The sequence below is a fragment of the Natator depressus genome, chromosome 25 (assembly GCF_965152275.1).
Source record: "Natator depressus isolate rNatDep1 chromosome 25, rNatDep2.hap1, whole genome shotgun sequence".
Taxonomy (NCBI): Eukaryota; Metazoa; Chordata; order Testudines; family Cheloniidae; genus Natator; species Natator depressus.
The window spans coordinates 13,733,573-13,794,520 of record NC_134258.1 but is presented as its reverse complement, the minus strand read 5'-3'; the positions used below and the strand labels follow the sequence as shown (position 1 = coordinate 13,794,520).

Below are 60,948 nucleotides of genomic sequence, written 5' to 3'. Positions count from 1 at the left end.
CCCATCTACGCCCCTACCCAGGGAGCAGCCTGATTCCTTAGACTCTAGTAGCTGGGGCTTTGCCTAGTTCTAAATGATCCACCCCATGCTTTGGAGGAGGCTTATTGCAGGTGGAAGAGATCTCGCTGGGCCCGAGGGCGCAGGAACAATCAGTAAACTGTCCCAGGGCCATTGCCTCTGGGCGGGAGGGACTTGGGGAAGGCCCCTCCCGCTCCCAAGGATCTGCTGGGGAAGGAGCCGTCTTCTCTGCAGAGCCGGAAGCCCATCCTGTCCACTGCTGCTCCCTCCCGCAAGCAGGGCTGCAGGCCTCCGAGGCCATTGGGGAACAGCTGCAGAGGGAAGGAAGACGGCTCGGAGCTGCGTTTTACAAGGAGCTCGGTGAGTGGCCCTGCTAGCTGCCCGGCTGGATTGTGGGGGACATAGTGCTTCAGGGTGGCTGTGTGGATCAGGAAGGGATATGGAGGGTTGCACCAGGCTGGGTGCATTGTGGGTGGTGGTAACGAGGTGGCTGCTTTCACCAGCTGAGCAAGGGCCCTTTCCAGGCGGCTTCTCTCTGGCTCTGCAGGTGCCTTGGGGAGCTAGAGCTCAGCTGAGGAAATGGCTATTGGTCTCTTCGCTGCGAACCATGCCCAGACCTCGAGTGGGTCTGAGTGGTGGGGGATGAAGGCTCCTTCAGGGGTTTGACTGACCCCACTAATCTCTCCTTATTTTATTGCCAGCCGTGGCTGTGCTGGGTACCCCGTCCCAGGGCAGAACCTCCCCTGTGGCCTTGAGCCGGCTGCTGTACCTCACGCTGGAGTGTCAATTAGGAGTGACTCCACTGCAGCCGAAGGGGTGACGCTGGTGTAAGGGCTAGCAGGGCTGGGCTGCCTTGCCCCTGGGAACTGCTCTTTGCAGGGCAGTTTGGAATCTGCCGAGCTCCCGCCCTGGTGCTCATGGGGGTGAAGCCAGCACCGGGCTGAGCGCTCCGGCTCTCCCCACGCTCTGTGGCCAGTTGGGAACGGAGCACAGTGATGCAGGCTTCCCTCTAGGTGCCACTTCATGCCTCTCTGTGGATGGGGAAACCCAATTCTAGCAGCTTGGCTGGCCCCTCTGCCCAGTCCAAATCTGTTCCATTTGTGATGGCAGGACAGTACTGAGACCTGCCAGCTCATTCCACCCCAGAGCGACGCCCCAGTTCCCTCGGGTGGGCACGACTCAACCTGGGGCACTCACCATCTAAGGAGCAAACCCAGCCACGGGACTTGTTGAAGCTGCTCGATGGCCACGTGGGCTGGAAGGGGTTAACCAATTCCCCGTTTCCCATTGGGCGAGGGAGATTTTGCTTGTTCCTCCAACCAATCGCCCTCCTTCCCTGCAGCAGCTGCTGTCTCATGACTGGCTCGGTCTCCTGGAAGGTGGCTCTGCTCTCGAAGCCATAAAGAAGAGGAGCAGAGAAGCAGCAGCAGTGCAGGGAGCTCCAGCTGCTGGGAGCCAAGGCAGAGAGGGGGCAGCTGTACCCCCTGCCCCGTGCTGAGCCAGGGAAAATGAGCTGCCCGTCCACCCAGAGCGGGGAGCAGATCGAGCCACTCAGGTACCTCAGGTGAGTGGAGCTGCAGGTGGGAGAGCAGCTGGGCTACAGGAAAGGGTCTCATGCTCGCTGGTGCTCCGGGCACTGTGGGATCAGAAGGTGCCCCAGTGTGAGCCCATGGGAAGGGACAGGACCCCCAGGCAGTTGGGAGCCTGCAGCTCCATTGCTGATGCAGAGTGGATTAGGGTGGGCAGGGAAAGTTTCTGCACGAGCAGGGGTGGCTGGAGCAGGTGCCCATGCTGCTGGTTGCCTGCCCGCACCTCTTTCTTGCTATTGTCAAGCTTGGGTTAGGAAGCTGAATTCCTGTTTGGCTCTTCAGGGCACAAGAGGCTGGATGTGGGCAGAGTGGGCGCAGCCTGGGCTAGCTTGCAAGGGAGCGGGCAGGACACAGCAGAGTTGCTGACCCAGAGGGGTTGGAGCCCTGGGGATGCTGGAGGGTTTGTTCCTGGACAGAGAAGAGAAAGTGCCACCCTCTGCCCTGATTTCCATGCCACAGCTGTTCTCGGGCATGGGCAGGGAATGGGCTTGCTGCAGCCCTGCCACCCTGCCCACTAGAGCCCCCACTGCCATGCCCCCAGACGCTAGTGTGAGGTGCAAGCCAGTGTTGGATGCTCTCCTCTGAGCCCCCTGCTGTGTGTCCCTGCCCTTCGCTGAGGCACTGGGATGCGGTTTGTGGGAGCCGTGGGCATGCTGAGCTATTTCGGGTTCCCCAGGTGAGGCAGGGCTGCCTCAGTCCATGAGAGTGCGCCCTTCCTGGCCCTGGCTGGGGCACAATGGCTGACACTGGCTGCTGTTTCTGATCGCACCCTTTCCCTGTTGTCACCACACCCTTGAGGAGCTGGTCAGCGGGTGAGCTGTGCAGTTCTCGGGTGCTAGCTCTGGGCTGATCCGAGGGCAGCCGGTGCCAGGGCCGAGCACTCCCCTGGCTGTGTTAGTCAGGACTGTCTCTTGTGCCAATGAGCCCCGTGAGTACTTCGGTAGCTGAAACGAGCAATTTCCACAGTTGACAGGTCCCGGGGCTGGTACAGAATCTTAATCGGCTGCACCTACTGGGACATCCAGGGCCATCCAGCTGCCAGCTTTGGCAGCAGTTGTTAGCCCCGTCTCCCTTGTCTCTGGTGCACTGGAGGTGTGGTGGCTCAGCAGGGCTGCCGGAGGTGTCCAGAGCACCAGGATGGTCTGGATTAGGGCAGTCGCTGTGATCTCACTGGGGAGCCCAGAGAGGGGTACCAGGGCCAAGGAGAGAGGAGACTTCCATTCTCTGTCCCTGGCGGGAGGATTGGCTGGGCCCCTCCACATTCAAGCAGAGGGGAGGCATGAAGGAAGCACAAGGTATGGCCCGCAGCCTCTGGGGGTGTCACCCAGCCCTGCCCCCACGTGCAGAGGGGCTGTCAGCTACTCGGGGCTCCTGGCCCTTCTCCTAGGGACACCTCTTCTGGGAAGGAGAGAGAAATCATGTGGCACTTGTATCAGGGACACAACGATGCACCTCAGCCTTCACGCTGACGGGACAGCCTGATGAGAGCTGTTCCCCATGGGCTGACCTAGAATGGGGCACACCTCAGAGCATCATCTCAAAGCCAGGATTACTGGGATGGGCCAGCTGGCATCACCCTGCCCTCTGGGAGGACCCACCTGCCAAGCACTCCTGGAATTGGGACCCTGAGCCTGCCCTCTTCCACTCCCAGCACTTGGAGAAAGCTGCTGCTGGAGCTGAAATATTCCCAGCTGGGCCAGGGCCCTGCTTAGATACCCGCTGCGCCCCTCCTGGGTGACTCCTGCAGGCTGGCCCGGGGCAGGTGGGGGGACCTGCTGTGTGCTGGGGTCATGCCCCATCTGGACTCATAGCAGGGACTGAGAGACATCGCTGTCCTGGCTCTGATTGGTCCCTGCCCCAGGCTCTGCCCCCGCTGGTCCTGTTCTGTCTGCTGGGGTGGGGCAGCTTCCTCCTGAGTGGGGCCCCGAACACTGCTCCATCCACCCAGGCCAGTGGCTCCTGCATGGTCAGATGCTGAGGAGGAGGGTGACCTCCCCCTACAGAGGCTGCGGCCTGGGGAGAAGAATCCAGTGTCCCTGCAGCAGATGGGGCTGGGGGAGCGCTGGCTGCGTCCTCTCCAGACCTGGCTGCACAGGGAGGGTTGAACTGGCCAAGTCCTTGTGGGTGGGCCTGCGGGGAACCCTCGTCAGGGTGGGCTCAGCCCTTAGGAAAGCTCTGGACCTGCAGCTGCCTCTTCAGCCTCCCAGCCGGCTGCACTGAAAGATGATACCAGTGCCCTCAAGATGGGACCCTGGCCTCACCAAGTGGGGGCAAGTGGCACCCTAGGGGCAGGGATGTTGTTTCCATGGTGCTAGCAGGACAGAATACGTGAGAGGAGATGCGGAAAGGGTGGAGGCAGTGTGGCCTAGGGGTTAGGGCTGCTGGCCTGGGGATCGAGAGCCCGGGGTTCTATTCCCAGCTCTGCTACTGATCTTCTGGGTGACCCTGAGCATGTCCCTTCCCCTCCTGGTGCCTCAGTTTCCCCTCCCACTCTGTCTTTTCAGATGGTGAGCTCTTTGGGGCAGAGACTGCTGCTCACTGTCTGTGCAGCGCCTGGCATAGCAGGGCCCTGATCTCAGATAGGGCGACTATAATACACACACTAAATAACAGCCTAGGCTGATGGCACATTGGGCCTTCCCAGCAGTCTCCAGCCACCTGCTCCATCTGTCTTGGCATCAGTCTGCTCTGCCAGCTGCTAACTGGTGCTTCCGAAGAATGCAGCTTCCCCCTATAATGCTGCCTCTCAGCACGCACAGAGCTGTGGCCAGTGAGGGGTTGTGATGGGACAAACTTCATCGCACATCCCGTCGCCAGCTGTCAGCTGCCTCACATGGATTCCAGGTAGCACTGAGTGCTGGTGGCACCTTCTCTCCTCTGGGCCTCCCAGGCTTCTCTTCTTCCTTGGCTGATGGGCCTGTGCTGTGTATGGAACAGCTCTGGGAACTGTCCAAGGTACAGACTGGGTTGGGGGGAGCCTGGGCAGATGCAGAACCGTTCAGCAGCCATTTCCAGATGCTCTGCTCCTGCTATGGGCATGATCGGATAAAAAGGTCCCTTTAGTGCCAGGTTGGGGGCCCCCCTGGTGGTACTGGGCTCCTGGCTGAGGCACGTCAGAGCTGAGCAAGCCCCCAGCAGGTGCAGTGCAGGGGAAAGTCTCTCCCCACACATCAGGGCTTCTCCAGGCGTGAGCACATGGTGAACCAGCCTGGGACGATGATACAATGAGCATCTTGAGCAGTCGCTCCCGCTCCTTGCAGCTCTGTTCTCCTGAGGCCCCTGGCACCAGGACATCGGCATGGTAGAACTCTGTGATTAATCAGGCTGGATCTAATCAACAGGCTCAGGTCATAATTACCATGTCTTCTTGGGGGCCCTCTCTGCTCTGTGCGTGGTGGAAATGTGTCTGCATTATAAACAAAGCTCTTTGCCAGCCTCCTCTGAGTGCAAGAGTAGGGAGCTCTAGGTTGGGAACGGGGATACCAGGGCCCGCGGGTCAGGATTGAAGAGCCATTTAATGCTGTTTCTGGTGTGAGAGACTTAGGCCGGGTCGGTGCTAGGGAAGAGTGGCTGGAGCAGTTATTTCAGTGTAGCTATAGCAGCACATTCTCCTGGTGTAAATGCAGCTTATACTGGCAAAAAAACAAAACAAAAACCGGGCTTTTGGACCAGGTCCCTGAGCAAAATACGCGATCCTTGTAAAAGCACTTCTGGGTGGGTCTCACTGCACCTGCCCTGGGGCTCTTGCTGGGTTAGAAATGTCTCCAGTCAGCCCCCTAACAACCATGCTACCCCAGCAAAAGTGTCTTGTGTTGGTCCAGCCCAAGGTCTGGGGGCCTGGACACTAAGGGGGTTTGCAGATACGCTGCCCGCTGAGCTGGGAGCTCCAGCTCGGGGTGACCGTGTGGGCAGTGGACGTGGAAGGTTCTGGCTGGAGACCGAATCCTTCATTACTCACTGAACCAGGGGGCTGGGCCAGTGTCCGCACAGCTCCCCCTGCCTGAGTCAAGGCCTGGGGACCATGCTGGACCTCTGACCTGAGCACAGAGACTGGGAAGCAGCCAGGGCAGCCCCTAGCCCCTGTCTGCGCCGGGTATCAGGGACAAGGGTGACTCCATGTGGAAGCTTCTCGGCAGCTTGGCGCTGCTGCCTGCAGCCGGAGGCAGTGCGGCGTCCCGGATAATTGCAATGTGTTTAGCTGTAATTACAAAATTAAAAAGCGATTGAGGGGAGATGGATGGATGTGAAGGGGAGCTCGCTGTGAGAGGCAAACCTGGGCTTAGCTGAAAGAGGAACCTGCCCGTGGCTGCTGCTGGGAGCAGAGGCATTTGGAGGCCTAGGCCTAGGGCTGGATAGCTGGGGGGCTGTGGCTCAGGATTGAGGGCACCTGCCTCACCCTGAATCCCGGTGCCCTGCCGTGGTGTTACTTCCGTTCTGGTCAGTGCTCTGAGGCAGTGAGACACCAGTGGGGCGGGGGGAAACTGCTGAGCCAGCTGGGGTGTGGCTGCCGGAGCCGTCCCTGCAGATGGACTGGAAGCAGGGATGGGTATCCCCGGTGGAGCCCTTCGTCAGCTCTTGAGCTGCCTTTGGCTGCCAGCCACGGAGCTGCTTAAAATCTTGATGGCTTTGATCATCCCTCTGGCTGCTCCCAGGAATGGCCCTAAATGCTGCCGGGATCAATTGATGCTTGGCGCGGCCAGTTCTGCCTTGATACTTCCCCGTCGCTGCTGGGCCCACTCTTCTGGGGACTGGGAAAATGGATAGTGCTGGCCCCTGGGGTGTCTGCAGACATGGTCCTGCCCCTTGTGGATTCCCTCCCCCCTCAAGGATTTTCCTGGGGCTGATCTCCCACTGTTCCCCTCCCCACCCCAATGGGATGTTGCTCTGGATATCTTAGTCCACCCTGGTGGGGACCTTCCCCCTGGCAGATGCTCTGATGTGCAGGGAGAGTGAATTTAGCCCAGGCAAAAGGGCCCTTGAGAGTCCAGAAATCCCTGAGCTCCTGCCTTTGCTCTGGCCCCAACCCTTAGCCTCAGGAAGAACCATGCAGCTCCCCAGTGCTGTGGGGATAATGCCAGCGCAAGGCCTGGTGCCCACCGCATTCAGGACTGGTCAGCCCCGACCTCCCTCAGCCTCCTGGGGGTGGAGGAGGGGCTCAGAGCTGGAGCTGCTGCTGTTGCTACGGAAACTGCTTCCCGGGTATCCATGGATTCATGCAGCGTGTTTGCTGGTGGGCGCCCACCCAGCTCCCTCCTTGTCAGTGAGGGAGCAGAGATGGGCTGGCTGGGGGGCAGGGTTCTGGGGGTTGAACCAAGAGCCCCCCCAGCTCTTACCGTGACAACACCCAGGCTGCTCCCACGTCTCCTCGCCCAGGGCTGGGGTCAGAGCGTGTCTCGGGGGGGGGGGGGCTCGGTTTGTGATGGGGAGCACTGTGGGGGATGGGGTGAGGCAGACGGGAACGCCATGGGGGGCAGGGTCCTGGCTGGGCAATGCCGGGATGTGGATCCCCTGTCGCCAGGGGCTGAGGGTTAAAATAGGGGGATTATTTTTAACTGGTATCTCACAAACCCTGGGTATAGAATTGCAGGCCTTCCCCCCCCCGCCCCCCCAGCTGCCCCTGAATCCACCCTGTGGAGGAGGCGGTGGGAGAGGGGCTCTGCTCATGCCCTTTGCATGTGTGCTGCGTCCATCTCCCCCTCCCCCAAAGGCCTCCCGGCATCTGCATTTCTGGCATTACGACAGGTTCCTGCTGGGCTCTCAGGCCCAATCCTCCCCGGGGTGGGTCCAGACATCTTCCCGTCCCACCGAGGGGACAGGGCAGCAGGGAGGGGCTGCCTGGCTGGCTGCTTTGCTTGTGTGCTGGTCGTCCAGGGTTAAACTGCTTTTGGACCCTCGGAGTCTCCATTTCCATTGCCTGTTCTGGGAGCTGATTAATCATTAATATGCCCCAGGTGGCAGCTCAGCCCTTAGACCTGTGCTCCGCTTCCAGAGGACGAGCCTGTCTCCATGTCTCCTGTAAGCCGGTTGCCACTGGGCTGGCAGCTGCCTCTGCACGTGCAAAGCAGCCTGACGGATGGACAGCACCTCCGGTGGGCGGCTCTCGCTGAGCCTGGCCCCGGTGCACTTTCAGCTCAGAGGATCTAGGTTGGCAAAGCGGTTCGAACCCAGAGTGAGCGGAGTCTGGGCCACTCAAGGTCCACTAGCATCAGGCGCGTCGACCCTCGGGCTTTGCACTCCTGCCGCTCGGTTGGCTGCAACCCCAGGGCGGAATGCGCCTTGCTTCAGGGCTTAATTTGTAATGAAAGAGGCGCTCGGGCTCCAGCCATCTTTTTAACTTTCATAAGTGAGGCAGCAAGCCTGGAGGTGCCGGGGCTCAGCCCTGGCACAAATGAAGCGCTGCCTTGGTTTGCTTTTTTGGAGACTTTTACTTAGCTGGGGCCAGTATAATACCATATTGCCCCCCTGCTTCTCCAGACTTCGCACAAGACAGGGCAGGTGATTTTTTTTTTTTTCAGTTCAGTTTCCATTGGTGTTGGCTGGAGCTGTGGCTGTTCTGCATTTCCAACAGCCAGGCCCCGCTGGTGTTTGGGGCCGGGGGGGGGCGGTGTTTGAATCTAGGCGACATTCATGAGTGTGTGAGATTTGGCTTAAGGATCGTGAGATTTTTAAAAGAACACATGTTGGGTTCTGTTTATTTGCCTTCTGGCCTTTCAGCCTTTAAAGGCCACAAGCTTTTCCCTGTAACCAGGCTGGCCGGGAACTCTGAAAACCGTCACTGACTTTAAAAAAAAAAAAATTTCCGTTGTCGCGAAGCGTCTAGAAACCTTTTCCAGTGAAAACGGTGGTGGTTTAGACCTCTTGTCAGCCCTCCTTGAACTGGGCTGCAGTTTGGCATTTGGAATCCATCAAACACATTTTTTCCCAGCCCTGTGTTTCCTTTTGCTAGGAGAAGTTACTTACATTCAAAGAACAACAGTGACCAACAGGGAGTAAATAGGGGTATAAATTATTGTGAGCGTTTTTTCCCTTGTTGTAATGAATTTCCCCAGAAGTCTCTCTCACTCACACACCCCCTTGCTACAAAGAGTGACCTGAAAGTGCAGTTCCACCATTAACATATCCTTTGTGTCAGTTGCCACAGCAACTATTAGTGGGTGTTCTGAAACTGACAGCCTTAAAAAACAACAACACAACGACATTAGCAGCGTTTGCACCTGCGCCTCCAACGAGTTTATCCTTCTCTTCTCCAAACAGCAGGGAGGAGGATGCTAAAGGGGTTTGAAGAACCGAAACTTGTGGGGGGAAAGGGACAGAACATCCAAATGTGGCCCCTGGGAGGGGGATTTGAAGTTTCAGTTTGTGCCATTTCACCTCCCGGTTGCTACTAGATTCATGCACGCAAAGGCAAGGCCTATCAGTGGGGGATTAGCAGCCCAAGCTGCTCGGCTGATGGGCAGGACATTAAAACCTTGGGCCCTGAGTTACTCCGCCCTGCCCTTCAAAGGGGTTTTGGCAGCTCAGCAGAATCCTGGTCAGTGGATGCTCACTTGGGGGAATGATCGTGTCTAACTGGGCTGGACAGCTCAGATGCTGCCCCACCGGTGTACCAAATCCCACCTGATGGCCGGACTTGTGGAGAAGGTACAAGGCTAGGACTCATGAGACCTGGCTTCGAGTCCCAGCCCTGCCACTGACTCCTGGTGTGTGACGCACAGACGCAGGGCCAGACAGTCTCTGCCTCTAATTGCTCACACTCTAAATAGATCAGCCAGGCAAGGCAGGGCGAGGGGAAGGGCCTCGCCCATGGTCCTAGGGCTGCGCTGGAAGCACCTGGCCACGCTGCTGAGTGCTGGAGAAACGGGTGTGAAAAACAGCTTGATGAAAAGAGGGCCGGGCCAATGAGCAGCCCCCACAGCTACCCCCTGAGCAGACTCTACGCTGGGGCAATTTCCCTTCAAATCCAGCCCCTCCTGCGGAGCGGAGAGACAGGATCCGGGCGGGGGGCGGGAGCCATTTCCTTTGGGCTAACGCTTCTGGCTAGGCCTGCAGCTTGTGCTGCTCGGGGCTCAGTCAGGTCCTTGCAAGAGCTCAGCTGTGTCCGGCTCCAGCTGGCTGAGGACAACAGGAGCTCACAGCGCCCGGTCCAGACTGGCTGTCTGGGGCACTCAGCCCTTAAAGGCACAGACCCCAATGCCACAGCCCCCGGCGGCAGGACTCCTTGGCGGCGACGAATGGCAGCCGACCGTGCTGCGCAGCGTTTGTTGAAGGGCTCGGAAGGCCTCTGGGGTGAGTTTTTGCGCCTGGAAGGCAAAGGGTGGAAATACTGGGTGTAGATTTTTTTTTTAACAACCCTCTTTTTCTCCCCATGGTTAATTAGGCCTCGGAGTTAAATAAGTGCCGTTGAAAGGAGGGGGGGAAAGTCCGTTAAGCAAAATCCCTTTTCCATTCATTTGCCTCATCAGCTCCCTGAAAGCTAATGGGGGCAGGTAAATGGCAACACTGTTAACTCTTTCACTGCTTGCCAGTGCCCACAAGACACTAGCGGGTTGACCATGCTCTGAAGGGCTGCATGCTATGCTGGGAGTGGGGTGCCTGGAGTGGGTAGACCTGGGGGGTGGGCGGAGCCTGGGAGAATGCCACCGGGTTTTTCCCCAGCCTGACCCCACCCCGCAGGAGTTAAGGACATGGTTCTCCTGGTTTGGAGGCAGAAAATCTTTTTTTAAAGACACCCAGGGCTGTAATAAGGGGCTTTTGTTGAGTGTCAGTGCAAACGCAGGTGTTAACAATACCCATAATGACAGGGACACGGAGCATTAATGACCAAAATAATTGCCTTTCTCCAACTGTCTTTGAAGAAGGGATGGGGGAGAGAATCCGATCAATCTTTGGCAAGCAAATGCTTTGTGCAGCTTTTGTAATATTGATGTCCCCTCCCGCCCCACCTCCCTGTGCTGCTCTGACACTAATTGAAAATTGACTTTAGCATTTACTGTATTATTTCATGTTACATTTGTATATCTGCCTCCCCTACAGCTCCTGATGTGCAGCATCCCAAAATACCCACCCATTAAACATTCACTCATCTCCTGGCTGAGAGGTACCTCTGTGCTCTGCCGTTCTTGAATTCCCTGTGCGAATTAAATGGAATGAGATTAATCTCTCTAGAGAGCCCAGTGCTGGGCGAGGAAATGGGGAAATGTATTTAAGAGTCTGGTAAGGCGGAGTGAGAGATAATAGCTTCTATCTAATCTACCAATCCAGCTATTTTTAGCCTTGCTCATTTTTCCTCGTTTCACAAAAAACTAATGCTTTGGGCTTCCAGAACATCTTTTGTCTAAATGATCTTGAAGCTTGACCATATCCTCTAGAGGCCTCAGCTGTGTTTGGAGCCCATTGTGCTAGGCGCTGTACATACATGTAAAAGAATAGACAAGACAGAAGTGGGAGTGGAGAAAGCCAGGATCAGTATCCCCATTTTACAGGTGGGGAGCTTCAAATGATTTTCAAGGGCTCTGATTTTCCAAAGGGCTCCTCAAATGACTGTCCAAGGTCACCCAGGGGAGTCAGTGGCAGGGCTGGAAACTGAGTCTCAATCTAGCTCGTCAGCTGTAAACCCCCAATCCTCCTTCCCTCTGGTAGAACTGCCATGCGGCTCCGAGACTCCAGGCTGCTTCTCCGGGCTCCAGTGAGTGGTTTCAGCACAAGTGTTTGGAACCGAAAAGGAGGCACAAAGAGCTGTGAAATAAAACCCAGCGGTGACCGAGTGTGGAATTGCCAGAGCTGAATGATGCCCCATCTCATCCACTCCGCTTTAAAACGCTCCCTGACGCACTGAACCTTGGGCTGTGTCGAGCTGGGCGCTGAGGCTGGGCTCAGGGAGGCTTGTGGGTACCAGTGTCTTTTCAAGCCAGGCTTTCAGTGGCTGGGAGTGGAGGGAACCTGCAGAAGAAGGTCTCCAGGCGCCTGCCTTTTGCTGCAGGGCTGTGGAGCACTTTGCCAGGACTAAGCTTTCCTGTGTGATACAAACCTTCAATTTCCTTCCGTGTGTGTGTTCGCCACGAACCTGGGATTTAGAGCAGGGGTTCTCAAACTGGGGGTCGGGTCCCCTCAGGGGGTCACAAGGTTATTACATGGGGGGTCGCCAACTCTCAGCCTCCACCCCAAACCCCGCTTTGCCTCCAGCATTTATAACGGTGTTAAATGTTTTAAAATGTTTTTAATTTATAAGGGTGGGGGTTGCACACAGAGGCTTGCTGTGTGAAAGGGGTCACCGGTACAAAAGTTTGAGAACCATTGATTTAGAGGAATGCCACTAAGGGGCCAAGGTCTCTGTATTGGGAGCTCGCCCTGGGCTGGAGTTCACTAGGGGGCACCAAAGGACTAGGAAAATGCTCTTCCTTTCTTGAGCCATCCATCAGCAGGAACCCTGTTAGCCTCTGAAGGAAGAGAGATGGGAGAACAGGGCAAGCCTGATGCAGCCTCCTAGGGACTGGGCCTTAGCCGAGCTGGGGTCTGGTCCTCGCTCTGCCACTGAGATATTGGCACTGGGCTAGTCACGTTGCCTCTCTGCGCCTTAGTTTTCCATCTGTAAAATGGGGGCAATCCGTGGCTGAAAAGTGCTAGATGAGATCTGAGGATTATGACGCTGTGGAGCTTGGTGCTATTCCCAGCCGTGACCCCGGGCGAGTCACTGCCTTTCTCCATGCTGTTCTTTCCCCTCCCACTCCATGTGTCTTCGGGCCTCTGGCTTTGTGTGGTACCTCCCGTAACCGGGCCCTGATCAACAGGACTTCCGGGGGCTCCTGTAGCATGTGCAACTGGGGATGATAATCCTCTGCTCTCGTGTACGCTGATCTAACACCTTTATGTTCAGCGGAGTTACTTCTGAATGACACCCACGTTGGGCATCGCCTGCCCTTCTGTTACATGAGAAGGAACTTCTGCAATTTCCTATTGCAGATGAATTTGGGGAATTGTGCTCGAACATCAGCTGCTGGAGGAAACCCTCTTGCCCATCTGTTGTTTTGGCTTATAATTAAATTCCAAGAAGCTATGAGTTTGCAACTAAGAAATGCCTGAATTGACTTTAAGCATCAGGTTGTTAGCAGCAAATTAACGCTAAAAGAACACTTCCCCTTTGCCTGTGAAGCTGTGTTATTACTGTTACCCCTGGGTACCATCTAGTCTAACAACAAGAATTGCCGTTACTCGTGGCATCTTTCTGAAGCAATTACCGGGGCCTCTCAGTGCTACACACAATGGGGACTTAATTCCGGACGTAGGTTTTGAGCAATGAGTCGTGTCAGTAGCACGTTGTCTCTTGGAGTATTGGAGTGGAACGGCAAAGTGCATCTGAATTGCTGCCTGTATCCTTCGTTCTTTAATTGTGATTCAGCCTTTGCACTGAGGCCTGGGGTCCAGGAAAGGAGTTGTAGCTCCATTGATTTCACCAGTTCATACCAGCTATGGGGCTGGCCCAGTAGATGCATGTTTAGACCGCACTATAGGGAATCCCATCAAGACACGTAGGGAAGGAATTTCAGAAACTCATTTCAACTTGGCTGTCCCAAATTCATCAAGCAAATCTGTATCCAGAGATGAGCTGGAGTGAAAGCCACTAATTTTATGCATAAATTTAGCGAGGAGTGCAGCATGTCAATTAGTCTCTTGTGTGCGATAATTAGCTCACATCCTACTGCATCACCAAATTTCGTTAGAGGACGTGCTCGCTCGTGCTCTGATCACGCTCTTGGCAGCTTCCAGCTTTCTCTGGGTTTCAAACACTATTTCGTGACTGTCATTCACTGGCCCAATACGCCAAAGCTTGCTGACCTTTGCAATAAAGTTCCAGCTGCAGCCATGGGGTGTGTGTCTGCGTGTGGCTAGGATTGTTGACTAAGTTCTTTGGCCCAGATGCTCTCTTCTTGCCCTAAGATATGCTCAGTGCAGCTCGGCCCTGCTTCGCATGGTGCATCTGTGGAAGCTCCAGCCCATCACCATCAAGTCGTGTCCTCGGGCCCCTGTCACGTACACCAGCTGGCCATGGTCTCTAGGGGACCTTACATCAGCTGTGAATTCGAGTCCTTCAGGGGCGCTGCACTCCACCAAGTGTGAGGGGGCAGCTGGCCAAGGAACCAGCTACGCCACTTGATGCCTCTATGCCTGAGTCCTGCAAAGTGGCTGGAGCAGGGGGAGAGAATCTGGGCCTTCAGAGGCCATTCAGAGTTGACCCCGGATCCGGTGCTGCCATTGACTTTGTGCATCTTTCCAAATGCAAACAGATGGACATCAAATTGACTTTGTGCTATGCCAGAAAACAGGGAAGGTGGCTGGGATGGGCGAGTCTCAAAGAGAACAGGGGGGTTTGGACTCATATAAACACCCAGCCGTCCGGATGCATAAATCCCTGCCTGGGATCGGAACATCTGGGAATCTGCAGGTGGATTTTGTTCTAAAACGGAGCCCGTTTACATTAGGGGCTGCTACAATAATACAAATCATAAATAATAAAACCCTGTGCCCCGCGGCTGATGTACTACAGGGGGCGGTGCCGCTTGCTGCCACGGGGTGGGGGGCTCCGGGTGGGACTGCTCTGTAGGGCGAAAGACCCCGATCTGTCTGTTTCAGTTTAGCTCCAGGGAGGGAGAGCCAGGTGCTGGCCCCTTTATGGCTTCTCAGGCTGCTGGCTCTGGGGGCAGCAATGAGCTGGGCGTGGCTGCGGCCGCGCTCGGTAGCCGTATTTGAGAACGGGACGGATTCCTGTCCGAACCAGAAAGACGCGCACGGCCCAAACCAGTCCCCGAGCAGCTGCCGCAGGAGAAGAGGGGCAGCCTCCGATCTCGACTGCCACCGTTCCGTGGCTCCAGAGCGCCGGTGGAGCCAGGCCAAAACAGCCGAGTGTTTGCAGGCCCTGACAATCCACTGTGAGGTTTAGCCGGGCGTGCTGGCATCGCGGGGCATGCGCCGGGCCCGATTCGGCAAGTGTGCAGAGCCTGCGGTTGGCTATTTTAGTGCCGATTAAGCAGATGGTGGAAATGTCGCGACCAGGCCCCTTCTGCTCGACAGCAGCAGCTGGCTGCGGAGGCATGCAGGGACGACTCCTATTTCAGAGGGCTGGGATCAGCTCAGCCACGCAGACGTTTTGTCAAATAGCAAAACTTACAGTGAACTTAATGATCTAGAAAACCGCGGACGCTGAATCCCGTTTGCTAGGGGAAGGGGCGTCGGGGGCTCAAACCCCTGGCTCAGGGCGCATGTGCCTCCTTAGCTCCGCAGCGAGCGCCCTTAGCTCAGGGCATCAGCCGGCTCAAAGAGTGCTGCCCGTCGACTAGCCATTAGAGGGGGCAGAGCCACAGGGCGTGAGCCCAGGTTACACGAGACGCTGCTTTCTACAGGGGGTTTGGGCCACAGGAATCTTTTGGGCCAGGGTAGAAACTAAAACCAGGCCAGAACAAAGCCTCCAGCTCCAAACCCGCCAAGCGCCCGAGAGAATAGCTTGGGAAGTTTCCAAAGGCCCCGGTGTTTGTGGCTCCGTGATGCTGCCCATCTTCCGCGTGAGTCTGGCCGCCAAGAGCACATTACCGCCCAGTGCTTTGCCGGCTTCCGATGCGCAGCGGGGGCAGGCAAGATCCTGGTCCAGGAGGGCTGGCAGATGGCTTTATCTCAGACCTCTTCTCCTAGGCCCTGTCATGGCCCGTGAAATAAGCTGGAGAGCTCTTGCCATCGATCCCGAAGGAGTGGCTGGGGTCCTGCCCCAGGCATGCTGGGATGAAAGCCGGGGCCTGTGGAATTCCTCACCTCCCTGCTGTCTGTCTGAGCCCAGGTTTAGTGACCTTCAGGACAGAATTTAAGCTGGGGGGGGGCCCAGGATCTGCATGAACAGACAGGCATATCCTCAGTTCACCTGGGCGCTGTGCGTGGGTGAGACGCTGCCCTGGCCTCACTCGTTCCGGGCTGTCTAGTGTCTGAGCACGGACCCTCCCTGCCCCAGGGAGCAGGAACGGTCTCATCAGCTTCAGAGAAGGCAGCTCATGGGGGATAAGGCACCGGGTTGGGACCCTAGAGCCCTGGGGCAATTCCCAGCTGTGCCACTGGCTCCATGCATGAGCTTGGATCAGTCGCTCAGTTCGGATAATGACCCTTCCTTGGTTGGCCTGGTTTGGGTTGCAACGGGCCTCTGATCTCAGACCGTGCCTAGGGGCTACTGTCCTGTGAATAATCTCCATAAACCCAACCTGCTGGAGCTGGAGCTGGAGCTCAGAAACCCCCCGGGCGCTTTCCAGCAGTGAGGTTGGGCCTCTCGCCCGCTAGAAATATTTCGGTTTCTAACCCAGCGGAATCTGTGGGGCCTCGCACCACCAGTAACACGCGATGCAGATTAGGCAGAATATAGAAGTCTGGGGGGGCCTTGGATGCTCATTAAGTACTCAGGGCTACATTTAAATAACTGGTCTGGAAGCTGACTGAAAGCAAGGACATTTCACACTGAAGCTGCGTCCCTTGTGCCTGTTTTTCCAGGAGCCTAATTAACTGTCTGAGTTTGTGATTTTATTTGGGAGACAATTGTGGGCTCGTGGTTTGAGCAGGAGGCTGGGCGCTAGAATGGCGGGGGTTCCAATCCTGGCTCTTCTGCTCAGTGGTGCCTGCGGCCGTACGCGCATTATGCACAGTGTGTATCATTGGCATGGGTGCCGATGGGTGGGGATGGGGCTGCCCAGAGCAGTTTGCCCCAGCTGCCTTGTTTGAGTGGGGCCCCAAACCGAGTGGCATAACTGGCGTTGTGGGGTCACAGCTCTGCTCAGGTTTGGGCCAGTGGCTCCTTGATGGAGCGGCCGCTGAGCCAAACTTGAGTGGTGTTGAAACCTCTTGCGCCGGGTTGCAACACCCAGAGCGGGGAGCCCTCCTGGTAGACCAGAGCCTAGCCGCCGCTGTGGTGAAAAAGTTCTGGGGTTGCCTCTTTTGCCACTAACAACATCTGTGGCTTTAAGACGCCCTCTCTGTCTCAGTTTCCCCGTTGATAAAGCAGGGATGGTACTTGGCTGCTTCACAGGGGTGTTGTGTGGCTTGTAAAATGATTTGCAAGTGGAAGGTGCTGAGTAGTAGCAGTGTATGTGAATGGTGGCTGATATACAAGGATCACCCACTACAGTGAGGCAGCCACCTCTGGGGGTGGGTGGTGGCAGCTGTTTAACAGACAGAAATAGATACATATTTTTAAAAACTCCCTGTTGCCTTGCACACTGTGTGCCATTGACCGCCGTGCAAAGTGAGCGTGAAATGCTACCAGCTCAGAATGGTAACCGTTCACACGCCCGCTCTGCACTGGGACAGTGACATGCAGTGTGCACGGTAGTGAAGAACTGGATCCTTGGTGTGAATTAGTACGACTCCCCCCCACTTCCCAGCTTGCAGCAAGTCTGACTTTGCCAGTGACCCCAGGGTCCCGGTGCCTCGTCCCCAAAGAACCCGGTCTGGTGGCCGTCGCAGCAGATTCGATGTCCCATTCCATGTTCGTAACAAGCGAAATGGCTCTGTCCTGAAAGCAGCACCTGCTTGTCTCTTCCTGCAGTCAGGTGACCCAGCAGATGTGAACAATCGTTGTCCAGTTCCAAAGTCAGCATTCTGGGATCACTCGTGAATGACCAAGTGATGCGTTATTTAGCTTTTTGCAACGTGCAGATTCCTCGGCGCGCAGATTTCCGTGTTCTCCCACCGCGGTACCACAAACAGGTGGCCGGGGCTGGGTGCAGAGAAGGTCCAGGGGTGCACAGCTCTGCCTTTCGATACAGCCGAGCCCAGATTAACCCTGTCAGGTACTTGTGGGAGCTCAGGTCCCTCCAAACCTGGATTTGGCAAATGAGCGAGGAGAGCTCTCCCAGAAGGATCCAGGGGAAGGTCTGACTCCTGAACAAGCACCAGCCGGGTGGGAGGGCGGGAAGGGGGCAATGGGGAGCATGGCTGAGGTCTGGAATACGTAGCCACTTATTCCCTTCCTCCACAAAATACTGCCCTGTCGGTGCGGCGGGGAGGCGAGCTGTGATGTTACCCAGCACAAAGGAAAGCCGGCGGGGCTGGAGATTAGTTGCAAGAGGGAATCTTTTGAGGCAACTCACTAGCAGGATCATTTTTACCTAGGCTGGTGCTTGGCGGGCCCCATGTCACAACACAGGCCTAGCATGCGAAGTGGCAAGCGACCAGTTGCTGGTGTAGACTCCAGTGGGAGCTCCTGGCTGATTGGCACATGCCAAAAGCCGGTCGCATGGACCTAGGAGCTTGGCTGCAGGCAGCCGCTTTGGAAAGTCTCAGCCTGAGCATGCAGGTGCAATAATAAGCTGCAGCGTGGGGGATCCCACCATCGTCCTCACAGCCCCTCTGCCTCTTGCCTTGCAGCCGCGTGGAGGCGGAAGCCATCGAGAAGGAGCTGCTGGAAGATTACAGATTTGGTCGCCAGCAGCTGATTGAGATCTGGGGACATGCCAGCGCCATGGCTGTGACCAAGGTAAGAGCAGCGCCGTGCCATGACGGGGGCATGCTAGGATTTAGAGCAGCGTGCGTCAAGGGTGCTCTCCCCTCGGAGCTCTGGGGATTGTTACTCGGAGGGACCCCCACTGCAAAGCCAGGGGCTTGGCTGGCATGCGAGTGTGCTCCCCTGGGCTGTTATCAAATGTGTTTCCTTTTCCTGTGGTCTCTTTCCCTCTCCCAGCCTGGCTTCTCTTTTAGCTTCCCTGTTCTGGACCAAACTTCAAGTGCAGTTTGTTGGCGGCACGGAAATGTCTGGGTAATGTTCTTCCCCCTCCATTGCCGTGTTTGGCCAACAAAGCACGGATTGACACAGGGACCTCCAGAGCTGAAAGCACAAGCCTCGACAGGTTGAGCTACAGTCAGACTCTGGAGCAGGATCTGGTTCAGGGCAGGACATGTAATAGGCACTGACTGGTAGGTTTTACCATCTTCACCTTCCCTGGAGCCAGCCGGGATCCGAAGCCCCTTGGCATCGGCTGTTTTCATGGTCATTCCCATGTGGGACCAGAACTGAAATGTCTGAGCCCGCGGCCGTTTTCGTGGTCTTTCCATCCAGGGCTGCTCTTTCCAGCAGACTCCAGCATCGGCTAACGTCAGGACCAAGCACGAACTGTGAACTTGTCCACATTCGCCCGTTGCTAGGGTAACCCCCGTGCAGCTATTGCACACCGCATCGCTACGCCACGTCCGAAGGGCCAGTTCCTCCCCTGTCACTCCATTGACGCCAATGGAGCTAGACTGATTTACACCCACTGGGGATCTGGCCGGAAGTGAAGGAGGTACCACCTTCCCATTTAAAGAGTGGGCTGGGCAGGGAGGCGTGGGAGTTCAGGAGACAGAATGCAGTGATCCAAACTGAAACTCTACCAGGCCACAGGGTGTGATGCCCCGAGCCCTACCGCACCTCAAAGGGTTTGAGTCAACAGATGTCTAGCAGCGAACAGCTCGTTAGTGGAAGAAGCCTGTCTGCAGACAGATGTTTTCCTGCTGCATCCCGGCTTCCCTAAGGGATGCGAGGTGCAAAGCTACTGAAAGGTATGTGTGGGGGTGGGTGAGTCAGCTCCCCTCCTAACTACTGCAGCAGAAACTTCTGTTCCGTGACACGCTATTGCTTTTCACTTTGGATCGTCAGCCGAACTGTCACAAGCCCCCACGTCTGAGTCGGTTCAGTCTTTGATTCCTGCTTTCACCTGAACGCAGCAAAACCCGAGTCCGGGTGCGGGCTGGCCTTTGCTGGAGCAGATTTTAATGCAAAACCTAAATGTCAGCTCATAAATATTTAGCTCAAGATCTTTCCACAGCAAATTTGCTCAGCAGGGGCTGAGACAGAGTGAAGAGCGAGAAGGTAACGAGAAGGGGGCCTGATTCTCATTCATGCCCAGGCCCTTCTATGTGGCTCTGCCACTGTATGTGGCATTTGTACCCACTTTAAAGCCCCTTCGCACTGCCAGTGTGGTGCAAAGGGGTCTTAGTGGAAATAGAATAAGGTTCATATTTCCTTAACAAAGATGGGGCCAGATTCTATGGTGATGTAAGCAGCAGGGAAAGTTCCGTGTGGGGTGTAAGCCGATCAGAAACCAGCTGAGCGTGGTAAAGTGGGGTAACGAGCACTCATTGTGCATGCGATGGGTGTGTATGGTTGGGAGTGCAGGAGCTTGGGAAAGCAGCGCCCTCCCCCTCCCCAGGTGCAATGCAGCGCAAACCTGTCCTCACTGGACCCTGAACCTTCCAGCTAGCCCTATGTGGTGTGTACCCGACACCCATTGTCCAACACCCCCCCGCCCCACAAATGCCAGGGCAGTGCCTAGCCATTTTAGGGATGTGCTGGCAGGACAGGGGGCTCGGTCACGGGGCTGCCATCAGAGACGATGTGAACCACGCGGCTAAACCCTCCTCGCCCCACTGGCAGCTTCCGGCGGGGAACGGTCTTGTGCCAGCCCGGCTGCAATTCCCAGCTCTGTCCCCCCCAGGCGAGGCGAGCTTGACCCTGCTGGTGGCTTCCATCTTTCAGAAGCAGCATCACCAACCCCTCGGGTGGCCCTGTGCTTCCTGTGCTCAATTCAGGAGGGTCCTGGCGGGGAGTCCCATCTGGCAGTGAACCTGCAGGACAGCAGCAAGTCGCTATCAGGCTTCCAGAGAGAGGCAGAAGGCCCAGGCGCCCCCCGGGAGGAAAGAGGAGATCATTTGTGGAGCCAGAGAGGAACTGGATCAGCCTACTCTGTCTAAGGTCTCCTCCCCTCCTCTCTGCCACCGCTGGGATGAGGCCAGATCCTTTCCTGAAGGCCTCCCTCTCTGGAGCTGCATTGCCTAGAGAAGCCAATGCAGCTGTAAATTACAACCCTTTCACGGCAAACTCTGGGTGCTTTCCAGCAGGACCAGGGCTTGGCTAATGCTGGCCCCCACTGGCTGAGTCAACAACATAGCAGGCCACTGGCCACGGCCATTCCCTGGGAAGGCCCGGGGAGAAGGCAGCTGAGGATAACCAGAGAACAAGACTAGAGCCAGCCGCCCCCATCCTGTCTGGTGCTCACTTTCCATACTGAGCTGATACCAACTTAGGGCAGAATAGCTGATTTACATGGAAACTGGAGGAGGCAGCTGGGAACTGCTTTTCTGTCGAAATTAACATCACCTTTCCCTTCCGTTTGCAAAGCTCGGAGGCCGATGCTCTCCAGTTCTTAGCCGGTAACCATCAGCTTTTACTCCCACAAGGAGGGAGCCTGTATTTACCAAGCGGCCAGTTTTGTTCTTTGCCCAGCGGCTGGGTAAGATCTTGGAGATATAGTAGCGAGTCAGGCCTGGAGTTCGGTCCATCTGTCCGCCAAGCTGCTGTTCTCTTCAAGTGTGACCCTCTCATCTTGACTTACCTGGGAGATGACACTTCCCGTCCTGCTGCTGTGAGATCTAGCAGCCCACTTCTTTGTAATTGGGTCAAGGCAGGTATTATGCCCAGGCAGCCTCTTCGGGAACTGCTCTTTGGTGCCACCAGATTCCACCGCGCATCTCTTTGGAGGTAGCATCCCCGTGCTGCAGTCCAAACACGGTGACAGGCAGGGCAGGTTGGCAGACGGACAGACTCCGCAGCATTCTCCTCCCATTTTGAGTGACTGTAGGATTCTTCTTCACTTCTTGTCTCAAACTGCTGTGTAGTGTAGGTCAACAGCTGGGTAAGGGGATTCAAATCAAAACTCAGACCTCTACAGGGTCCGGAATTCTCTTACTTGGGGTCCGGGCCTAGTACTGGGCGAAATGGGGCTGTGACTTTATTTGGGGTCTCTAGTGGAGCTGGGCAAACACTTTTCATCAATTAGTAAATTTCTCCAAAAAAAAACAAAAGCAGATTTTGGGCGACTGAAATGACTTGCGAATTTGGGCCAAATTGGGTGAATAGTTTCAGCTGAATAAAATAAAATTCCTCATTTTTAAAAGTCTAAATGGCTCATTTTGACATTTCATCTAGAAACAAACCGTTTCCCTTTGAAAACGTCAATCAGAATCGATGCTTCCTCTGACGCGAATGAAATGTTCTCAGCTTCAGGCGAAAAATGGAAAAGGGCCCGTTTGGGTTCGAATTTCTTTTCAGCTCGGCCACCAAACTGAAAAATCGGTGCTTCATTGAGCCCCAGTCTCCACTCACTACAGGGCTAATAAATAAATTAATGAGACAAGCCCAAACCCTGGATCCAGAGACCCTGAGATTTGGGGGCAGTTTGGAACTAGAGCATTTGTGGCCCAGCTGTGGCTGGAAGAAGTGTCCAAACTTTTGGGTGGCTTTTCTGAACTCAGCCTCAGCAGGATTTTGTCTGTCACTAGGAGAGATTATCCCACACAAGACCGAGCAGGGAATATTCCTTCTTGGTGCATCACAGTTGTGTGTGGGAGGGCCCCTTGCCGCATTTGTAGCTGGGATGTACATCTGCTAGCCCAAGATTTCCTCCAACCTTTAGATCATCCAGCAAACACCTTGCTTTTTAACTAGAACTCAGTAAGTAAATATTGACCTGGAATCAGGCGGCTCTAACAAGCAGCTCCAGATTCGGCAGACTTCGGTGGTAAAATGTCAAACACATTCAGAGATGCAGGCTGGGTATTGTCTGTTCTGCACGGGGGTCTGAGAATTCAGTTTCCCTGCCCAGTGTCAATGGTCCGTGGTAAGTTTTATAACTGTAGCAGTCTTCAGAGCTACTAACTGGAACTGTGGACCCAGGACTGTGCTGTCACAGTGAACCGGGAGACCCAGGGTACTGCCTCAGGACTGAAATCTCTTACAAATGAATCCTGCGCTGTAACACTTTTTAAGATGCAACAAGCAACATCTTTTACAAAATGGATATAAGTGTCAGGGAGTCAGGCTGGAGCGTCCGCCTCTGACCTTTTGTTGGGTTCGTTTCTGGGAGAGGCCAGTTCAAGGGTTTATCCCTGCTTTGGCATTAAAAAATCCATTCCTAATGGGTTTAGATGGAGATCTGATTTGCAGCTTATAAAAGAGAGAAGGAAGCAAGGGGTGTTGGACTAGCTATTGCAGACAGACAACACTATCTGTTGGCTTCCTGGCTTTGCTATTTTATTGATCAGTTAATGCCCCTGTGAGGGTAGCAAGAGGATCAATCACTTTAGTCCCCTCTGGGGTGGGACACTGGTGCATAGTGACAGTTTAGAGCAGGAAGTGGAGTAGAATTCTGTATCCAATTGAAGCAATGGGGGAAGCTCTCAGGTGTGCTGGAGGTTACCTGAGTTTGACCCAGGCCCCCACGGGCTTTTGCAAAAACTGGATCTTGAGTGTATACCAAAGATGCCTCGATGGGGCGTTGTTACAGGTCAGAGGAAAGAACCCCTCTGACGGACTCACCAACGCGTCATCTCAGAACACCTGGGTTTTCCACAGGGCTCTTCCACACAGGAAGTCTGATGAGATCACTGCTCTGGGGGGCTGGCGGAGGGTAGGGCTGGGGTGTGATCGAGCTTAAATTATCTTTTTAGACCAAAGAACCTGAATTTGGAGAGTTCTAAAACAATAAATATATCCCAGGGGTTGTTTTTGTTTTGTTTTTTGTTTTTGCATTTTTCTCTCTCAGAACCAAGCTGTTTGAATGGTGATTCCAGCAAAGGCTAAAAGGCTGATCAGAGCATGAGGAGGAGTCTTCCTCCCTTTGCCCCCATCTTCGCTCAGAAAGCCCTGGCCTCGTGGCTAAGGCACTGGGCTGGGGCTCAGGAGATGTGGGTTTGATTCTGGACTCTGCTAGACTCCCTGACCTTGGGCAAGTCACTGCATCTCTCTGGGCCTCACCCCACCCTGGGGCTAATGATCCTTCCTGTGGCCGTCTTGTCTATTTAAACAGTGAGCTCTTAGGGTCTGTCTCTTCCCCCTGTGCCTATGCAGGGCCTGGCACCGTGGGGTTCTCAGCTCAGGTGGGGCTTCTCTCTGCTACTGAAATAACGAGCAGGGGCAGCGCTCATGTCTCCTGAGTATCCTGTCATGGCTGCGATTCCCCCTGTCCTGGACTCAGAGTCTCAAACCCCACAAATTCATTGCAGGGGGTGACGGATGCCTGGGGTGGCAGAGTTCAGGTAGGGGGCCGTGCAGAGCGGCTCCAGAAGCTGAGCTAGGCCCTGAAACAGCCGATGGGGCGAGATCCTATCAGCGCTACCTTAAATGGAGGCCAAACCTGCCAAGGGGAAAATGAACCCTTCGCTTGTCCGGCGTGATACACAAAGTGGGATTTGATCCCCGCGCGCTCCTCTGCGGCATTAAGAGAGCCCCGTGCAGCCCCTTCAAACCAGAACCCCGCTGCATGCGGGCCCCTTGATCCTTTCGACAGGACACGTGAGCACCTGAACAATTTCTCCTGTGGAGAAGGGTTTGGAAACCAAATGGAGAAAGGCCCGAGTCACGAGGTCGGGCCCCAGGTCCAGATCAGTGTCTGACGCTGGGAGCCACTGGGCCGTTTGGGGTCAGATCAGCCTTGCAGCTGGACCCCAGCTGGAGAGTTCGGCTCCACATCCAGGCACGGCTCTGAGGTTCCCAAGCCTTTGGGAGATGGAGTTTGGTGTTCTGGGGCTGGGGGTTGGGCCTGGCTGCTGTGGGTCTGGTGTTCCAGGTCTGAAGGCTCAGAGCCCAGTGGTCAGGTCCGCTTTCCCCAAGGTGACTCCTTAGAGAGCCACGGTATGGAGGTGGGTGGTTGTCAGTGACCCTCCAGCGGCTCAAAGTGCAGCTGTGGGGCTGGGTGGGGCTGAGCCACAAACTGACTTTGTGGCATTTGAAATGCACAGCAGAATTCCCTGGTTCATCCTCAGCTCCATCCTGGTTAAATGTGGCCTTTGGAGCCCTAAGGACCCCACCCCAGTTAAGACGGTCCTTGCCCAAGAGCTCCCAGCCCTACGCACACGAATACAATCTGCCCAGTGTTCTGATTAACCCTCAGCAGCAGCATCCTCCCCGTACAGATGGGGAAACTGAGGCACCGAGAGGGGTCCCATCAGCCAGAGCTGGGACTGGCACCCGGTGGCTCCTGGCTGCGTGGTGCAATCAGTCATGCTGCAGAGATTCACTTCAGCCATGGCCGTTCCTGTCAGCTGCTGGCTGTTTGCTGGGACATTAAGCAGATGGCAATGGGACCAAGGCTTTCCATTCTCCTTCTTCCTCCTGCTGTTGTTTTTGGATTCCTTGGGCACCTTCAATTATTTCATCTGGGTTAAACTGCTTGCGCAGGAGGTCAACTTTTTATTTTCTTTAAAAAAATGTGATCTGAGGTTACGAACTCCAGGGGAAAATGCTCTCCCGTTCCCAGAGAGCTGGGCCGGCCGCCGGAGGGAGAAAGGGGACCCGTCTCGGCTGGATGCAAAGCTTATGGTGAGCCATTCAATGTTCCAAGCACTGGAGTCAGCTGCAGCGCCCGGTTACCCGGTGCCTGTGGCAGAACTGGGGGTGCCCAGTGCCCTAGGGAGACGGCTGCTTGCATGGGGATCCAGTGTATCCATGCAAACCAGGCCTCCCCCGGCAGGGAGCCTGGAGCTGGAGGAAGGCATGGCCCAGTTCCCTCCCCATCTATCAGCAGAATCCACGGGGAAGGCAGCTTGGCACCTCATCCCTACCTGGCCCCCGCTTGTTGCTTGGAGCGGGGCATTGTTAACAAGAGTCCAGCCACGAATTCCAAAGCCCAGCTGTGTTTATTAGGAGGGAGGAATTGCACAGCAGGAGCCCCATGGAGAGCACCATGTGCCATCTGCTGATGCCAGTGGCAGACTTCCCAAAGAGCCCGCAGACAATGCCCGCATCTTGCCGTTGGCTGGCTCGAAGGTTGCAGCATTAGAACAAGCCAGCCCTGGCTGATCTCCCAGGGAAGAAGGCTGTTACCTCAGGGAGCTTTGTTTCCCTCCCAGGGCTTTTGAGGCTCTTGGGAGATGATGCCAGGGCAGTGGAGACATGAGCCTGATTTCCGTTGCACCTGGGGCCTTCCACCCCACAGACGCCCGAAGATCTGTGGGCTTCGTGGGACCCCTACAGAGGACGGGGCATCTGCTTCACTCCCTGGGCTGCCTGTCTCCTCCACCGGCTCCTGCCCCAAACCCACCACGCTGGTGGGAGAAGGGGGAAGTTCCACGCCACGTGAAATCTGACCCACCTGGCCACAGCTGCCCTGGACACACAGAGCCCTGGCCCCACACGGAGAGGCTGTTGCAGGATCTGGGCAAGGGGGAGCTTGCCCACCCCAGGCCTCATTTGCACCTGCTCTGGCCCCCCCTTTGCCAGCCCACTGCTCACCCAGTTGGCACGGCTCGCTGACCTGGCAGCCTGGTAGAGACAGTCAGATTTGCAAGGCGGGGAAGGGAGGCTACGGCTCAGCTGGTCCGTGCTAAAATAGTCGATCGCGCTCTTTATAATGGGCCATTCTTAAGCTGGCTGCTCCTGGGGCCGGCTGCCTTGTGCCGCCTTGCTAGTCTCTGGTCGCAGAGGCTCCCGGGCTACGGGGCTGGCCTGCAAGAGGACAGGTGAGATGTACGAGTTTCCCTGGGGTTGGCGGGGAGAATGCCACTTAGGACGGCTGCCGTGCACAGAGTGAGAGTAGTGAGCTCGTCGGTCTCTGGGCTCGCTCAGGCGCGCTCTGCCTTCATGGACGGCAGCAGGGATGCCTAGAATTCAGACTCCTCCGGCTCGCCGCCATGCTCACGCCCAGCGGCCCCATTCTGCTACCGGGGCCACGTGGGGCAGGGATTTGTCCCGGTGGCTGAAAATGCTTTTGGAATCCAGGGGTGGGGGCGTTTGACTCGTTTGCTGCAATCGCTCCTGTGACGTTCTGGGGTGCAATCCAGACTGGTGAGGGGCTGGCACCTCTTACCCTGTAACCCTGAGTGCCTCCCGCTGCCTGGCCACGGTGGCACTCTGCCTGGGGTGCCCACAGCCAGCACCAAGTGTGCACTCTGCCTACCACTGGGAAGCCCTGGGCCGATGCTTTGGAGCCTGCCTGCAATGCCACAGATTTCCCCTGGCTTCCCCCAGCCTTGGGTCACACCTGGTACGGTGACTCCACCCTCTGCCCCAGAAAGGTGTGTTCTGAAACCTCCAGCCCAGTCCTGGGACAATCAGATGTTAAGGTTCGTTGCCCTTTTCAGGAGTCAATAGTCAACAGTTTGCTACTTTAACTGGAGTTACCAAACAGTTCAGTTTAAAGACACGTTCCTGTGGAAAGGCCTGGTTACCAACTCCCCCACCATACCTGGGTCAAACACATTCCAGTGTGTATCCATAGCGCCTACTCCCCGCCACCTACACATGTCCCAAGACTATCAGTGATCGGCAGCGAGTTATTAGTTTTCACCTCACTAGGTGTATTTTGTACAGAGATTATTACAGTGGCCTGTAGGGTGTGAATGCAAGGGTGCTCGGTGTCACAGTTTTCCATTAGAACAGCCTAAAAAAGCCACGGTCCCGTTCTTGTGGTTCTGACCCACCTGGGTTTGCAGCCTCCTGAATTTCTGGTCGAACGAACCCCAAATCTCAGCTACATGCTTGGGTCAAAGCAAAGTACCGAGTTGCACCTGGTTTTGCACCAAGTTGGCCCTATGATGAGATAACTGGCTCTGTGGATGAGGGAAAAGCAATGGACATGATATATCTTGACTTTAGCAAAGCTTTTGATACAGTCTCCCACAGTATTCTTGCCAGGAAGTTAAAGAAGTATGCATTGGATGATGGACTATAAAGTGGATAGAAAGCTGGCTAGATTGTTGGGCTCAACGGGCAGTGATCAATGGCTCAGTGTCTAGTTGGCAGCCGCTATCAAGCGGAGTGCCCCAGGGGTCAGTCTTGGGGCCGGTTTTGTTCAACATCTTTATCAGTGATCTGGATGATGGGATGGACTGCACCCTCAGCAAGTTCGCAGATGACACTAAGATGGGGGGATAGGTAGATACACTGGAGGGTAGTGAAAGGGTCCAGAGGGACCTAGACAAATTGGAGGATTGGGCCAAAAGAAATCTGATGAGGTTCAACAAGGACAAGTGCAGAGTCCTGCACTTAGGACGGAAGAATCCCATGCACTGCGACAGGCTGGGGACCGACTGGCTAAGTGGCAGTTCTGCAGAAAAGGACCTGGGGATTACAATGGATGAGAAGCTGGATATGAGTCAGCAGCGTGCCCTTGTTTCCAAGAAGGCTAATGGCATATTGGGCTGCATTAATAGGAGCATTGCCAGCAGATCTTCAGCCTGGAGCCCACATCTGGAGTACTGTGTCCAGTTTTGAGCCCCCCAATACAGAAGGGATGTGGACAAATTGGAGAGAATCCAGCAGAGGGCAACAAAAATGATCAGGGGGCTGGGGCACATGACTCATGAGGAGAGGCTGAGGGAACTGGGATTGTTTAGTCTGCAGAAGAGAAGAGTGAGTGGGGAGTTGAGAGCAGCCTTCAGCTACCTGAAGGGGGGTTCCAAAGAGGATGGAGCTCAGCTGTTCTCAGTGGTAGCAGATGACAGAACAAGGAGCCATGGTCTCAAGGTGCAGTGGGGGAGGTTTAGGTTGGATATTAGGATACACTATTTCACTAGGAGGGTGGTGAAGCACTGAAATGGGTTACCTAGGGAGGTGGTGGAATCTCCTTCCTTAGCGGTTTTTAAGGCCCGGCTTGACAAAGCCCTGGCTGGGATGATTTAGTTGGTGCTGGTCCTGCTTCAAGCAGGGGATTGGACTAGATGACCTTCTAAGGTCTCCTCCAACCCTGATATTCTATGATTCTACTGTTACTGGAGGGTAGATGGCATTCGGCTCTATTTTGGGGGGACTGTTTGAACCTGACCGGTCTTTGTTGCAAAAGCTGGTGAAGCTTAGCAGCCTTCCGGATTTCTCCTGTGGCAGCTCTCAGAGCCCCAGTCAGGAATGGGCTCGGAGCTGCACAGATAAAGAGAAAGGCATGGTCCCTGCCCAGTGATCTTACAATCTAATTAAAGACAGGACACGCCAGGGGCATGTAGCACACGCCAGAGGGGAGAGGGTACCAGCAAAGGGACGCACGGCTCCATGGACTAGCTGCATACCTCACTTGCCATCTGGCAAGGAATACGGCAGGGCAGAGGAGGGGAGAACAGATTTGCATTTGTGGGGAGGCCCACGTGGCCAGGGGCCTTTCCCCAGGGGCCTGAAAGTGTCTCTTTCCAGCCCCACGTGTGCAAAGCTTTGTCAAAATCCAGTTACGTAAATGGGGGGAAATGTAAAGAAGGCGCATTGAGCGCACCCCTCCGTGGGAGAGCGTGGCTAGCGGACAGTGGTTAATAGGAGTATTAGACAGATATTCTTCCCTATCCAGGCAGGCTTTTTTTAATCACCTTCCTCTGCTATCTTTAAGCCGCAGGATTAATTCTGGCCCTGGCAATGGGCTGTCTGTTCAGAAGCAAACCCGCCAGCCGCTGGGATTTATAAAACTGGCCCCTTCTATTTTCAGCTGTCGCTTAAAACCCCTCGAAGCAGCTCCTGCTTCTGCTCAGCCAGTCCCCGGGGAAGCTCCCGAGCGGAGAGTGCCTGGGAACATGCGGGACCCTCCAAAGCACAGCTGCCAAGAAGGTTATAGTTAGAAGCTGATTTTCACTGTCCTGCACACGATTTGTCTCACCCCTCTTCCCCCGAGACCTAGCTCCACATTTATCGGCTACAGCCGCTCACTTCCCACTCCCTGTCTCCCGGGGCAGAATCGTCGGCCCAGCCCAGCGCTCCCCCACCCGCCAGCAGCTGCGTGGAATGCACCAGTCGCTCTGACAATGGCTAGCAGGTGAGCTCCGTGCCAGGGCTACGGGGACAGCTGACCCCTGGACAGCGGAGTGCAGAAAGGTGACCGGACAGGCCACCTCTGCAGTGGGCAGTGCATTGTGGGACCACAGCGGGAGGGCTGTTTGCACACTTCCTCTCCAACAAGACTCAACTGAGTGACCGCTTGTTACTGTTTATGCTCTGTATTGCAGTAACACCTAGGAGCCCAGGCATGGCCCAGGCCCACGTTGTGCTGGGCTCTGCACAAAGCCAGAACAAAAAGACAGTCCCTGCCCCAAAGTGTTTCCAGGCTGAGTAAATCTAGCTTTGTCCCTGAGTAAGGCTTCACCCCTGGCTGGAATCACTTGATGGACAGGCTGTGAAAAGTTATTTCCGCCCCTTGTCTGCCACATCAACTTATTTATTTGTATGACAGCAGCACCTAGAGACCAGGGTCCCATTGTGCCAGGGGCTGTACGTACACCTAGGCAGCCCCTGCCCCAAGGAGCTAACAAGCTAAACGGACAAGACAAAAGGTAGGACGGGAAACAGAGGCACCCCAGCGGGACTTTACTGACAGAGCCAGGGATTGATCAGCGGTCCCCTAGTCTGATGTTCTAGCCACTAGGCAATGCTGCGTCTAGGCGTGCCCAATTAGAGGGTGACCTCTCTGCTGGAGACGAGGCCTCAGCTGTGTTAATGAGGGGGAATAAAAACGAACAGATTGTAGCAGAAATTTCCTCCCAGCCACAAGTCTCCTCCGTACGTCAGGCAGGGAATAATTGCTTCTCAACGCCCCATTCAGTCTCATGGCATCCAGATCCCGGAGCCCTGGCTCGCCGCACTGACACCTTTGGACAGGGCAAGGTCCTCAACTGCGCGTTTCTGTCACAACGAAAGCTCGGGGGATAAACGCGATTCAGTCTTGCCTTCTACGTGGCGCAGGACAGGACAGAGCTCTGAAGGTCATTCTCGCCCCGTTTCCAGGGGAAAATAGGTGCCCATGTGTTTGTACAGCTTGGCCTTCATAAACAGAGAGAGAAGATTTATGGATCAAAGATAGCTTTGTGTCTTATGAGGGCGAAGGCTCAGTAGCGCCACTGTATTTAGGGCTGGCTCAGCTTTTCCATTCTAAGCCTCTGTGCCAGCCTGTGCCCCCCCCTTTTAAGGGCACAACAATTTGTTTTGGGAAGAGAAACATTTAGGAGTTGAGCTCCTCGATCCTCTGTGGCCTTGGCTGCGCGACGCTGGCTGGGCGTGCCCGAGCGTTCTCCCCGGGAGAGCCGCATGCCCGGTGGTGCGGCTCTTCATTTCTGTAGCCTGGCCGATGAATTGTTCTGCAGCCCGGGAGGGTGGCAAGCGGCGGGGGAAGGTACCGGTTTGTGCAGGAGGAGGGCGGGTTGGAGGCACGCTCCTGGGGGTCAGGAACCTGAGGGTCAGGAGCTCCGGGGACTTAGCTGGAGGAAGGGGTGCGCCGGCCCTGTGAAAATTGGGCCCCTGGGCTAGAATCAAACTGTTGCCACCATGTGACCGAGGGTGGTGGTTGTTATTTGTAATAGAGGAGCAACTAGAGGCCCCAGCTGAGCTCCCAGCCCTGCTGTGTCAGGGGCTGCAGAGACACACCGTGAGCCACAGTCCCCGCCCCAAAGGGCTCACAGTCTAACTAGCCAACCCATGGGAGAAAGGAAGCGTCATTGTCCTTCTCGGACAGAGGGGAAGCCCAGAGCGGGAAAGTGACTTGCCCAAAGTCACCCAGTGCATCTGTGGCAAAGCCCAGGGTTAAACCAAGAGCTCCTGATTCCCAGCCCAGTGTCTTACCCTCAAGGCTAGCCTTCCTCTCAAAGCATCTAGGGGAGAAAAGCAATCCTCAACACCCTCTGGACTCCAGGCCTTTAGTTGCTGTGCTGCCTCAGTTTACCTAGGTGTGAAATGCGGGTAACATTGTCTTCATTAATGCTATCATGTACCTTGAGAACCAGTCAGCCATCACTGTGAGAGCTGGTTCACTCTCCACCTTCCTGCCAAGCCGCTGGGCACATCCTGAATGGACTGAGCAAAGTTCATTGACCCAGATGTTTTTTGGCAAAAAATTCAGATTTGGTGACACCAAAACATTTTGTGAATTTGTATCAATTTCAGCTGAGTCTTGAGCTAACCCCTAAAAACAAACCAAAAAAATCAAAATGTTCAGATATTTTTTCGACTCGAAACAACTTTTTGTTTCAAAATTTCCTTTGTTTTTATTGTTAGGAAATGTAAAAAGAAAAGAAGCGCTCCGTATTTGACCTGAAACGGATTTTTTCCCAACTTTTTGATTTGCCAAAAATGATGTTTTCGGTTTTCCCCAAATCGATGTTTAAAACCAACTCAGACTTGCCGGTGAACTGAAAAATCCGTCGATCCCTGAGCTCCAATCCCGACCGCGGCGCTTGCCGGGAACAGCCTCATGGCTGCAAAGTGCGGTCTCAGGCCCCAAGGAGGGGGCTCGTGGAGCAGCGTCTTCTCTCTGTCTCTGTCCCCTCCTCCCAGCAATGGTGACATTCCCTCCTCCTGGAGCCAGGAGACTCCGGAAACATGGCAGTGCCCAAAGTCTGGAGTCCCAGCCAAGGTGCAGCAGAGCCTGGAGCCAGCCAGGGCCCAGGGACTGAAAAGCTTGTTCAGGGCGTCAGGAACCGTAAATAGTTTGTGCAGTTTGGTTGTGTCCGGTGTTTGGATGGAACTAGAGGCCAGACTCCAAGAGCAGAAAAAATCAGCCGGTGGATAAATAGGAGGCTTTGCCTGCAGTCTCTGTGCAGCTTGGTAATTTTCAGACTGCTTTTGCTCCGTCCAGCAGGGCCGCAGCAAGTGAGACAGTTAGGAGCCTGCCAAGCTGCCCTGCTCCTCTGCATCAGCTCCTTCGTGCAGGGGCTCCATGCTTGCTAGATGGCTGCTGGGGCTGGGAGTACATCATGTCTCGCAGGGTGCTTCCAGCCTGACTTACGTGTCCCAGTGTGGGGGCTAACGGGTCCCGTGCTCCTGGGGTCACCGTCTTTCAGATAAGTCTGGCGGCCCCTCTGGGACCATGTTGTGCAACCATTGAGGTGTGAATCCCAGTGGCCTGGCTAAATTCCAGGCGGTGTAACGCCATTCTGCCTTCCCCACTCCATTGCAGTTTCATCTGGATACAGCACACTTCTCCACTTCCTATTCTAAACCACTGGTGTAGCGTTGCTATGCCCTGTTAAACAGCTGCTGTGTTCCAACCCAGAGGTGGCTGCATTTCAGCAATGGATGCAGTTTTTCCTGTCACCTTATGGATTTAGGCACCTTGGGGATGGAAGGTCAGAGAGAGACATGGGAGGTTTTTCCTACCATGGGGCCCAAGCTGATATGAATGGGGACGGAGATCAGATTGAGTGACGCTGCAGGGTTTTGATCCCATTGTTTTTCTCTGCGCTGCAGGTGTTCCCTCTGCCGTCCCTCCCAAGGAAGCAGCCCACAGTGCTTGTGGTGTGTGGTCCCGATCAGAACGGTGCCATTGGCTTGGTGTGCGCGCGGCATCTGCGGGTGTTTGTAAGTATCCTTAACAAATCAATCATCCGCCACCTTCCTTGTGGCTCCTGGGGGTGGGTGGCCCCATGCTGTGATCTCAGTAGCCCTTCTCCGGGCCTCCTGGTGCCCTGACTATCACTTGCCCGATAGAGCCAGGCACGTGGCTGGATTCTCTTCTCATCCCATTGGCGTCAGTGAGCGCACTCCTGATTTACACGGGTGTAAGCGAGAGGAGACTTGATCCCATGGCCTCTCGATCCATGCTAGCGGCCAGGACAGAGGCAGCTCTTTGGTTCCTCAGGGTAGCTGCCCCTGTTAATTCATTCATCAGAGGCTCTTCACCTGCAGCAGGAGATGCAAGGACGGGGACGGATCCCCATTCTGCATCACCAGTTGGCACCTGACTCAGATCCACAGGGCCCAGGGTGAGACACTTAGGGGCTCTTTGGGGGCCCAGGAAACGCTGAGACTATTTCCCAGGGGACGAATCTCCACATGGCAAACTCAACCGGTGCCCCTGGTGGGGCCTGGCACCTCTGTGGGCAGCCCTCGCAGAGAGACCCAGGACTGAGTGGGTCACAGAGATTAGACCCCTCCCCTTATCTATCCGTTGAGAGCTGAGGGGTGGGGGAGGCCCCCGCTTTCACTGTCTCTGGCCACCTGTTCTGCGGACAGGCACCTTTTGCCAGTACTAAAATCCCCCGTAGCAACCTTTCTTTGTTACTGGAACCCTGGGGCAGCCAGGGAAGGGCCTGGGGGCAGCTAACCTGATCTTGCAATGAGATCCAGAGAGTGGAAGCTAATGCAGTTTGGGGGCTGCGTGACATGAGCAGGTCTGATATCCCATCTGCCAGAGGGCAGACAGCAGCCTGTGCATTCAGTGGGCCTGATTCTCAGCTGCTCCATTCCCACCCTGGGACACGCTGGGGGAGGTGGGACTTCGGGGTGGCTGAGGAGCTGTAGCCACCATTGTGCTTACCATGTTCTGAGCACCCCCATGCTCCCAGAGCGAATGAGAGCAGCCCCAAGGCTGCTCTAATTTGTGCTCTGCTTCCTGTGGCCCCTAGGAATGGGAGGATAACCCTAGTCAGAGGGCTGTCCCCAGTGCCAGGGCTGGTGCAGATCCTTTATGTCCAATGTGCAGAGGCATCCCAGCATGCTCTAGGGAGGTGAGACCCCTTGTCTGTACTGCTGCACACAGAGTCCGCCGGGTCCAGCTCTGGGCTAGAAGCCAGTCGCAACACTGCAGGAAATTCAGGAGCCGCTAAACGCTGCCAGAGCTGACTGACAAATAAAGATCAGACAAGCTAAATACAGCAAGTCCCAGCGAAAATCCCATGGGAAAGGGTCGGGCAGGGCGCGAGGGAATGGAGCAGAGAAAGCTAAGAATAGCGCAGGCTGCTCCTCCAGAGCCCTGGGCCCCGGTGGCGTGCTCCGTCTGACCAGGGCATGTCTCCTCGGGGGCCGGGACAGCGGTTACAGTCAATGCGCTGCAGGATGCGGCCGGGAACGCTGCTGCGATAGACGCATGAGGCTGGTGCTGGGAGCTCGCTGGCTGAGCGGCGCTTTCCCAGCTTGGACCAAGGGCTGCCCACCGCTCAGCTGCGCTCCACGCTCTGTGTCCCAGGAGCGCAGCGGTCTCCATGCCAGATGTCACAGCAGCAGGGAGTTAGGGGGTGTGTGGGGGCTCTGGGGATCGGCCTCCCGGTAAACTCAGGGGTGGCTTGTCTTTCCCGGCTCTCTCACACCCCGGGAAGGGCGGGGGGGATCTGTCCCGTGTCATGCTGCAGTCTCTTGTAAGTGCTGTCAGTCGGAGAGGTCCCAGCGTGGTGCAAAGCCAGGCAGGCCCAGCGGCAAACACCGAATGGGAGCAAATGCAGCATCTCCCTGGACACCTGCTAACGCCACCTGCCTGCCTCTCTTCAGCGCTCCCTGTATCCCAGCAATCAGGGGCAAGAGCACCTCCTGCTCCATTAATCCTGGCTAACTCAGGCTAGAATCACGCCAGGCTCCCAGGGAGGAACCAGCTGGGTCCTGTAACCACGAGCGTCATCCTGCCATTCCTCCCCCTGATCCCTGAGGGGCTGTGGGAAGCCCCCAGGAGCCCTCCCAGACAAGCCCCTGGGGGTCTGCCAGCAGGTTAGACCCAGCTCCTGCTTTCAATACAAAGCTCATCCACTTGCCTGCTGCGAACTCGACCCAGAGGCCCATTTCCACGCCCCAGAGAAAAGCCCAGGACCAGCACTGGGCACAGTCAGGAGCTGGTCTGGTGAGAAAAGCACTGCCCCGTGCCCCCGCTTTGAGTGCTCTGCAAAGAGTGATTAAAACCCAAGTCCCCTGCGGGGCGCAGCATTCTCCCTGCTCGTCTAGTGGGGTGATGGGGCACCGAGAGGCAAAGCGACTTGCCCGAAGTTGCTCAGGGAATTGCATCTTCCAGTGGAACCCAGGAGTCAGCCTGAGCCCCTTCTCCACAGCCACAAGACCACCCTTCCCACCCCTCTGGTAGCCATCTGCTGGGCCAGTCATTCCGAGTGGGCCTTCCAGCTGAATAACCCCCCTGCAGCCGTTGGCTTAGTGCCATGGCTGTTCCCGAGCCAGCGCCCGCTGGGCTCAGGGCGAGTCTTTCTAGTGATGCCGGGAGCGCTGGACTGGGCCCTGGGAGGAAGTGGGGTTTTTTACCCTGAAAAACTTATGCCCAAATAAATTTGTTCATCTTTAAGGTGCCACCGGACTCCCGGTTGTTTTTGTGAATACAGACTACCACAGCTGCCTCTCTGATCCTGGGCCCCAGGAGATTCCCTTTCTGCCCGTGGCCCTTTCAGATGCTGGGGGAGGGCGAGCAGAGGTCCAAAGGTGCTGGATTGCCTGCAGCTGCCAGTCAAGGTGGGGCAGAGGAAGGAAGGGGCGGGGGTGGGAAGAGGCCTTTTGGGTGCAGGTTAAAGTGTTCTCTCCTCCCTCAGGAATACGAGCCGACCATCTTTTACCCCAAGCGGTCCCTGAATTCCCTGTATCAGGATTTCACCACCCAGTGTGAAAAGATGGACATCCCCTTCCTCTCCTACCTGCCGACAGAGGTGAGCGACGCCCCGGTGGCACGGAGCGCGGGGGTGGGTGTGTGCGTGTGTGTGTGCGTGTGCATACACGCGGTCCCCCTCCCCTTTACTCTGCCCACCCCGCCGGCCGAGCCGTCCCCCATTCAGATCCAGCCCATGCGCTCTCCAGCCACGTGGGAGGCACGAGCGCCCCAACAGAAACCCAAACTTAACAGCCAAAGTTCTTCCAGGGTTTAGAGCCGTCACCCCGCAGCAAAGTCTGGCTTGAGCTAGTGCTGGGTGTCGGGGAGCAGGTTTCTGCAGCCTGACACAGTGGGGGCTTTATAGGCACTGGGGACCTTGGGAGACTTTCAAATGGCCAGTGAGGGCATCCTCGGTGCAGGATTCACCAAGCTGCCGCTGTGCCTAAAGGAAGCGACTTCGGATCATTTCAACTGCGCCGTGCCGAGCTCTCCTTTCCCAAGGGAGCCTGCCCAGGGGGTTTCCCTGATCAGCCCCCGCGAGGCTTTGTCTGGTGGCTGCGCACGGTGGTGCTGCAGGGAGGCAGGTGTGTCCAAGGGCTTAAAGAACATCAGGTTTCCAGCTCTTTTTAAAGAGCGCCCCCTAGTGGTGTGGGCTGCCTTGCTGCAGCCTGGGCTCTGACTCCAGCCCAGAGCGTGGGTGGAGTGAGGGGGATTTGGAAGGGTTTTTTGGCCGTGCCAATCACATGCGTCCGAGCAGAGCCTCTCAGCTCTAACTCTCCTCCGGGCAGGGACTGTCTTTTCTCTCTGTGCTTGTACAGTGCCTAGCACAATGTGGGTGTGGGCCATGCCTGGGTCTCCTAGTGCTATAGTAACACAAATAATTAATAATCCTAATTACATGCAGTTCTCTCAATACGCGTAAGAAGGAAGGCACAGGGGCTCCTAGGTTAAACCACCCGGGGTCTAATACTGGTGTGAGGGGAACCCAAAGGCTGAGATTATGGGGAAAAGCAGAGTGCAGACTAGATTTGAGGTGTAGTCCGTGCGGAGACGGTTATGGCCTTTTGTTCAGGCATCTGATCCGAGCATCAGGGTTCCAAAAACGCCAAACGGCGAGTGTGATCCGCCCACTGCTGGAAAAGGAATTACTGAGTCTTATTTCCTACCGTCCCAAACAAACACTGCCAGATATTTTATTTTTTAAACATTGGACTCGGTTGGAGGAATGTGACCTCAAATTACTGTCCTGTGTGGCTCCATTCCACTGTATGGGCAAGAGCACAGTTGCTTTAAAACCCTTTGGGGTTTTGGTCCCAGATTCTGCCGCAGGCTCTGGAAATGCACAGTAGGAGAAGTTTCTAGTTACAGCAACAATAAGATCAAATATGTTCAATTTAAAACCTGTTACAACCTGGCTCCTTTTGGGGGCAGTGTTTTTTTTAAGCTGTGCCATAGAAGTTCAGCATCAGGACAAAAAAAAAAAAAAAAAAAACCCTGTAAAAATAATTTTTTAAGCCCTTGCTTCTGGCCAGCACACCAGGTTTTCACTCTGACGTCCTAGGTGTTAGCAGCTTTCACTAACCCTCCGGGAGACCAGGCCTGCTAACTTTAATCTTGTGATTTCTTCATTCCGGGAAGCCACCTGTCACTCCAATGCCTGTGGTCAGGCCTTAAAGAGAAACCTCCATGGGAGAACAACGATCGAAAATGACACAGATGAATCAAGCTGGGCTTTCTTGCTGCATTCAGAAGTCCGAGCGCTCTCTCTTGCTCTTCCTTCGTCTTTGGAGACGTCCCCCGGGGAATGTTCCTCTTCTGTTGTGGGCCCCGGCCATTTGTGATCATTAAAGATCCTCTGGGAATTTTTGTAAGAGCCGGAGTGTGCTGCCCAGACTCCAGGTGTGGCAGTTTCCAGCTTACTTCCCTGTAGCCCCCTGCATGGGATTAGTCTTCACTTCCTGGCCTAAACTGCAGAAGCCATGTTGCTACGTGTAGTTAGACAGCTGGAGCCGGATGGTCTTTCATCATGCCCGTTGGATGACACCCAGTCCACTGCTGTCACACCAGCCGGGGGCAATGGCTCATGGTTACAGCTTCTAACCGAACCCAGTAGCTGCAGCCACCACCTACCGACACCCCACCCGGCCTGCGGCTAGAGCGCGCACCCTAACACCGAACGATGCTTGATACAAGCCTCATGTGCTTACTTCTCCTGTCGAGCGACTTCCTGAGCCCCCTGCAATAGATATAAGCTGCCCACAGCTGTTCTCTCTCCATTGCTCTGAGCTGGCTGGACTGTTTGCAGAGGTTGATCTTCAGTGCTGGGCTGGGCAAAAGTTCCCAGCTAATCTGGAAGGCAGCTGGTCCTTTTATCTGCATCCAGGGCATGTTGTAGGGGGACACTTTGCTGAGGGGAGAAGGCTCTGTGAGATGCTTCTCTTTCTCATTGAATGGTACTGTCAGATGTTAGGGGCCTTGCAGCTCTCTTGGAGCCAGCAGGCTAACAACATCTGTTCCGTCTCTGTAGGAGTGACAGGGAGAGGGAAAGTGGCCACGGAGAGGTCGGCAGGCAGAGGGGATGGGGCTGTGCCCCAGCAGGAGGGTTTGTACAGGGAGAACATGGGGGAGGGCAGCCAGGACCGTGAGTCAGCAGCCCAGTGCACTGGACCGGGTGCACTCGGTCACCTTGGCCTGTGTGCGCGGGAGTCCACAGAGGGCTTATGGGCTGGATGAAGCCTTCCTGCCGGGTGCTGTGAGGCTCGGGCTGGCAGATGGGGGGTTTCTGACTGGGTCCCGCCCCCTCCAGGTCCAGCTGATCAATGATGCCTACAACATGGTGATCGACGCCATCCAGGGAGCCGACGCTGAGCCGGGGGAGGTGAAGGAGCCGTACGCCAGCATCTTAGGCACCCTGAAACAGATCCGGATCCCCATCATCAGCCTGGATGTGCCCTCAGGTGGGGATCCCAGAGCCTCCCCGGGGGGGACCCCCGCATCTCACCTTACCCTCTCCTATTGGCACTTGCTCTCCCCACCGCACACCCGAGAGTCCTCAGCCCTGGTTACCCGCCTTTCGTCACATCAGGTCCATGTGGCTGCAGGGTCTCACCCCCACCAGCCACATGATCTTACTTCCCCCTCCCCTTCTGCTCCTCCCAACCCCCTCTCTTTGGTCCCATCCCTTCCTGCTTGTCCTTTCCTGCCCTTGGAATAGCCAGCAGGATCCGATCCACCAGGCAGCCTGACCCATCCAGGGATGGTCGTCTTGTCCTCTGGCGTGGGGCAGGGCCTTTGTCCTGGGTTGCAAAATGCTGGGCACAGCCAGTCTAACAATACTATTTCCTCAGGAAGGGCTGATCACTAGCCACTCCGGTAAGGACCCCTCCACCTCCCGCTTCTCTCTTGACACCCTCTGCAGCCAGGGACCCCTGGGGTTACTGGTTACGTGCTAAGAGCAGCTTCAAGAAGAGCAAACCCCAGGCCAGATCAGTCATGTCATCGTGTGCATAAGAGCAGAGGACGGATAGGACTCCTGGGTTCTGTTCTCATGTCTGGGAGAGAAGTGAGGTTTAGTGGGATAGCTAGGGGAGGCTGGGAGTCAGGCCTCCTGGGTTCTGTTCTCAGGTCTGGGAGGGAAGTGAGGTTTAGTGGGATAGCTAGGGGAGGCTGGGAGTCAGGCCTCCTGGGTTCTGTTCTCAGGTCTGGGAGGGAAGTGAGGTTTAGTGGGTCAGTGCCTCAGTTTCCTGTGTAGACCAGGGAACATGGAATGGGGCTCTTGAGGCTAAATTGTACATGTTTGCAAAGGGCCTTGAATTCTGGTGAACTAGGGCAGTGGTTCTCAGCCTTTTCCATTCCAGGACCTCCCCTTTAACTGGGACCGCGCTGGGGCCCTCCCACGCAGCAGTGCAGTGGGGAGCCCGTGACCTGGAGCGCTGAGGAGAGACGCAGATTATCGGGAGCAAAGCCGGCAGAAAGCACTGCTTGGTCTCTGCTGGGCTAACGAGAGATGTTCGATGGGGTTTGTAGGAGTGGCTGAGCAGGTGGCCCGGGGAGTGCAAATGCTGCCTGTAGGTCTGGGTTCGGATCCTGCCTTGGGGGCTAGTGAGAAGTGAGTCCACGGTGGGATCCAGCCATGGAGGGATCCATTCACATTACAAAGCCAATCTGCAGTGTCTTTTGGGGGTGCAGCCGATCGGGACGGGGGGTGTTGTCAGAGGTTGGAGCTGGCGCCTTGCCCAGGGATGAGCTGGAGCGTCAATGGGTGGGCGCTTTCCCCACCTGTGTGAAATGAAGGAGGAGGTGGCGCGTGACAGGGATCCAGACAAGCAGCTGGATGCTGCGCTGATGCGTGGCACGAAAACAGTCCCTTCTCCTCCCTACAAAAGTGACCTAGCTTCTCCTCGGGGCTCTGACCCTGGGGAGCGTTTGAACCCTGTCTCCTGCGTGCCAGCTTCCCCTATTCCTGGGCGTCCTTTGCTTGCCAGCGGCTCTGGCAGAGCAGCTGAAAGGGAGCTGCCTCGCGTTGCGTTCAAGGCATTTGCAATAAATACTACGCTCCCCGAAGCGAGACATGATGTAATTTCAACACACAGTCGTGTCTGGTGGCCGGGCCTGGTATTGCCATCAGACTGCAGCGAAAAGCCCCGCGCAGCCCAGCCAGGGGAAGAACAAACAGGAGCCCTTGAGATGTAAATGTGCAAATTCTCACCCAATGCCAGGGCCTGTGAGGGAGAAGCTGTTCCGGCTCTGCCCGGCCCCGCGTCCCCTAGGCTGGCTGCTGCCGTGGAGCGGAGGGCACAAGCCTCCCTCCATTGGTACGCGGTGTGGAGCTCCGCTGTCTCTTCCACTCAGTCCGGGGGGTTGTGGGTGCAAGACCAGCTGGTGTGGGCAGAGGACCCACTCAGTTCATTAATCTATCGGGTGGGATGTAAATCCGCCATCCTGCTGCTTGGCACTCTGCACCGATTATTTATTTGTATAGCCCTGGGCGAGGTTAACTGGGCATCGCAGCTCACTGACCCTAGCTTAATTCCAGCCTAGGAAGAGGCATTCCGCCTCTCTCTAAATTCCCTGAGAGGCAAGAACTGGATCCGACTTCCTTCTTTGCTTCCTCTCCCGCAGCGTTGCTGTGCGCAGGGCATGCAGCTGCTGAGTTCCACACTAGAAGTGTCTGCATGTCAGGCAGGAGAGAGTAGCCAGAGCACAGTGTCCCCGACTGCTCCTGAGGGGCACAAAGGGGCTCTTCACCCAGCCGAGGTGCGATGGGTTTGGTCACAGAACTCCCCTTGGGACTGTCACCTGACGTGCTGAATTTACCTTTGAGCCCGTTTTCCCTGCCAGCTTGGGACTCCAGACCCCTGCCTTGCTGAGCCAGACACGCCAGCCTGCTGCAACCCAGACCCAGGTCTGGTCCCCGTCCCCAACGCTGCAGACTTTAACCAAAACCTGCTCAGCAGGTGCACAAGGCGGGAATCTTTTGTCTTGCTGGGTTCCCACCCCTCCTTGTAACTGGAAAAGCCCCAGGTTTAAGAGGGATTCGAGTGTCAGGTGACACGTTCACATGTCCTGTGAGACCCCCTCCATTCTTCCAGGGCTGGCCCGCACCTATGCAGAAAGGCTTGCAGGTAAAGAAACCATTTACAACCAATTGTCCTAGTCAATGGGAGCCAACGAGATTCTAACCCACAATAGGACCTCAGAGTTATACTTCATATTCCTAGTTTCAGACTCAAGACTGATACATTCACACAAATAGGAGGAACACACTCAGTAGATCATAGGCTTTGTAACGATACTTTACAAGAGAACTTTTGCATAAAGCATATTCCAGTTACATCATATTCACACTTATAAGCATATTTTTATAAAGGAGATGGAGTGCAACGTCCCACGAAGATTGGCCCCGCGGCGCTGGGCAGGTGCGTGAGCTCTGGACACTCCTGTTAGTGACACGGGGGGAAAGGCAGACGTAGGAATGAGTATCCCCTTTCCCCACCGAACTCCTCCCTCCCTGTCAATGCTGTTCAGACACACCTTGCTCCGGCTTGCCTCTGACCTTTCCTTTCTCTCCTTTGCCACGGCAGGGTGGGACGTCGAGACGGGAAACAGCGAGGGAATCAGCCCTGACATCCTCGTCTCCTTGACCGCGCCCAAGCAGTGCGCAACCCGCTTCCTGGGCAGGCACCACTTCCTCGCTGGCCGCTTCCTGCCCTACGATGTGCAGAAGAAATTTGAGCTCAACCTGCCCGAATACTCAGGCACAGAGTGTGTGGTTTCGCTTTAAGGCTCTGGGGGGAGCGGGAGCGGGGAGGGGAGTTGGGGGTGGGGGGAGAGGAAAAGCCACCCAGCTCCTCCAGAATAAAAAGGCTTCAAAGCGTTTTGTATTTTTTGAGCAGCTGGGTGACTCCTTGCTGGGATACTGTGTCCGGGCAGCAGGGCCTGGCTTCCCATCCAGAGGCCATGCAGCTCCCAGGGAGGGCGTCTGCTGGCAGGAGGTCCTTGGACATCTCAGGCCACCGTGACCAAGCCTTCATGTTGATCATTTAAACTCGGGGGGGGGTGTGCCCAGGGGATCAAAGACAGTGCTGAACCGAACCCCTCTCCTCCCATGGGTCCCACGCCCCCAGCGTCTCAGCCCAGGCCGTGGGGTTGAATTGTGGAGTCACAGGGGCAACTGTGTCATTTTGCGGCAGGGTGAGGAAGGCCGGGTGGCTTGTTCCCGGGCTGCCAGGAGCTCAGATACCCCAGCAATGGGCACCCATGTAAGCGCCTTGCTGGATAGGTCCCTCCAAGATGAATTGTCTCCCAAAGGCAGGTGGGGGATGTACGGCAGGAAGAAACGTGCGCTCGGCCCCTGGCAGGACAGGCCCAGCTGACCTCATAGGCCTTTCCCATCACTCCCTGCCCTGATCCACGCGTTGGGATTTCTCAGTGCCCTTTTCGCAGGAATCCTTTGTGAACAGGAGCCTGCTCTGTAGCCAGCCAGTTGGCAGGTTGCTGCTGCCGCGGGCCGAGGAAAGAGCAGAGAGAGGCAGGATCAGGAGGCGATTTCCTACCTCTCGCCCCGTGGGCCTCGGCTGCTGCTCTTGTCGGCGATCTGCCCGCATGTGGAAAGGGAAGGAAACGACCTCCCTCTGCACCTGCTGTAACTGCCCAGCTGCCCCTCAGCCAGAGAACAGGGCTCTCCTTGGGCTGCTGGCTGGTGTGCTCTGGACATTGGGCCTAGAAGGTTTCTGTGCTGCTCTCCGGAAGCTGCCAAGAGCTAGGGGTCGCTGAGCCGCCTCGGAGCTGGGGGAATGGCTGGGTGGCCATCGCCCAAGGGGTAACCACCGAGGAAGGCCGTGGGTTCACGGGGTGGTCAGCACCGCCCTGCTTAGCAGGTGTCCCCCAGCACTGGCTCAGTGCAGTGATGGGGGCGGGGGTCCAGCGCATGTCACTAGCAAAGGATTCCCCTAGAGGTAACAGACCAGGCTAGGACCATGGCCAGCAGGCTAACTACCGCAGGCAACAGCGATTTGGGCAGCTCCCCAGTGAATCCTGCCCGAAGCGGTGGCCGGTGCTGTTCCTAGCCTGGCTGCTTTGCCATGCGGGGAGAAACCTGCATTTTTCTGCAGATCAGTGAAATCTCCAGGGGCCAGATGCACCCCCTCCCTGCCCCCGCATCGTCTTCCACCTGTTCTGAGCTAAAGCTCTTGGTGGCCACTCCGTTTGCACCAGCTCCTGGTTCCCAGGTGCAGCAAAACGACAAAGCCGTGCTTAGGAGGTAGCGTTCCCTTTCCCCTGCAAACTCCCCTGGGAACTGGCCCGGCGGGTGTTCTCTGAAGTGGGAAGCACAGTAGGCTGGATGAGACCGATTTTATTACAAGGGCTTAGTAGCTGTTAGCAGCCCTGCCTCCCTCCCTGTACTGTTAGCAAGACCCAGCGAGGGAGGGGGACGTACTGCTGTTTACGCAGCGAACGCTCCACCCCAGCTCAGCTTGTTCCATTTATGTTGGTACATTTCTTCTTTGGGGAGCTGGAGTTTGTATGACGCGGGAGCGTTGATGCTGAGTGAGAGCATGGCTCGGTCTTGGGAAGCTCACGCAGCGTACTGCCCGGTCCAGGGGGCTGCACGGCCTCCCCAAATCCAGTCCGATATGCTGCCTTGGGGCCCTCGTGTCACGGAGTCCCTGGGCGATGCTCTGGAACTGCTCCCCATGAAGCCAGTCAGGACTCTGGGGCAGTCGCCTTCCTGTGAGCAGCCTGTCGGCAGGACACACAGCTCACACAGCTTCCACCTTCCTGGGTCTGACCTCGGAGCATTCAGCCTTCTCTGCCCCTCCGTGCGCTTCCCCCAGCGAGTCCGCTCAGGCGGGGCTCTTGGGGAAGCCAGAGGGTCCTGCCCCCCAACTTCGCAGTCAGACCTGTCTCTCAGCCAGCCAGTAAAACAGAGGTTTATTAGACGACAGAAACATGGTCTAAAACAGAGCTTGCAGGTGCAGAGAACCGGATCCCTCAGCTGGGTCCATTTTGGGGGGCAGTGAGCCAGACAACCCCGTCTGTCCTTCACTCCATGTCTCCAGCCAGCCCCAAACTGAAGCTCCCTCCAGCCCCTCCTCCCCTGGGCTTTGTTCCTTTCCCGGGCCAGGAGGGCACCTGATTCCTTTGTTCTCCAACCCTTTAGCTCTCACCTTGCAAGGGGGAAGGGCTCAGGCCATCAGTTGCCAGGAAACAGGGTGTCGGCCATTCTCTGTGTCCAGACCCCTGCACACACCTGCCCTCTAGGGCTCTGCAATGATGATACACCCTTACCCCACCACCTAGATACTTAAGAACTGCATAGGGGAAACTGAGGCACCCCCACACTATTCAGAGGAAACATTAAGAACAGTCCCACTTCATCACACCTCGGTGGCAGCAGATAACATAAGAACATAAGAATGGCCCTACTAGGTCAGACCAAAGGTCCATCTAGCCCAGTGTCCTGTTTTCCAACAGCGGCCAGTGCCAGGTGCCCCAGAGGGAGTGACCAGACCAGGGAATCATCAAGTGACCCATCGCCTGTCACCCATTCCCAGCTTCTGGCAAACAGAGGCCAGGGGCACCAAGGCAGCAGGACCTGCCCCCGCCCCCCCTTCCATAGCATTTAAGGTGGGGCCTGGGGTGAGTCACACATGGCCTGATTCTCCACCAGGGCAGCTAAGCGGAGTTTTGTCCTCGACCTCATTGGAAGCAAGATCAAGGCCGGAGCCTCCCTACAGCTTCCTTCTCCCCATGCACATGAGGCAAGCGACTTGCTTCGATGGCCCCTAGTGGCTCCGCAGGGCCACAGCTCTGGCCTGGTTATGCCCCAGGATGCTTTGGCCACTCCCCACATGTACTCTGGGCTTTCTGATGGAGGCCCTGTGGCGCTGTCTGGACACTGATTTTCCAGCTCCTGCCTTTACCTCCCCTGACCTGAGCACGCCACTGAGCCACAAGCAGGAGGCCCACGACCCGCTGTGCTCTGCCAACCCTGCGGCCTGCCGAGGTCACGCGAGGTAAGCTGCAGGCTGGGCAGGGCGAGCCAGGGGAATCGTGTGTGTGTGTGTAGACAGTGATATGCTCTTTTAATGAGGATTATCCAGGTCAGTGACAGCAGCGTCCGCCCCGCAGGGGGAACTGAACGGACTAGAGAATCCGGGCCAGGCATTGTGTGGTGGAGCACAGCGGGGCAGATGGCTCCCTGCGGGTGTTGAATGTTTCTGTGTCTCTGGGCTCCTGGAGCTTTGTCATTTGAGCTCAAACAGAGAGCCAGGGGAGAACGCTGCTAATAAAGATGGGCTTGGAACCGACACAAGGTGCCTGGGCTTTTTATTCAGCATGTCAGCTGGGTGTTAAGAGCTGTCTGGGGCCCTTAAGAGAGCACAGGGCTGTCACTTCCACCCGGGCTGGTTTCCGTTGTCTTTTCGCCTCTGCTCGAGCATGATGAATCCATTACCAAACTGGGGCTGTGGATGGGGAACAATTGGGTCACCTCCCAGGCTGTACGTAGGCTGCCATTTGAAACCCTGCCAAAGTCAAAGCAATGCGCCTTAGCCTCTGCTCAGCCCTGGCAACCCCAAGGCTGCTCTAACCTTGCAGGTCAGGTCCCAAGTGGTGCTTAGACACTGAAAGAACCTGGTCCCTGGTGTTGCCAGAAGGCCAAGTGATCGTGGAGAGGGTTGTTAGCCAGTCAGTCCCACCTCTGTGAAATGCGTCATCTCCAGACGTCTCCTGAGCTTGTGCATCTGCAGAAGGGGGCTACTCCATCTTGTTGCCCCCCGCCAAGTGGTAGCAGGTGCTGAGGCCTTGCAGGCTGGTTTCCTACTGGAGGAGAAAGGTCTATCTCCTAGGCTTGCAGGGGTGCTGGCTGCTATGCCCCAGTCCCTGCCTGGCGCTCTGCCCTTCAGGCCGTTGGATTGGGTTTGATTCCTTGGAGCTTTGCGGAACAGGAGCAATTCCCCCGGCACCGTGGGGTTTTTTTTTTAAGTGCAGTTTCCTCTCAGGAACCCGACGACAGGCTCCTGGTGGCATCAGAGAGATTCACAGCCCTTAAGGCCAACTGGGGCCATTATGGTCACCTAGTCCCACCACCTGCATCGCCCAGGCCAACAAACTGTACCCGGGATTCCTGCATCCCGCCCGACAGAAGGGAGTGTCACTTTTTGAGAACTGCCCCGTGCTGGTTTGAAGATGCCAAAGGACAGAGAAGCTGGTTTAATTACCCTCCGTTTAAAAGGCGCATCTTACCTCCAGTGTGAATGGAGAACAAACCCTCTGATGTGGGCCGGAGTGATGCCCACTCAGGCGTGGACTGCCACCCCCAGGGTACCCCGTTGTGCCCAGGGTTGAGCTCTCCACCAGCCTGCTAATGCCACTTCCTTACCCTGGCCTTCCTCTTTGCCCTGGGCCCGTGCGCGGGAAGCACCGTCTGGGCAAAGCAGGCATCTAATTGTGTCACTGGCGAGTGACCGCATCACCGGTCCTGCCAGGCTGGCGCTGGCTGGGCACGGAACGCCCTCGCTCCTCGGGGGCGGACAGAGTGGGGGAGGAGGGGGAATCTTTTGTTGGACCGTCTTCTGCCAGTGAGAGACGCAAGCTTGGGCGCTCCGCAGAGCTCTCCCACAGGGCTGGGACACAGGCACTGTGTCACCGGGCGGAGCCACTTGCTTAGTGTAAGGGGTGAAAATGTCTCTCAAGGGACCATTGCTGGAGAAGTGGCCGGTTAACCCCCCTCCAGTGATGGGGGGAAAGGAAGGAGGGAGGGAAAGGCTCTGTGTGTGTGTGTGTGTGTGTGAAAGACAGCAGGGGGGTGTGTGTGTGTCTGAAAGGCAGCGTGTGTGTGTGTGAAAGGCAGCGTGTGTGTTTGTGTGTGTGTGTGTGAAAGACAGCAGGGGTGTGTGTGTGTGTGAGAGGCAGCATGTGTGTTTGTGTGTGTGTGTGTGTGTGAAAGACAGCAGGGGTGTGTGTGTGTGTGTGTGTGTGTGTGTGTGTGGATAGTGCAGTCCATGATCATTAGTGTCTACCAAAGTTTATGCATTTACGCTCTCAGGCTCGTCTTTTGAAGGCCCTGGGCAGGTTCCCTTTGACTGCTCCGGCCATACAGAGCCATCCCTTTGTGAGACGCCTTGGCCCAGGGGTGACAGGGTGTTTCCGGCTGTTATCGTTTGCCTGTGTGGGTTCACTGGGGGGCTTGTGCTTGTCTGGTTTCACGCAGTGTGCTGGACGAAGTGCACCCCACCTTGTGCCAGGCGTGTGTGGGACCCATGGGTCTCCAAAGGTGGGGGGTGCTGGGGGGGGGGGGTTCTGATCAGACCTCTACAGCTTTTGCATTTCTTGTCCTGGCCAGGGCTGGGTTGAGTTGGTGGGACCTGGGCCGCTGTAGGTTCCAATCCACAAACCCAGCCAGTTTTAGCGCCTTTGCAAAGCCACGGCCCCCTTCTCCCCAGGGTCCGCAGCCCCGCGCCTGGCCAAACCTCGCCAGCGGGGCTCTTCCCTCCCCTTTCCTCTTGACACCTTTCCAGCCCCAGCCGCGCCGACAAACCCCGACGGCCAGTGTCCGATTTCTCCTGCCAGAGCGGGATCCCAGCGCAAACCAATGGTGGAGGGAGCGGGGGACAGGCCTCCTATATAGCCCGGAGACTCCGCTGTGCTCCCAGTCCGCCCCGAGCCGGCTCCAGGAGCGCCCCGCCCCGCGCAGCCGGAGCTCCCGGAGGAGCGTTATTCGGCGCCCGGCGCAGCGGGATGGTGCCACTCACGCCGGCCCTGCTGCTCTTCGCCGCCAGCCTGGCCCTGGCCCTGGCCCTGGCCCTGGCCCGAGGTAAGGCTGGTGCCCTGGGGGGTGAGCCGCGGCGGGGGCCCGCAGGTCCCTGCGCCGCCGGGGGCAGCCCCAGGTGAGCCGGCTCCGGGGAGAAGCCCCCACCTGGCCGCTGCGCCCCCAGCGCACTGGGCTGCCTGTCTCCTGGGGTCTCGCAGCGCGGCCCGGCTGGGGGACCCCCGGACCCTGGCTGGGCTGGGGCGGGGGCGCAGCCGGGGAGACCCCCTGCCCCTCCCGCCCTCGGCTCGCTGCTCCCCGCCCCCCCATTCACAGTGTGGCTGCCCGGGCCGGCGGGGCTGCCCAGAGGAGGGAGCTGCTAGCATCGGGACGCCTGGGTTCCCTGGCTGGGTCTGTCGCTGACTTGCTGCATGTGTGACGTGACCTCCGGGGAATCCGGCCGCTGCCCGGCTCCCCGGGTGTCTCGCCGCTCCCTCGGCAGAGGCAGGGCGGGGAAGCCGAGCCGGGGAGCGCCCGTGGTGCGCCGAGTGTGGATGCAAAGCGCGGGGAGGTTAGAAACACAAAATCCCCCCTCCCGCATCACCAGGGGGCTCCCCTAGCCAGCTGGGGGTTGCATCGGCTTAGACCCAGCCCCTGGCGGGGTCACTCCCTTCACCCCAACACCCTCAGGGCAATATTGGCCCCTCATCTCTTCCCCCCCCCCCTCACCCCTGTGCCTGGCTCTTAGCTTCCCTGCCCCTGGAGATCAGCTGGTGGGTGAGTGCTGGGTGCACGGAGGTACCGTGGCTGGCTGGGGGGCCCTTGTGGCTAGTGGCCTCTGGCTTGCTGGGCCTTGGGGAGCTCTCTGGGAGGCTTCACGCTTGGTGGTGGGGAGTTGAGTCAACTGATACAATAGAGCCTGGTAGGGGAATGAGCCGCTCCGCAGGTTCCAGTGACCCCCAATTTCTGCTCCTCACCCAAGCTTGGCATGACCCCAGTGGAGACGCTGGGCACAGCCCAAGCCCTGAGTGGTAGCCCCCCAGCTGCTGCTACCCCCAAGCACCTGCCTCCCAGACGAGGCTTTCGCCTCCCAGGAGGACTCTCCATGCTGCAGCTTCCCCCAGCCCCTCAATACACTGGGGAAGAGCCAGGACCTGCCCGGGGGTCAGGGGGCTCCTGTGCAGAGCTGACGTACGTGAGGTTGATTTTACAGCCACCGCAGTCATGACTGTGGTTTTTCATGTCCAGGTCACCCAAATGACGTCGCCCTAAGCCCGATGCCTCTCGGCAAGGTGGATTCGCTAGGTCTGCAAAGCGGGCGAGTTACAGCGGCGGGAGGGAGGCTGTAGTGTGGACGCTTACATAGTTAGGTTGACGTAAGCTGCTTTATGTCGACTTGGCTTTGTAGCATAGACATGAGTGTGCCCGGAGAGCTCCTGGGCATATACCTTGGGAGATCCCCAGCACAGCACCTTCCCGCTCTGCCAGCAGTGTGCGGCAGGGCGACCATATTTCCCAAAGAGAAAACAGGACACCCCCAGCTGCTTGCCTGAGGCCCCCTCACCTCGCCTGTGGCCGTTGCCCATGGCTGGAACACTGCCTCCTCAGCCCAGTCCTGCCGCCCCCCCCCACCTGCGAGTGACTGGCGTCTCCGCTCACACCCCCTCTCCCCGGCATGCTCCTTCGCACTGCACCTTGCTTCTTTTTGGCAAAAGTCGGCATCTGTCCCGTTTGCTCTTGTCAGCTGATCCAGTCGGCAAGAGCAGGGACAAATGCCTCCTTATGGGGAGAAAAGGGGGAAAAAAAAAAAAACCGGGACAGGACTAAAAAAAAAGGGACCGTCCCAGCTGAAACCTGATGTATGGTCACCCTAGTGTGTGGGAATGGAAATATGCCTGGTGTTGGGGTCAAGCATGGGGAAATGGGCTTTTCCTCCATTATTTAGCACTGGTCCCGGTAATCTGCTGGCATGAGGGCAGGGGCCAGGGGGCTCCTGAGGTCAGGGCTTGATGGTGCAGAAGACCCTATCACCCCCTGTTGGAGATTGGGGGTCATTTTGGAACTCAGTTTTAGACAGAGATTCAGACTGGGGCCAGTCTGACTGACAGACAGAGACTGACCGACGGACTGACACACACGCATCTGAAGAAGTGGGTTTTTTACTCACAAAAGCTTATGCCGAAATAAATCTGTTAGTCTTTAAGGTGCCACCGGACTCCTTGTTGTTTTTTGTGGATACAGACTATCACGGCTACCCCTCTGACAGAGTGTGTGTGTATACTGAGTCCCTCACTCTCTGCATTCCTTTATCACCTTGCACACAGACACAGACTCCTAACCATCCATTTGCAAGGGACCCACATTCCCTGGGTTACCTCCCTCATGGTTCAGAGCCGGATCGGTTGTGTTTCAAACCTCTCTGGTTCCTACTGGACACAAGCCCAGAGAAATTGGTGTTTGGAGGCTTCCCGCAGCAGGGACACCGGGCAGAACCATTAGTGAACCCAGCTTGGGGCCTGTGATGTGTAATAAACAAAGGATCCATTGATTGTTCACCCCTCATAGCTCCCTTTGCTCCCCTGGGCGAGGTCTTTTCTGTTCTTCTCTCCTGCCAGGGGAAGAGGGGTGAATTGTATGGTGCATGCCACCTGCAATAGGGACCTGCATTGTGCCCTTCAGATGCCATCTGCTGCACAGTTGTGTCCACCAGACTCCCCCTACCCCCATGGGAAGGAGGGATCCAGCCCAGTTCAGTGTGGGGGGGACACAAGAGCACAGTATCACTTATACACACCACTGGGAGGCAGAAATAGACCCGCCCCTTCCCTTCCCATCCCAAAAAATTAAGAGCCAAACAATTTGTTGGCAGGGAGATTCTGCCCAGATGAAATTAACAAGCAGCCAAGGGGGCTCGGGAAAGAGAATGCCACCCTCTGAGGGTTATTTTCGCATCAGCAGCCTTGGCTCATTTTATCACACGAGCCTGTTGGCCTTTGAAGTCCAACTCATTGCAGGTTCCCAGCCTGTTCGCCGGATTCAGTGTAAATCTGGAGTCACCCCATCGACTCGCATAGAGCGGCTCTGGATTTGTGCTGGTGCAGTTGAAATCAGAATCCAGCCCTATCTCTCTGATGCATTTTCGAGGAGGCCTCACTCCTGTTCAGCTCTTGGGCTGCGTTCCTGCTTTGACCAGCACAACCTCCAAACCGTCAGGGCCACAGATCCCATCACTTACAGGAACCCGCCTTTCCCGCCAATATCGGCCCAGTAGCTCCAGCCCCGCGTCTGTCAGATGTTCCAGATTCTCGAGCACTTATTCACAGTCAAAAATCTTCACGATCTCCTTATCCTTATGATAAAAGGTTTTGACAAGGCTGCTTGGCCCATACAGTGACTTTGTGTACCTATTGGGAGCAGCTGGCAGAGAATGCTGGGCCTTGGGGGCAGGAATGCAGCGTGTGGGCTGGGAGTGACTATTATTTCGCTTTAGATTGAAATAAACGTTTCGTGCCTCCTGACCCCCAGCCGGGAGTCATGACAGCCCTGGGGTCACAACCCATTAGCTGAGAACCACCCGTCTAGACAGACGCGTGCCCGCTGTGGGAGCCGTTGTATCTTTTACGGTTAGATCACTGAGGAGCCCCTTCTCCAGTTGGGCAGGTTTTGGAGTTTGTACGCAATACAAAGGCCCTTGGGAACAGGTCCTTCCTTTGCTGTCAGGACTCCCCGCTCCTCCTGCTCGCAGAGATTTAGTAGCAAGTGCCGGTGCACAGGGATGGGATGAAGTCAGAAGCTTTGTCTTTGGCAAACCCCAACTGGTTGAAGCCCAGACTTCTCCTGGGGAAGGGTCCGTTTGGGACACATTTTTCAGCTTACAAGTTTGTTTTGGTTAAAAGGTTTGTAATTGTGAGCCCCGTTTTCGAAATGAACGAGCGTCCAGCGTGAAGTGACTTTGGGTGTCAAGGCTTCAGCTTGTTATAGTGAAAAGGGGGGGAAAAGTCAAACCAGTGTTTTGAAATGATTGGAACAAACTCTTGGGCTTGTTTTTTATTCTCATTTCTGGCTCACAAAATTTTCTGAGGTTTCCGCTTTTTGCCTTGATTCGGGACAGGGACATTTTTTTTTTTCCAATCGCTTGAAAATGTTCCCAGGATGAGAGACAAGGTGGGTGGGGTGATCTCTCTTGTTGGACCCACTTCTGTGCAGTTTCCTGCCCAGCTCCAATACCCGGGGGTCAGGGCCCTCCAGAGAAAGTGACAAACCATTGCAACTGCTCATCAAATCAACGAGCCAAATACATTTAGCCATGCGTTCTGATGGACCGCGGGTGCTGCATTAGCACTGGGGAGCCCCGGCCCTACCAGGGCCACCTTGTGCCTGGCGCTGTACGAACAAGTCTCAACTATTGTTATGAAACCAACCTTTTGTTTATTCGCTGTGGCGAAATCCAGCAATTCAGAAGGGCCCTGTGCTCATAGTGGGGCTCTGGGCCAGTGGAGGAGGGGCCTGGCATGGGGCAGTGGGGTGGAGCAGAGGTGGGGGATACAAACACTTCCATCGTGTGATTCTTTCCACAGAGCCCCTGAAGGATGATTCCCGACCGGCCAAGACCAATGTGCTGGGGAAACACCAGAAAAAGAGGCCTGGTGGAAAGCCTCTCAGCGTGGACACAGCAGGTGCGGTGCCGTCCATAGCTGGCCCTGTTCGCAGGTTCACTACCTGCCTGTTATGTAGTAACCAAATGCCATGGTCGGGGGGGATGGCATAGTACAAACCTGCAGGTTGGGATTGGTGGGGGGGGGGGGAAGGAAGCACCGGCTGAGTGGGGCATAGTGGGGCAGCCCAGGGCTGGGCTAGCAGGGGGCTGTGGGTTGGGATTGGGGGGCACCGGCAGACCTGTCGAGGCAGCCCAGGGCTGGGCTAGCAGGGTGTCACAGAGTCCCCGGGCGATGCTCTGGAACTGCTCCCCATGAAGCCAGTCAGGACTCTGGGGCAGTCTCCTCTCTGGGAGCAGCCTGTCTGCAGGACACACAGCTCACCCGGCTTCCACCTTCCTGGGTCTGACCTCGGAGCATTCAGCATCCTCTGCCCCTCCGTGCGCTTCCCCCAGCGAGTCCGCTCAGGCGGGGTCCTGGGGAAGCCAGAGGGTCCTGCCCCCCAACTCCGCAGTCAGACGTGACTCTCAGCCAGCCAGTAAAACAGAGGTTTATTAGACGACAGAAACATGGTCTAAAACAGAGCTTGCAGGTGCAGAGAACGGGATCCCTCAGCTGAGTCCATTTTGGGGGGCAGTGAGCCAGACAACCACGTCTGCCCTTCACTCCATGTCCCAGCCAGCCCCAAACTGAAACTCCCTCCAGCCCCTCCTCCTCTGGGCTTTGTCCCTTTCCCAGGCCAGGAGGTCACCTGATTCCTTTGTTCTCCAACCCTTTAGCTCTCACCTTGCAGGGGGGAAGGGCCCAGGCCATCAGTTGCCAGGAAACAGGGTGTCGGCCATTCTCTGTGTCCAGACCCCTGCACACACCTGCCCTCTAGGGCTCTGCAGTGATCATACACCCTTATCCCACCACCTAGATACTTAAGAACTGCATAGGGGAAACTGAGGCACCCCCACACTATTCAGAGGAAACATTAAGAACATTCCCACTTTGTCACACAGGGGGCTGTGGGTTGGGATTGGGGGGCACCGGCAAAGCAGCAACATCCCCTCCCTTTCAATTCATAAAATATTTTAAAATAATTTTAAAAAGAATAACCGCAGCTTAAAGGCCCTGGATCCGAAAGCCCAGACGGGTCCTGACTCCTGGCTTTAGCAAATCCCTCGGGATGGTGCCAGCTGAGGCTCCCCGCCCCACTCCAGTCCTCCAGGATCTGCGATGGCAAGATGCAAAGGGGGTGCAGCTGGCCTGCAGGTGGCCCCATGTCCCCTAGCCATTGCGGTGATGTGTGGCGCGTAGACAGAGTGCGCTGTTTATTGTCTGTGTCCCCTGGCATGGAGGAGCTGTGGAGCTGGGGCTGGTGCAGGAGCCAGGGGTCAGCAACGTGTCCGTGCAGTAAAAAAAATTGAAGTCTGTGGTAATTTTTCAAGAAATGGAATGACTGAATGACATAACACCCAGCCAATGTCCTCACTAAGTCCGGTAATTTTGTCAAGTGTCCATCACACAACTGCAGACCCCTGCACGGGATCACTGGTGCTAGGGGCTGTTCAAACAAAAAGCCAGGCCCTGCCCCAATGAGTTCCCTGAATAGCCCCGCTAAGAGGCAATTTGCTGCTATAAACTGAACCACGGAAGAAGCCTGGACAGGAGCATCCATCCTGGAGGGTGGTAACTGACAGGGGCATTGGGCACAGATACCCAGAGGGGCAGAGCCTAGGCAGGCCACTGAGCTGGTGCACAGGGTGATGGCAGCTGCTGTGGGGAGCGCAGCTGCCTGCCTGGCTGGTGAGAGCGCCAGCAAACATACGGGCTTTGACCTAGAGCAGGGACAATTAAAACCAGCCCTGATCCAGCAAAAGGCCAAGAAATCAGCCAGGCTGGAACAAGCCCGTGGCCCCTCTAGCCGGGGCCCTGGCGCTGCCTAGACATTGCACCTGCTAGGGTGGCATTATACCTCGGGGGTGGGGGGGATTCCTTCCTGATGCAAGTGGGGAATCTGCCCTGAAGCATGACGATCAACCACCCTCACCCGCAAGCTCCGAGCGGGATAACCGTGGGTTCCTTTGCCTGCCCCCTAGGCGCCACCGAGTGGACCTCCTGGTTCAATGTGGACCACCCTGGCGGGGAGGGCGATTACGAGAGCCTGGAGGCCGTCCGCTTCTACTACCGGGAGCGGGTGTGCGCCCGGCCAGTCTCCATCCAAGCCCGCACCACCGAGTGGGAGCTGCCTGAGGATGTGGGCGAGATCGTGCACTACAGCCCCGAGAAGGGATTCTGGTGCATCAACCGGGAGCAGCCGGGGGGCAGAACTTGCTCCAACTACCACGTCCGCTTCCTGTGCCCCGTGGGTGAGTGAGTGTCTTGGGGTGGGGGCGGGGGCTGGCTCTGAGGGTCACCAGGCAGTGCCACCTCCAGATCCCCGGTCTCATGGGTGTTGAGCCCCGCCGACCCTGCCATTTTGTGTCAGCCTCGGGGGGTCCCACGGGTGCTGGGCCCTTCCACTCTTCATTGCCAGTCCCTGGTGCTTCACCCCGTCCCAGGGATGCGCGAGGCCCAGGCTGCCCCTGCCCTCCCTCCTGACCCCTGTGCCCTGAAGGCTGAGGACCCTTCTGCCAGCCGGCTGTCTTGAGAGAACGGTTACTCACATGAAATTACCCCATCGGGATTCTCTGCCCTGGGCGCTTCCCCGCAGTAACCCCTCTTGTCTCCCTGGCCTCCCCAGAGCACGACGGCTGGTCGCACTGGTCAGCCTGGAGCGCCTGTTCCAGAGCCGCCTGCGGGGGCAGCGGGCTGCAGGCCCGACAGCGCAGCTGCCTCAACAGCCAGCCCCTGTCGCTGCTGCAGCTGCCCACGTGTGCAGGGAAAGCCACGCAGCGGAGGGGGTGCAGCGGCGGGCCCTGCGCAGGTAACGGGTCGTGGTGCTGCTGGGCGACCCGGGGGGCTTGTGCACGGGTCCGGGTCCCGGTCCCGGGATCCCAGCTCAGCTCTCCGGTTCACCACGGGGCCGGCCGGCCGCAGCGTGAGGCCTGGGCACTCCCGGCTCGCTGGGGGCACCGATCGTTCGTGGTGAGAGACGGGCGCTGGATGGGCAGCGAGGCCCCAGCGGGGTTGTCAGCTCCCACCAAAAAGCGACTGACACAGATCTCGCGCTATGGGGCCTATGGTGTTCAGCGGAGCAGCTGCGATTCCATCCCGGGGAGGGCAGGGCACCTCCACGCGTACATGCACAGTCTCAGCCAGCAGGGGGCAGTGTACACACACACACACACACACACACTTAATCTCCTTCGACTGTAAGATCTTTGGGGCAGGGACTGTCTTTTTGTTCTGTTTGTACAGGGCCTCGTTCGCTGGTCCGTGCCCACCCCACTCTACACACGCCGAGTTATTTCAGACTCCTGCACGTGCCACCTCTGGGCAGAATGGCACATTCATCTTTTCTTACAGCCACCAGCTGAATTATTTTAAAGGACTTTTTCTTTCACCCTTTCATTAAAACAGGAATAAGGAGGGAAACCTCCCCCCCCCACCATTTTAAACAATAAAGGCCCTCAGTGCAGCCGGTGCATCAACAGGCAGGAATGTCAGACATGTGCTTGTGGTCTAGAACGGCTGGTTTTTTATGGCCAAGGCTCTTTTTAATGGACTCTTTCAGGGAGCCTGGTGTTCATTTCGGGTGGCTGGCAGCTCTGAGCGCTGGATACGTTCTCTGTGGGAACAGGCCCCAGATCTTTGCATAGCTGGGGGGGTCTTTTCAGTTGACTCCCCCTCCTAGCCCAATGCATGGCAAGTTTTCTTTACACCCAGCTCTCCGGCGCTGGGCCCATATGGGCAGCTTCCGCCCCATCTGTTCTCTGGGAGCCGTTCAGGGTAATTGAAGTAGCAGGCCTAGGACATAAAAACAGTCTGGCAGGCGCGTGCGGAAGGGTGAGCCTGTGAACTTGACGCTGGGAACGGACAGCTCCGCGGGTCCCGGCACTGGGCATGCCAGGCTTGGTTTGAATGATCCTCCAATTCGGGGGGGCCGGGACCTCAGGCTGTGCCGGGGTAGGGGTGGGGGTGTTCTTGTGAAACCAAGGTTGTTCACATCCCCGGTTTGGGGCACAGTGGGACTCAAGGCAAGGTGCGTTCCGAGTCTCCTTGTGTCGTCATTTGCACCAGTGCGAACACAGGCGAGAACTGCTGCCCTTGCACTCTGCTTGTGTTTCGCGCTCACTTTGCACTGGTGTCAACGAGGACAAAGGAGATGGAGCCTTCAAAGCCCTGCCCCAGCATGCCCTGGGCTCAGTGCCAAACCCAGCTTGGGTTCCCTGGAGGGTCACATCTGCCCCCAAGTAGGATTCAGCAGTGGGGGGGCTGCAGGTGGTGATCCCCCCCTTTCCCTACCAGATGTGTTCTCCAGGCAATGCACAGGGCAGGGTGGGGGAGCTCTCCTGGCGGGTCCGTTTCCAGGGCTGGTGGGCAGCCTCTACCGCTGGCTCAGGATTCTCCGTGCAGCACCCTGCGCATGGAGGAACTGCTGCCTGATGGGGTCACTGGTGTCTCCACCCCCAGATGCTGGGTGGAGCGAGTGGGGCGCCTGGAGCCCCTGCTCCAAGAGCTGCGGTAGCGGTGGGAAGCGAGTCCGGCATCGGAGCTGCAAGAAATCCAAGAGGTCCCGCTGCGTCGGCCGCCCCTCGGACGTGCAGAAATGCGCCCGGACACCCTGCTCAGGTACTGGCTGTGCTGGGGCTCCCTCCCCGGGCCACCCACAGCAAGAGGGGCCAGGGTTTGGGGGGGCAGGTCATGCCTGACCTGCATTTTGGGGTATCTGGCAGGGCATTTCAGGGTATCTGTCCAGGAAGGCGGGGAACTGTTGTTCTTCAGGACAGTCCAAAAATCCCCTGGATTTGTGAATTGGATTGAGATGGCTGCGACCCGAGCTCAGCCCCTTGTCCGTTATTACCCTAGGTCCTACTCCATTCATCTATCCATTCATCCATTCATCTATCCATCCATTCATCCGTCCCATCTAGCCAGCCAGCCAATCCAGCCACTCACCCAGACCCACGTCTCTCTCCCTTTGTTTTCCCCTCAGCTCTGAGGGGTATTTGAAATCTCTCACTTTTCAGATCTTGCCCAAACCTGTGTGTAAGAAAGGCAGGACTGTTCCGACCCAGCAAGTGAGCTCCCCCCTCACCCCCCATTCTCTCCCCACCCCACCCCGTTTCTTCTCTGTCCCAATCTCTCTCCCCTCCCTGTGGCCCTGGGGAAGGCAGAACTACCCTAGGAAGCTCGGATGCCCAGAGGGTGGGGGTGATAGCAGGGGGAAACACCTGCCCTGCTGGCACTGAGCAGAGCCCAGCGCTCCCCACTCTGGGACTTAGAGACAGGCCTGAACCCAGCTCCGAGCAGCACAGGCCCAACCGGGGGGAGTGCACCCCACCTCTCCCCATGCCCCGCCACCACCACCCTGGCATCCCAGCCGTGGGTCTCCTTTAAGCACGAGCTGCTTCTTGTTCCCAATGACGTACAATGGCCAGCTGGCTGGGCCACCTTGTTCCACTCCTGGCATATTCCCCAGGATCACTGGGTGAAAGTGCCTGGGAAAGGCTGATCCTCCCTTGGAGGGTCAGGAGCCCTGTTGCTACCACATGGATATTTTGGGGAGGGTGGTGGGTCCCCCTTCCTGCTCGTCCTGGTGGGGTGCGGGGGGGGGCTAGAGTGTTCCACTCTCATTGCGTTTGCCTCTGTCCCCCCTCAGCCTGCCAGCTGAGCTGTGCCGAGGGCAAGGTGAGCAAGAACTGCAGCAGTTGCACGTGCCAGGACCACACCCTGGTGGGCAGCGTCCTGAGCACCGAGGGGGCTGCCCTCGCCAATGCCCGGGTCTCCCTCAAGGCCAAGCCACGGGCCGTGCTGGCCAGGACTGACCGCCGGGGCGGCTTCAGCATCCGGGGCGTCTGTGCCGGCAGCGGGGCCAATGTCAGCGTCCAGCTGGAGACGTTCGCCCCGGGCGAGGCTCCGATTGTCTCCAACGGCTCCAGGACATCGTCGGTGCAGGTCACACTGCAGAGGCTGGGTGAGGGGCCCTGCCTGGTGTGTGGGGCGGTCCCATGTCCACCTCTAGGGACTGCTCCACTCAGAGGGGAACAGCCTGCTACTGCTGCCAGCTAATGGGGTTGCTCTTTGAGCTCTAGTGGCTAGAGGCCTGCACTGCAGGGATGAAGGCCCCAGGTTCAAGCCCTGCTGGTGACCCATCTAGGAGGGTTGTTACAAAAGGAATCCCTTGAAGCACAGGATCCCCCTGACTGAAGGCGCCATGAGCCTTCTTGGGGAGCTGACAGCGAGTGTGTGTGTGTGTGGGGGGTAAGACAGAATTGGGGGGAGCCGGGAGCTGGATTCTGGGCAGACTCAGGGCCTGATTCCTGCGTGGGGTGGAACACGGGGGGGTGGGGTGGGAGCAGATGGGGGGATGGGAGTGGAGTAGTGGTGCGGGAGGGTGGTTGTTGCTATTGCTGGGGCATCGTCACCTTTTCTGCTCCCTCTCTGTCCGGCAGAGAAGCCCTACATGGTGAAGCACCCGGAGTCCAAGGTGCGGGTGGCAGGCCAGCGCGTGACTCTCTGCTGTGCAGCCTCCGGCACCCCCCGGCCCACGAAATATTACTGGTGAGTTGCAGGAACAGGACGAGCCAGCCCTTGGCCACCAACATCGGCCTTGGGGGAAGACCTGGGCTTGCCCCCGGCTTAGTCTGGCCTCCCAGACCGAGGTGGGGGCAGTGTTGTAGGACAGGAATAGCAGGGGAAGGGGCTGCAGGTCGGGAGTGAGGGGCACCGGCAGAGCTGTGTGCAGGAACCCTGCATTTCACCAGCCTGTCCCATGTCCCATTCTTGTCGGCAGAACCAGCTTTAACGTTCAGACAGCAGCATGAGTGTGTGTGTGTGTGGGGGGGAGGTTGTGTGTTAGGGGTGTGGGGGATTGTGTGTGCATGGGGCTTAAATGTGTGGGTTGTGGGAGGATGAGGGGTGGGAGGTTGTGGGAGGGTGGGGGTTGGAGCAGTGATGGGTGTTATGGGGGGGGCTAAAAGGGGGTTGGGTGTGTCGGGGGGGTTACGTGTGGGGGTGGGGTTGGAGGGGGGGTGGGTGTTGTGGGGGGGGTTAAGGGATGGGGGGTTGTGGGGGTGTGCATGGAAGGGATGGGTCTGTGCATACAGGGGAAACTCCTCCAGGAGCCGACGAGCAGCAGGCTTGACCCGGTGCTCCAGCCCCGCCAGCCGCTGACGCTCTCTGCTTGCCGGTCTCCTGCAGGTACCACAACGGGACGCTCCTGGACAGGAAACTCCACAAGTACAACAGCAGCTTGGTGCTGCGGGACCTGGGGCTGCGCCAGGCCGGATTCTATCACTGCAAAGCCAGCACTGACGTGGGCTCCATCAAATCCTCCCCCGCATTCCTGACCGTGACTGGTGAGTCCCGGGGCGGCCGTGCCCCCGCGGGGCAGCGCTGGGCAGGAGACCAGATCGCTACCCCCAGCTCACCCCGGTCGGCCATTGCACTAGCTGTCTTGGGGAGAGCTGGGGACAGAATCTCCTCCAGTCCTGAAGGCCACTGATCAAAAGGCCATTGACTCTGGTTAGAGACTTTCCAATGATGCCAGTGGGGGCTGGATCAGCGCCCAGGCTGCCCTCAGGGTAGAGCCTCAGGCCCTGAGAGGGGCAAGAAGCAGAGGGCAGCTGTGGTGGCCACCTGGGCCTGAACCCAGCACCGGCACAGCCAGAACTGGGAGCTGCTGCAGGATGAGCTGGAGCTCCCGGCTAGGCTGTGACATGCTCCTGTCCTGTGGGGGCTGTCACCTACGCTCCCCAGCAGCTGAGACTGGGGCTTGACCCCAGGGCTACTTGAAGCTGCCAGGCCTCCACCCAGCCTGGTTTATTATTGTAGGGTTGCTTCGGCCACTGGATCCCAGGTCAGACACTCAGCAGCATGGGGGCTGGCTGCCCAGAGGGATTGAGGAGGGGGTGGCGGGGCAGGGGCAGGCCCTAGCAACCTCATTCAGGGTGAGTAGTGCTTTACTCCTTGCTTTAGAAGGAGCCGGGTCAGGGAGGGGGTATCTGGTGCTTGGTGGGGGAGAGGCCGCTGTGTTTGGC

The 60,948-nt window shown here is 56.9% G+C and overlaps 2 protein-coding genes across 4 annotated transcripts in view; both read left to right on the top strand.

The window, feature by feature from the left end:
* The first annotated feature begins 203 nt into the window (after positions 1 to 203).
* On the top strand, positions 204 to 42,200 carry YJEFN3 (YjeF N-terminal domain containing 3). Of its 3 annotated transcripts, none has more exons than XM_074939794.1 (7): positions 204 to 378; positions 1,361 to 1,573; positions 17,997 to 18,105; positions 32,806 to 32,916; positions 35,856 to 35,969; positions 38,718 to 38,868; positions 41,995 to 42,200. In XM_074939794.1, the coding sequence occupies exons 2-7, from the start codon at positions 1,527 to 1,529 to the stop codon at positions 42,192 to 42,194; spliced, it is 732 nt and encodes a 243-aa protein (XP_074795895.1). In that variant the 5' UTR covers positions 204 to 378; positions 1,361 to 1,526; the 3' UTR covers positions 42,195 to 42,200. The 3 variants fall into 3 exon arrangements, with proteins under 3 accessions (XP_074795895.1, XP_074795894.1, XP_074795892.1); XM_074939793.1 differs by having other exon boundaries at positions 219 to 378; positions 1,364 to 1,582; XM_074939791.1 differs by having other exon boundaries at positions 219 to 378; positions 1,361 to 1,582.
* A 5,790-nt stretch (positions 42,201 to 47,990) lies between these two features.
* Positions 47,991 to 60,948, top strand: part of CILP2 (cartilage intermediate layer protein 2) — a 15,561-nt gene continuing 2,603 nt past the window's right edge. Inside the window, exons 1-8 of the mRNA XM_074939318.1 lie at positions 47,991 to 48,230; positions 52,742 to 52,840; positions 54,904 to 55,173; positions 55,548 to 55,730; positions 57,380 to 57,538; positions 58,569 to 58,883; positions 59,362 to 59,470; positions 60,110 to 60,267. Coding sequence (XP_074795419.1) covers positions 48,155 to 48,230; positions 52,742 to 52,840; positions 54,904 to 55,173; positions 55,548 to 55,730; positions 57,380 to 57,538; positions 58,569 to 58,883; positions 59,362 to 59,470; positions 60,110 to 60,267 — 1,369 coding nt within the window. The 5' untranslated portion in view covers positions 47,991 to 48,154. The remainder of the gene's footprint in view (positions 48,231 to 52,741; positions 52,841 to 54,903; positions 55,174 to 55,547; positions 55,731 to 57,379; positions 57,539 to 58,568; positions 58,884 to 59,361; positions 59,471 to 60,109; positions 60,268 to 60,948) is intronic.

Bases quoted from the DNA above. Each gene is read 5' to 3' on its own strand.
- YJEFN3 (XM_074939793.1), top strand. From the start codon at position 1,527: ATGAGCTGCCCGTCCACCCAGAGCGGGGAGCAGATCGAGCCACTCAGG. The intron at 32,917-35,855 runs GTAAGTATCCTT...CTCCTCCCTCAG, and splicing joins CGCGGCATCTGCGGGTGTTT to GAATACGAGCCGACCATCTT. The intron at 35,970-38,717 runs GTGAGCGACGCC...CGCCCCCTCCAG, and splicing joins TCTCCTACCTGCCGACAGAG to GTCCAGCTGATCAATGATGC.